Source organism: Anser brachyrhynchus (assembly GCF_964034855.1).
Source record: "Anser brachyrhynchus genome assembly, chromosome: 2".
Taxonomy (NCBI): domain Eukaryota; kingdom Metazoa; phylum Chordata; class Aves; order Anseriformes; family Anatidae; genus Anser; species Anser brachyrhynchus.
In genome coordinates this window covers 101671322-101742512 of record NC_137695.1, presented here as the reverse complement: position 1 = coordinate 101742512, position 71191 = coordinate 101671322, and the positions used below count along the sequence as shown (strand labels likewise).

The 71191-nt window shown below is 37.6% G+C and overlaps 1 long non-coding RNA gene across 1 annotated transcript; it reads left to right on the top strand.

Moving 5' to 3' along the window:
• The first annotated feature begins 47703 nt into the window (after positions 1-47703).
• Positions 47704-63180, top strand: LOC308190324. The gene is made up of 3 exons (XR_013947079.1): positions 47704-49878; positions 56334-56420; positions 61562-63180. It is a non-coding gene; the product is annotated as an uncharacterized lncRNA (long non-coding RNA).
• The last annotated feature ends 8011 nt before the right edge of the window (positions 63181-71191 follow it).

Genomic DNA, 71191 nt, shown 5'->3' with positions numbered 1-71191 from the left:
CTTCAATTTTCTAACATATGGACAAGTTTAAAGGGTATTGTAAAAGATATTTTCAAATATGGATTTAGTGATAAACATGTAATATATTTCCCCAGTTGCATGACATTTCTTCTGGGAAAACTCTAAATATCTCAATATCTCAAAATAAATGGCTACACTGACTTTAAATTTAATAAAGAGAATTATGGAAAACAGTCACAAAAGAAAACCCAAAAGAATATGACAGTTATTTTAAGAGATAGGCACCAAAGCATTTCCATGAAGGGTTGCAAGAAACTTGATTTCGTAAGTGATAGAGTCTATTCTATTAAAACTTTCTACTGATGCTTTCCAGACAGACTGGAGATAACTGGATAAAACTCCTACATATGTATTGAAAACAATCAGATCATGGGTCTATGTGGATGAAGTATATTTTCTGTTTGTGCAGAAAACACAGTTTGTGTGACTGTGAAAAAAATGGTGATTTTGTAGTGCAAGAAGTCATGTATTAAAAAGCAGTAATATGGTACTTGTGGTTCTGCAGTTGGATCCGCATGACTAAATCGTAGACAAGGGAGACAGAAGTGGGAGCACCATGCTTCAGAGGATGAACACAAGCTCTGAGACTGGTGCTGGCACTCCAGGACACTTGGTTGTAGTGCTCATATGTGAGTTGTGGGGTTGAGGAGCCAGGGAGCACCAATGCCAACATTCCCCAAAATGTGTAGGGTGCTATTACTGCTTGTATGGAGGGTAGTGGGAACACTAGGATAGCCTTAGAGATAGTGCCTCAAGTACAGTAACAGCTGTGACAAATGACTGTTCCTTGTGATTCTGTGTTGTGACTGGACACATCAGAAAAAGAAGAAATCTAAGAATCCAGCTAAATCTGAATCCTAGGTCTCACGCTTAGAAAACAATCCCTGTAATATACACCAATCCCAAAGGGCACGTTGGCAGACAAGGAAGGAGAAAAGACTCCAAATGTCAGCCCCTAATGCTCAATTTAGAACCCTTTAAAGAAAGTAGCACGAGTTGCTAACAGATCTCTTAGAGACTTTGATCAAGGTTTTTAAAAACACCTCAATGATTTAAGTGTTTTCCTCAATATGCAATCTCTATAAAGCTCTTATTTTGAACATTCATATTATAGCATTCCTGGAGCCCTAACAGCTGATCCAAAGATGAAAATTCATTAATCTGTAGGTAGTGGTGGCTATCTGTGAGATTCTTCAGTTGATTATTCACATTTTCACAGCACAAAAAAATAATACTTCTATACAAGTACTTTTTACTAGCTGTGTATTGTGTGTTTTATATGGTTGTTATAACTGTGCTCAGGAGTTTTTGAATGTGGTTCTTAAATGTTAAATAGGTTTTCCTTGGCTAACTGAAAGCAACATGTTTTTGTCACATACATAAAATGATTCAAATGCATCCATATTAAATTTTAATCTGTATAATTTCATTATTTAGGTTAATTTGATGTAGAGAGATTTATAAAAAACATCTGATCATGCCAGCAACTCTTTAGTACTAGATATTCTGACAACAGTGATAAAAAAGCTGAAGTAAGAACTGAAAGAAAAGAAGTTGCCTTGTTTGATATGTGTTCAAAATGAAGTTCTGCTCTAATTATTTGATGAATAATGCAATAGATGGTGAGAAATTGGGCTTTTAAGCAATTTGACTATATTTCGGGGGGGGGGAGGGGAAGCATCCTTTCAGTTTATGTGTGAAATATTTTTATAAACCTGCCTGTGTTTATTATTATGGATTTATATTATTTTTTATGATGATGCATAGCTTAATTTTTTTGCCTGGAGAATACATTTGATAAGTCAGTCATCTTAAGCAATTACTATCAAGAACCTCTCTTTATCCTGTTTGCAGGTGAAATCAAGAAGATGATAAACGTTTATGAACTTGCATAGTTCTGACTAAAAAAGCAATTGCTTTTTACAGATTTATTTTTTTCCAGGGGAAAAAAAAAAAAAAAAGTTTCTGAATATTTTTCTGACTTCTGTAGTTTAAAAAAATAAAAATTTTCCATAGTCAGCTTTTCTGATTCAGATAGGTAAGTTAATTATATTTTTAGGATCCTGATTACAGCTGAGTCTACATGAATCTGTAGTCATTACATACACTTTTTTAGTTCAATGGGCTCATTTAAATAACCCTTTTTTAAATAATTGGAAATTTGGCAATTACATTTCAGTATGATTGGGACTGAAAATGAAAACCATTGTGGCCAAGCACTGTACTGCCAGCTTTGTCAAACTGCTAGAGAATTATTTCTAAAATATACCAGGACAAATAATAACATGGAAATTGAGCTGTTCCAATACTATAGATGTTTGTCAAAGTGGAAACACCAAAGATTCAACCGCTTGCATGCAATTTTGGAAGAGTTTATCATGAACCTAGAGAAGCTGTAGTTTATGGTTATGTGGAAGCAAATGAACTGCATAGATGGGACATGAGAAAGAAAAAGTGAGTCCCTGTGTGAAACCTGGGATCTTGGTTGCAGGATCAGGTTACATCTTCCTAAATTTCTATTGTCTCCTAAATGGTGCAGTTACTGGTTATTGCCTCCATAAATATTTAATTATGTATCTGGTGTAAACAGGATTCAGGGAAAAAAAGAGAAAAGAAAAAAAAAAGAAGAGAAAAATCTAACCATTTTTTTTTTCCTCATGAATGCATAAGAAATGATGGCCAATGCATAAGAAATGATGGCCAATTCCCACTGATTTCATTCATAAGTACTTTAGAAGAGGTAATTTACCCAACTTTTTGGAGACAATTTTCTAACAGTGAAAATGCTAAAATTTTAAGCTATAGAAGTTGTTTTTTTTTTTTCTTGTCTTGTGTGTGGATTACTATCTCAGAGGAACATCTCCTGTGTGGGTAGACCATCCACAAACTGGTCTTAAACTGCAGAGAATACCACAAAGTTGCTGAGACCCTGCTTTTTCTGTCTCTGTTTATATTTGTAAATCTTTGTTTTTAAAATCTTTTTTTTTTTTTTAAATAAATCACCAAAGAAACAGTTCAATTCACTATGCATTTTATGTTGTTTTTAATCATCAGTGGAATGATGGATAGTATCTAGAAGGCAATAGAGTCCTTCTCTTGTGACTAGAGAATTTCTTCTCATCATATTATTTTCTTCTATCTTCTCTCTCATAGCAAATAATTTTAATGAAAAGCCTACAGTAGGTTCCTTTTTATCATTATAACCATTTATTGTTAAAATGCATTCTATAATTTTGAGGGAATGAATGAAAAGAGGAACAGCAGCTGTCAATAATCTGCAAGTGTCTGAATAACCTTTAATAATTTGAGAATTATATCTATATGTATATTGTGTAAATACGTGCTTTAGTGCCTATTACATTAAAAAAAAAAAGACTTTGAAGACGTAATTAACTGACAGGCATGAGGCATTTTAGAATACACTTCCAGAATAGCCATGGCACTAATTCTTACTGAAGTAATATTAATATAAATCAGAAATAACTCCTGTAGCATCTGGGAAATTATAGCCCCATGATAGCACCATAATTGAAATCAGAATCTGACAAATTAAGGAAGTGAAGCCATCCCAAAAGTATTTGCAAAAGCTATAGAAGTTAGAATTAAACTCATAAAAAACAAAATAATGCAGGCATGAGTCAAAATTCTATTCTTAAATCATCTCACTGTGCCTTGATATAGCTGTTTGTTTTGTTGTGTAGACTATTGAAAGACTCAGATAACAGAGTGGGAGACATAAATTAAAGAGGAAGCGTGCTGCTCTAGATTACTTTTTTTTTTTTTTAAACATAGAGACATTTAAACTTCTGATTTTGTTACAATTTAGAAAAAGAAAACTCTCTTTAATATACAAGTAATTGAACATTCAATGTATTGATGAAGTCAGGTTCATATGTGTAGGAATGATTTTTACATTTTAAAGCCATTTCTAGTAATTCTGAAGTCTCAGAAGTGCTGTATGATATACATATCATATATGTAGGCCATATTCTGAAGAGAGTAATTGTATAGTCCTATCAGTCTCTCTGTATGTGTCTGGTACCTTGCCTATTGAACCAGGTGGACAAAATATCATTGTAGTCTAGTACACTAGGTTATTTTTGCATACTGTCTCACAGTAGTAATAACACAATTTATAATTTTAGGGTTATCCACTTACTCGTTTCTTGGCTTCATATTTAAGTAGTTCCTCTAATTAAATAAGCATATTATTGCATTCAGAATCAAACTGTTTTCAAATGAGGTTATGCGTATATATAAATGAAATAATTGCTTTTAGAATCAAGCTGTTTGCAATTGCAAGTTACGGCATGTTATCACGTGTCTGAACATCTTAATGGCTCTTACAAATGTATGGAGAAGTTATTTCAGTTTGCAGTTACGTACATTTATTAAGAGAATCATTCAAACGTACTTGAGAAAAACCTTTTTATTTGGAAGAGTTTATCATTGCTGAGGTGATAACTCCTGGGTAGACGTGCTCTGCAGCGGAGCAGGGGATTGCGCCATACAGGGGGTTCCCTACACAAAGGCCCCTCGAGGCATCCAAGCAAGCCACCAGGACCAAGCAGCCCTTGCAAGGGCGACTGACGAGGCTTGGGCAGAGCCAGGAGCGCCCCTCCTCTGTCCTACAAAGGCAGCCCCTGGGGAGCGCAAGCAACCAGGTGCCTGCAAACGGGGCAGGCAATCAGGGTGTGGGGCATCAGTCAGGTCCTGGCGCTGTTGTTTGCATGGCAGTCCGCACAGGGAGGGCAAAGGGTGGGTCATTTTGTATTCTGGGAGCAGCAGAACGGCCTTCCACTGCAACAGAAACAGTGTCCACCCTCCAAGCCTGCTGGTCTGAGACTGAAACCCAGACCGAGGAGCTGCAACCTCCCCGGGCAGATTCCCACTCCCAAACAGACCTCCAGAGGATTGAAAGCACTGCCCAGACCCTAAGTTCCGGGGAACTCCAGTCTCTGGAAGTGCTCCTAGGGCCTGAAGGCAGAGGTGTGTGTCATGGGTGCAAGTGTGCCTAGCTGGATCAACTTTTCAAACTTGTGGATCTGTTGCAAGAGGAGCTCATCAGGCAATGTAGCATCCAGGGATCTGAGCAGAAGATTGACAAACAGCATTATACGCTGACGGTCTGAGCAACAGCCCTGCTTTAAGTTCTGGCAAGGGGAAGGTAAACAAGCTTCCAGCCCTGAACTAACACATTTGAAAGACTCACAGGACAAGGGAGAGTGGACCTTTGTCTCTTCTTGGAGCTGGAGGAGGAGTTTCCCCCCGGCCCTAAAGTGCCCCTGCACAATAGATACAATGTTCTAAGGCAGGAGAGAGGTGACTTAGCATTAGTAAAGACCTCAGAAAAGCCAATCATACAAAACTGTCTCAGTCTTCCACCTGCATCAGAACCAGTGCCACAAAAAAGGCACAAAGGGTGTTAGTCATTGGAGACTCCTCTCAGAGGCACTGAGACGCCCATTTGCCTTCGAGATATCTCTCCAGAGACGTTTGCTGCTTGCCTGGGGCCCACATTTGTCATATTACAAAGAGGCTACCAAGTTTGGTGGGTCCCAAAAACTACCACCCCTTCCTACTTTTTCATGTAGGATCAAATGTCGCTGCAACAAGGAGACTCTGAAATATCAAAAGGGACTTTATTGCCATTGGAAACATGTTGAAGGGATCAGGAGCACAAGTAGTGTTCTCATCTGTCCTCCCAGTTGGTGTCTTGGACCCAAGATGAAGGAGATGAATGGACCGACTGAAAGATTGGCTGTGAGGCTGGTGCCATGCCCAAAGTTTTGTGTTCTAAGATCTTGGATGTACTTTTGAGAAACTGGGCATGCTGACACCAGATGGGGCACACCTGAGCAGGTGGGGCAAGAGCGTTCTGGGCAGTAAGCTGGCTGGGCTTGTCATGAGGGCTTTAAACTAGATGCAGTGGGGGAAAGGGATGTACCTCTGAGTGAAGGAAACAAACTTGAAAACATTGTCACTCAAAGAAACAACAGGGAAATACTTGTGAACTGTCTCAAAGCAATCAGGAAGGGTTCTGAAAATGTGATGTGACCGATAGCCCAGCTGAAGTGCCTCTACACAAACACATGCAACATGGGAAACAAGCAGAAGGAGTTGTAAACCATGGTGCAATTAGACAAAGATGACCTGATTGGTATCACAGAAATGTGGTGGGATGGATCACACAACTGGAACACTGGAAGAGAGGGCTACAAGCTCTCCAGAAGAGGTAGACTGGGGGGGGAGGGAGGGGAGGGGGTGCAGCCATGGGGGAGAGGGTGTTGTTGCCTTCTACATTAGGGAAGGAATTGATTGCAAAGAGCTGCCTCTGAGAAACAGCCACAGACAGGTTGAGAGCTTGTGGGTGAAAGTTAAGGACCATAGCAATAAAGGACACCTTGTAGTCAGGTTCTATTACAGGCCACCTGATCAAGAGGAGCATGTGGATGAGGAATTCTTGCTTCAACCACAATAATCATCATACTTGCATGCTCTTATCCTGATGAGGGACTTCAACCACCCAGATGTCTGCTGGAAAAGCTACACAGCAGGCTGTAAGCAATCCAGGAGATTCCTTGAGTGCATTGAGGATAACTTCCAGGTCCAGGTGTTAGACAAACCAACCAGAGGTGAAGTGTTACTTGACCTGGTGCTCACCAATGCGGATGAACTCATTAAAGAGGTCAAGACTGGAGGCAGTCTGGGCTGCAGCAACCACACCCTGGTTGAGTTTGTGAACTAGAGAAATACGGGTCTGACAAAGAGCAAAGTTAGGACCCCAAACTTCCAAAGAGCGAACTTCAAACTATTTAAAGACCGAGTAGATGAGATCCTATGGAACACTGTCCTCAGGGACAAAGGAGCTGAACAGCACTGACAACTCTTTAAGGATGTTTTCCTTAGAGCACAAGAACTCTCCATCCCCATGTGTAAAAAATCAGGCAGGGAAAACAGTAAACCAGCATGGCTAAGCAAGGACCTGCTAGTCAAACTGAGGTCTAAGGAGGAAATGCACAGGCAGTGGAAGCAGGGGCATGTGGCCTAGAAAGAGTACAGGGATGCTGCCCGGATATGTGAGGATGGGATCAGGAAAACCAAGGCACAAATGGAACTGAGCTTTGCAAGGGATGCAAAGAATAACTGTTGTGGTTTAACCCGGCTGGCAGCTAAACACCACACAGCCGTTCGCTCACCCTCCCCCCTCCCTCTCTGGGATGGGGGAGAGAAACGGGAAAGTGAAGCCGGTGAGTTGAGATAAAGACAGTTTATTAAGACAGGAATATAATAATAACAATAATAATAATAATAGTGATAATGATAATAGTATTAATAATAATAATGTGTAAGAAAACAAGTGATGCACAATGCAATTGCTCACCACCCGCTGACCGATGCCCAGCCTATCCCCGAGCAGCCGGCCCCCCACCCCGGCCAGCCACCCCTATATATTGTTTAGCATGACGTCAGATGGTATGGAATACCCCTTTGGCCAGTTTGGGTCAGCTGTCCTGGGTCTGTCCCCTCCCAGCTCCTGCTGCACCCCCAGCCTGCTCGCTGGCAGGACAGAGCGAGAAGCCGAAAAGTCCTTGGCCTGGTGTAAACACTGCTCTGCAACAATTAAAACATCAGCATGTTATCAGCGCTCTTCTCATCCTAATCCAAAACATAGCACCCTACCAGCTACTATGAGGGAAAATTAACTCTGTCCTAACTGGAACCAGGACAATAACAAGAAGGAATTATATTGGTACATTGCTCAGAAACGAAAGGCCAAGGAGAATGTGGTAATACTCCCCTCTGTTAAACAAGAAGTGAGAACTGGTAACGACAGACATGGAGAAGGCTAAGGTACTCAATATCTTTGCCTCAGTCTTCACTGCCAGTCAGGCTTCCCATATAACTTGTTTCCCTGAACCAGTAGATGAGGGCTGGGAGAGAAAAGTCCCTCCAACTGTAAGCAAAGAGCAGGCTCAAGACCACCTGATGAAACTAAACAGGTACGAGTCTGTGGGGTCTGATGACGTGTGTCCCTGGTGCTGAGAATTCGCTGCTGACATGCATCTCAGGGTGCTGAAAATTGGCTGCTGTAGTTGCCAAGGCTCTCTCCATCACATTTGAAAAGTCATGTCAGTCAGGTGAAGTCCATGGTGACTGGAAAAAAGGAAACATTGATCCCATTTTTAAAAAGGGTAGAAAGGAGGACCTACAGAGTGGTGAACCTCACCTCTGTGCCTGGAAGATCATGGAAAAGATCCTCCTGGAAGCAATGTCAAGGCACATGCAGGACAAATGAGGTGATCCAAAACAGCCAGCATGGCTTCACCAAGGACAAATTGTGCCTGACCCAATCTGGTGGCCTATGATGAAGTGACGGCATCAGTTGACAAGAGAAGACTGACCAATGTCATCCTTGGAATTCTGTAAGGCCTTTGATACGGTCCCACATGATATCCTGATCTCTAAATTGGCGAGGTATGAACTTGATGGGTGGATCATTCAGTGGATAAGGAATTGGCTTGAAGGTTGCACCCAGAGAGTGGTGGTTATTGGCTCTATGCCCAACTGGAGGCCAGTGACGAGTGGTGTCCCTCAGGAGTCTGTACTGGGGCCAGTACTGTGTAACATCTTTATCACTGACATAGAAAACGGGATCGAGTGCATCCTCAGCAAGTTTGCAGATGACACTAAGCTGAGTGGTGCAGTTGATACAACAGAAGGAAGGGATGCCATCCAAAGGGACCTGGACAAGCTTGCAAAGTGGGCCCACAAGAACTTAATGAGGTTCAACAAGTCCAAGTGTGAGGTGCTGCACCTGGGTTGGGGCAGTCTCAGACATGAGTACAGATTGAGAGAAAAACTCATTGAGAGCAGCCCTGCAGAGAAGGACTTGGAAGTTCTAGTGGACAAAAAGCTTGACATGAGCCAGTGGTGTGTGCTTGCAGTCCAGAAAGCCAACTGCATCCTGGGCTGTATCAAAAGAGGAGTGACTAGCAGGTGGAGGGATGTGATTGTCCTCCTTTGCTCTGCCCTTGTGAAGCCCCACTTGGAGTATGGAGTACTGCGTCCAGGTCTGGGGCCCCCAGCACAAGAAGGATGTGGATCTGTTAGAGCAGGTCCAGAGGAGGGACAAAAAGTTGATCAGATGGCTGGAATTCCTCTTCTATGAAGAAAGAGTTAGAGAGCTGGAGATGTTCAGTTTAAAGAAGAGAAGGCTCCAGGGTGACCTCATTGTAGCTTTTCAATACGTAAAGGGGTCTTATAAAATAGATGGAGAGCAACTTTTTGCTCAGTCAGATAATGACAGGACAAGGGGGAATGGTTTTAAACTAAAAGAGATTTAGATTAGATATTAGGAAGAATTTCTTCACTCAGAGGGTAGGGAGGCACTGGAACAGGCTGCCCAAAGGTTGTAGATGCCTGGAGGTGTTCAAGACCAGGCTGGACAAGGCCCTGGGCAACCTGATCTAGTGGCATCCCTGCCTATGGCAGGGGCATTGGAACTAGATGATCTTTAAGGTCCCTTCCAATGCAAGCCATTCTATGATTCTATGGTATGATTCTATTATATCCAAACAAGTATGAGAAAAATATATATATATTTTTAAATATATATGTATATATACCATCAAGTTAAATGACATAGCTCTATTGAAGTAACTGTGTCACTGATTTCATTTTGTTTTGATTTACACCACTTGAAAGTTTGGGGCAAATGCTATGGTTCCCCATTGGTTAAATAAATAATCAAATAAATAAAATAAAAAACATAGGAAGAAATGTTCAACAAAAATCATTTAGAGAATTGACCTGCTTCAGTTTGAGCACTGAACTGTGTGATCTAATCGTGACAATATGTGTCTGCTGTTCTGCTCAGGAAAGATTTATTCTTCCCCTGGGGAGTAAAGATTCTTCGTGCTTCTTCAGTGTTAGGCAGTTCTTACAAAGTTCATAAAACATGCTTTTCAGAGTTTCCTATATAATGCTCCAGTTTTCTTTCCTTTAACTGTGATAGCTAGGTTACCCAATTGTTTCACTTATTTACATGGAAGGAAGCAAGTCACCCAGAAGTCTAGAGTTGCTATCAAACCCAGGGATAAGGTTAGAAAAGCCGAGACTGACCTGGAGTTGAACATGTCAATGGATGTGCAGGGCAACAGCAAAGGCTTCTACAAGTTCATAAAAGGCACAAAGATGACAAAGAGAAACATGGGCCCTCTGCTGAATGGGACAGGGTACCTGTGACAAAAGACATGGATAGTCAGAAGTACTCGGTGCCTTCTTTGACTCAGTCTTTATGAGGAAAACTAACCTTCAGGAATGCCAGGCCCCTATGACCAGACGAAAAGTCTGGAACAAGGAAGACTTACTCTGGTGGAGAATGAACAGTTTAATTAAACAGATTAGATGTACATAAATTGATGGGGCCTGTTGGTTTGTACCATAAGTGCTTAAGGAGCTCTTTGATGTCATTGCAAGTCTATTCCAGATTATTTTTGAAGAGTCATGATGGTTGGGAGGAGTTTGTGGACACTGGAAAGGAGTAAACATCATTCCTATGATATCTTCTTAGATAATTTGATGAAGTATGGGTTAAATAAGTGGGCAATGAGATAGATTAAAATCTGGATGAACAACCAGGTCTAGCAGGTTGTGATCAATGGCACAAGGTCCAGTTAGAAGCCAGTCACTAGTGGTGTACCCCAGGAGTATTAATTAACTATCTTAATTAATTAATACTGTCTTCATTAAAGACGTGGACACTGGGACAGAGTGCATCCTTGGCAGGTTTGCACCTGACGCAAAACTGAGAGAAGTGGCTGATATACCCGATAGTTATGCTGCCACCCAAAGAGAGCTTAACAGGCTGAAGAAATGGACTGAGAGGAACCTGATGCAGTTCAACAAGCAGAAATGCAAAATCCTTCCCCTGGTGAGAAATGTACTAGTATATGTTGGAGGCTGATCCACTGGAAAACAGTTTTGCAGAGAAGGATCTTTGTGGACAGCTAGATGACCGTAACCCAGCAATTCACCCCCAAGGCCCAAAAAGGCCAACAGTATCTTTGGCTGCATTAGGATGAGTGCTGCCAGCAGGTCAAGTGACGTTATCCTTGACAAAATTAAGGTAGACTAGGAATTAGACTTTCTCATAACATTCAAATAAAGGTATACTGCTTCCTTACGTGAACATTTTTCCATGTATTTTTGAATATCATACAAAAAGTGTTTACATTTGGAATATCTACAGAAAACAAGATGGTTGTTTCCTCTTCCCAGGACATTTCTCTCAGCAATTGATGGTTTTGATTTCATTTTATTTTGAAACAGGATCTGAAACTTTACACTAGTAAAGTCTGCACTTGATAACCACACAGCATTGTACAGTGAATCTTCACAACATGTCTAAAGAATATTTAGTCCTACTTTTACTTTTTCTTTTTTTTTTTTTAATTTTATTTTGTCAGACAGTATTAAACAGTGCATTTCCATACAATATCTTATCTTTGCCTCTTGTGGTAATTTTACTTAGAGCTTGTATATGCATAGAAAGGAACTGCTGTAAACCAAGCAGTATAATCATTGCAATGATCAAGCTCAAAGACTGCAAAAGAGAAATAATGCTTTTTTTTTAAATGTGTTTACATAACATTTTTGCATTTGTGCTTATTCTCCTAGTTATTTTGAATGTCAGAATGAATGTTATTTTGAATGTTAAGTTCCTTTAACGTGATGTATACATACTAAGCTTCAATGGCAGATGCACTGGGAGATAATTACATAGCAGTCAAAGATGCAAAGCTGAAATTCACAGATTCACAGATTTCTCTAGGTTGGAAGAGACCTCAAGATCATCGAGTCCAACCTCCGACCTAACACTAAGTACTCCACTAAACCATATCCCTAAGCTCTACATCTAAACGTCTTTTAAAGACCTCCAGGGATGGTGACTCCACCATCTCCCTGGGCAGCCCGTTCCAATGCTTAATAACCCTTTCGGTAAAGAAGTACTTCCTAACATCCAACCTAAAACTCCCCTGTCGCAACTTTAGCCCATTCCCCCTCGTCCTGTCACTAGGCACGTGGGAGAATAGACCAACCCCCACCTCTCTACAGCCTCCTTTCAGGTAACTGTAGAGAGCGATGAGGTCGCCCCTGAGCCTCCTCTTCTCCAGGCTGAACAAGCCCAGCTCCCTCAGCCGCTCCTCGTAAGACTTGTTCTCCAGACCCCTCACAAGCTTGGTCGCCCTTCTCTGGACTCGCTCGAGCACGTCCATGTCCTTCCTGTAGCGAGGGGCCCAAAACTGAACACAGTACTCGAGGTGCGGCCTCACCAGAGCCGAGTACAGGGGCACAATCACTTCCCTCGACCTTGCAGCCTGGGTCTCCACTTTTCATGGCATCTGTTATCATACCAAACCTGTCTTTTTCTAGGTTATATCAGTGTGTTAAACTAGTTAAACTATGGTGGTACTAAAGAAAGATGAACATCAGTTTGGAAGGGACTTCTTGAGATTTAGTCCGACCTCCCTCCTCAAGAAGTGTCACCTAGAGCAAGTTGTCCAGGACCATGTCCAGCCAGGTTTTTAATAGCTCCTAGTGTCAAGTGTTCACAGCCTCTTAGGGCAACCTGTTCCGGTGTTTGACCACTCTCACAGTCAAATACTGTTTTCTTGTGTTCAGGTGGAATTTCCTGTGTTTGAGGTTGTGCCCATTGCTTCTTGTCCTACCACTGAGCAGTGCTATAATGTCTATTAAAAGACTGTCAAATAGTTAGAAAATGATGTTTTATTTGAATCCCTTGTGACTTCTTGTACATACATAGACTTGTCGACATGATCAGTAGATTGTCACTCTGTGAGACAATAGAAGGACCTGCCAGTTAGGCACACTGATTAAAGTAGATATACAAATTTGTTAAAAAAGTTAAATATAAATATTTGGTTTAAAACATTTATACTTATTTTTTTCCTCAAGTGGTTCCTTTTTTTTTTTTTTTTAATGAAAGCTCTTTCTCTTAGTAATTTTACTCTTACCAAGTCTATTTCTGCAGAAGTCTCTTGTCTGCTAGGCCTAAGTACTTCCACTGATATGAGCTTGACTTATTCACAAACTCATGATTTAGGTACCTTGCTAGTAGACTAAGGTTAAGGTATTAAGGAATTAAGAAATATGACAAAATTGCAAGAGTCTACAATATTTCATTTCATTTATTTTCATTATTCTGTAGTTTGTAGCTAAAAGCAAATAGATCATGACAGAGATGTACAGTTAGAATGGTTTTACTGTTACTAGTAGTACAGCTGATAAATATTTTTTTCTTTCTTTTTCTTTACTTTCTTTCTTCCTTTTATTTTTTAAAGAATATAGTGCCCATAAAATTTTTTTATTGACAGCCCTGAAGGTTGAAATTTTCAATTTATCCACAGATGAACTACCATGCAGCTGAGGCAAAAATCTTTCCATACACCTCAGCCCTGACCAGGAGTGATCAGACAGAGGTTGGGGCTTCATTTCCATTCAGTCCTTGGCCTCTGTACTGACTTTGCCAATGAGGAGAGTGATTAGTTCCAGATAAGGGGTGGCTTTTGTGAAAGAAATGCCTGCCTGCTAAGATCAGTATTGACACCAGATAGAAAATAAATCACATTTCCAGACCTCCAAAGAGATAGAGCAATAGTAAGAACTACAGTCAGCATAAACATAACAATAAATTTATTTTTGCACCTACTACCTGAAAGCTTACAAGCTTGCTGTCTGTGTAAAGACAACAAAGTGACCTAAATGCACATCACAGTAAATTGATGCTAGACTTTACCTGTGCCCTTTCTCTGTGCTTAATCCAAAGTCCTCTGAGAAATTTAATCTGTTCTAATTGATGTTCAAGAATCACTTCTATAGCACAGAAATAAGGGAAAGCAAAAAGAAGCTCGTTACGTTGGTGTCTTCTTTAAAACAAAGAAAAAAAAACACTAATTGAAATTCTTGTATTCAGCTTATGTGAAATGATTAGCTTTTTTAATCATCCAAGGAGTTTGAAATGACATGGGTACCAGGACATGAATTAATCTCTTTTTAGAAAGAGGACTAAATATAGGTAACTCATGGGCTGCTCTTCACAAGCACTTAGCTGTGCATGCCTGGTATATTTAGCCACCAATGGACCACTTCCCTCTCAGTTGCCTCAGTAGTGGTATGTTAACAGGATCAATCCAGCAAATTTAAAGAGTGAGTTTTCTGTATAGTTTCTGAAGTAATATGCCAATTATGTGAAGAGGAGTATGTACGAAGCATCCTGTGAGGGGTTGTGAGGATAAGGTGGAGATTGCACAAAATTCCTTGTGGCAACAGACAGCTTTAAACTGCAATAGCTCTAGGTGGGAATGCTCTTGTGTATGGGGTGATCTTTCATATGAGAGAGTACACTGAAGGAACAGGAGTCACCAACATTTCTCCACTAGAATCATGACTAGAGCATTGCTGTAACAGTACATCCCATCCCTCACTGTGGCTGAAGAGCTGAGCAATGCAAGGTGAGGGCTGCTGGAGAACTTTCTTTTGTGAGTTCATCCAGGAGAACTAGATTGGATAGATGGAATGCAGCCTCTTTATATTTACAAGAAAGCTGTGGTTACCTTCAGCTTTATTTGAGGAGTAGTTATAGACGTATTGTATGTTATCCATAATATTAATTGAGATTCATTCAGCAAGATCTACTTTAACAGTAAAAGAAAGAGGAGAAAAAAAAAAAAAAAGTAGATCCCTTTCATTTTAATTGCAGTCATAGTTTAGGTCAGACCAAATGTACATGTAACCCAGTAATCTGTTTCTGACAGTGGACAGGAATACCTGCCCAGAGAAGCACTTACAGCAAATAAACAGCTCCAGGACTTCCAGAGCTAGATACAGTGCTTTTGTACTTTTTTATGCTTGTATGTTTGTTTTTTTTTTTTCCGTATATGTCTTCTTGCTTTTTGAACCTAAGTAAACTATGAAGCCTACTTGTTTAAAAAGAAGCCTCTAAATAATGTTATAGGAGAGACAGTGAACAGTCATTACTTATTTACCTTCTGTATGCCTACAATTTTAAAGACCTCTACCATATCCCTCTCAGCATTTTTTTTTTCCTTTAAAAAAGAGTCCTCACTTCATTTTTTTTTTCTTCTGTGGACGCTCTTCATGTTGTTTGTTTCTGTACTTTTCAAAGTTGCTCTATATCCTTTTTGAGGGAGACACAACAAGTCTGTATAGTCACTCCTGTTGCAACCCGTGCTGCACACAGAGTTGAAGGACTGTCTGCGCTGTCAATTTATACAGAGAAGTTGTTTTCAGATTTGTTCTCCCTTCCTGAAAATTCCTACCACCACATGCTTCTTGCAATACTACACAGCACCAAGCTGACATTTTCACACAACTATCAGTTATTACCTCATCACTGAGTAGGAAAGACAGCTTATAGTCATTCATGTTTTACGTAAAATTAGGATTTTTTTTTCCTGAGTAAATCATTCTATATTTATGTACATTGAAATGCAATTGCCATTTTACCACTCAATCAATCAGTCACATTACATTAGTTGGCTGGCAAAATGATTTGTTGTTGTTGTTGTTGTTGTTTCTCTTGTTGTTGTTGATGGAAAAATTGTAGCTCATCTTTTGCAGTTTACATCAGAGGTAAAAACAAACAAATAACAACAACCAACAACAAAAAAATAACACTGCTATGGAAAAGCACGATATTATCTAACCAAAGAAGGGAGAAGATGGTGGGGGTGACTGTTCATTCTGTGGGGGAGCTGTGAATACTGTGTGCAGTTTTAGTCTGGCTGTGTTCATACAATACCAAAGAATGAGTGAAGTCTGCTGTCATGAGAGAGCCGTAGAGCTTAATTAAAATAACTTACAGTTTAATTAAAATAGCCATATACCACTGTGACTACCTTCATGAGGGAATCTGTCCTTTTTGCTTACTCAGATGGGAGCAAAGCTAGCATATCATGTTGCAAAAACAACCCAGATACTACCAGGATAGATATATGCTTGCTGACAAGTCAGTACACACATGCACCCTCCCTCTGTACTCAAACACAAAAATAAAGCCTTGTGATGTTATTCTAGGGAGCAAGTGGGTAGATATCTCATGAGGCTACACAGCCAGAGCTAGAACTGAAATAAGAGCTGACCCAAACAGAGAAGAATGGAGACAGTATGTAAGAAGAGGAAAACCTGTTCCTAACACAACACCCCAAAATACAAAAATTCTTCCAACTTCCTTCTGTTCAGCTTCATGACTTCAGCAGATTCTAAAGAAATAAATGATGTGTGAAAGAAATCAGACCGCTTGCTCTCACTTAGCAGCAAGCAGTTATGGATATAAGTAACCAATCAGTGGAGAATTCTGTCTCTCACAGAAGCTTGAACCCCGCAGCAAAATTAGAGCTCCTTTAAATGTGGTTATTAATAGCAACACTAACTGAAGTCACTTACTGCTGAGGCACACTAGCTGAACAAGTTCACAGCTCAGAAAATGACAGCCACTCAGTGCCTACAATTGCCTTAGGAAGCTCACTGACAGAGTCCAAGGAAATGTTCATTAACTCAGACATATGTTCATTAGGTCAGTTCAGTCTCACCAGACAATCTTGATTACTGTTTTCCCCATAGCAGACTTACAGAACTAGGGAGAGAAAGGGATATACCAGATGTAGGGCAAAATTCTCTGGCCTGTTAAATCTGTGGTAAAATATGTCAAAACAGGTGCTTCGGTTGCCAGGGGAGCTGTTTTATGTTGAGAAATGTTTCACTTTCAAAAACTAGTGTCAGGTTTTCCAAGGAGTTTATCCTGTATGCTATGTTGCTCACCCTGAGGAAGTGGAAGGGCTTTGGACCTTTACCTAGCCCACATACCCTCAATTTTCCCTATTTATTTCAGTGATCTGCAATTGCAGTTGAACTACGAAATAGCAAAATTTGCCAAAGCATGCAAAATTATTTAGAGGAGTTTCAGATGACGTTGAGAAACTTTAAAGGACCTAGAAAAGTGACAAAATGTTGGAAAGATATATTGTTTTAATTTAAAAACTGCCATGATCTTCATAAACTAGAGACATATTTTTACAAGCCATCAAGTCCCTTTGACTCAGTCTGTTTAGATTATTTTCTGAATGCTTTTGATAGGCTTTGTTATCATACAGAGAGCCTTTTTTTTATATTATTATTTCACTTTTTAATTTTTTATTTAGGAGAAGTCAAAGGAAATATATGGGTTTAGGAAATAACATTAGGCCAAGATTTCTTCACTGAAATATAAAAACACTTTCCTGAAGTGCTGAAACATATCTATCATCATGAAGTTAAAACTCATTTTCCTTTCCACTTAATTTTTAATTAAGTTCTCAACATATATCTAGGTGAAATGTCATATTGACAATAAAATAAATTACAAAATTAATATAATGTTGTATAAGCTCAGTGTTTGGGAGTTCATAATTTTGATAAACAAAATTTCATTTTTCACCTTCTAAATGTATATACTGAAAACTTAGGGACCCAAATTTCTACGAAAGATGATAGGCTCCATCAAGTACCTTTGTTTGAATGAATTAGGGTTTTCTTCCAGGATTTAAAATTTAATGAGAAATTTTCCAGTTATTAAATTTTTTTTTTTGTTTTTCTTATTTAATAATGTCAGTCATTTTTTTGAACTATATGTTCTAATCAGTCAAAAATGCTAACACCAGCTCTATTATTTACTTTCTTTCCTCCCCTAAAAATGATTTAATCATCCTCCATTGGTCTATGTAGTACTACTAATATTAGTTTGTCTTCAGTGCTTACTTTATCTCTAGACTTTTCTTTGAGTAAGGGGAAGAGTATGTTATAAAACTACATTGTACTGTGAAGATTTTTTTATCTAGATGTATTTCAGTGTTTAGGATTTACTAGAACTGTGTGCATTTATTTATTTATTTATTTATTACAACAGGAAACAAGAAAAAAATCTCCAGGAAATACCCAGAAAGACTATATAATAGCTATTATAAATTTTCTGAAAAAAAAAAAAAGGAAACAAATAAAAAAAATCAAAACTGCATAGTTATCAGATTATTTGAAGGACTGTATAACTACCCAGATTTTTACCTCATTAAGGATCATGTTTTAGCTGTCACAGTAGCTGTAACAAGAACCCTGACACATGACATAAAGTAAGATACTCTGACAACTTTGTTCAAAAAATGGCTTCCTCCAGCAACAAGACAGTTATTGCTTCATTATTTGATATTCAAATTAATGTTTTGCCAGGCCTAGTTATCCTTATATTATTAAACATACTGCTCGTTAATTCATGAAAAATACTCTACATTCTAATATATGGAACTGAACATTTTATCAGCTATGCAAAATGTAATTTCCAATGCTAAAAACACAGCTTCCATAGCATTCTACTCATATTTGATCCTGAAATCTCAGAAAAAGAAATCTGTCACAGGTCATATAAAAACATTGAACAGTCCAGTACTTGTCAGAATAAGGCTAGAAATAATCTCTATAGATCAGCTCCATTACAAAGTGAAGACTGCTGAATCTCCAAGGCCAGGTTGGATCGGGCTTTGAGCAACCTGGTCTAGTGGAAGGTGTCCCTGCCCATGGCAGGGGGGTTGGAACTAGATGATTTTTAAGGTCCCTTCTAACCCAAACCATTCTGTGATTTTATAATTTTAGCGGAAATTTCCGGCAGAAGCTGTCAATATATTAATCTTGGTTTGATCTTGATTTGACCATTGTCCTAAAAATTGCAAAAGGGAAATGGACAAGAACAAATGTATACATTTTTTTATGCATGTATTTGTAAGCTTCAATCTCTGTGTGGGCTCACAATGACTATTATCATAAAATGAATGTTTACAGAATCAGAGTAATTTCAGTTTGGAAAAGGCTTCAGAAAGTCATCTGGAAGTCCCTATTCAAAGCAGGACTAACTCTGAGCTTAGAGTAGGTTGTTCAGGGCCCCTTCTGATGGCTTTTTGACTGTATCCAAGGTCAGAGAATGCATAGTTGATGGTCTGGAGAGTTTTGCTGTGAATAATGTTTTTCCTGCATCTATTTTGAATTTTCCTAGCTGCAAGTTGTACCCATTGCCTCTCATCCTTTCAGCCCTTCTGAGACAAGTCTGGATCACCCTTCTTTATAAAAACCCACAGTGGAAGACAGCCATCAGACCCCTCATAGGTATTCCCAACCTGAACTGTCCCTGTTCCTGCAGCCATTTCTCATACCTTGTGTGCTCCCTCCCACCACAGTCGTCTTTGTGGCCTTCACTGGACTCTCCCCAGTATGACCTTGTCTCTCTTGTGCTGGGGAGCCTAGCACTGGATGTGGCACTCCAGATGTGGCCTCACCAGTGCTGAGCAGAAAGGAACGATGACCTCCCTCCACCGCCTGGCAGTGCTGTTCCTAATGCAGCCCAGGAGGCTGTTGGCTGCTTTTGCTGCAAAGGAGAATTTCTGGGTCATGTTCAGTTCCACAAAGACCATGAGGTCCTTTTGTACAATGCTGCCTTCTAGAAATCATTGGCAATCCATATGAAAACAAATTCATAAATAAAAGATTGTTAGGAATATCTTAGAATTGACCAAATCTAGTGGAAAGATATATATAACTCAAACAATTATTTCTGATTAATTTTATCATTTAACCTCTCACAAGTGAAAAGGTTAGCTAACAGAAAAGGAACATGCAATAGAATATTATGCTATTCCTATACTTATTGTTTTCCGAATAGCGTATTATTCCATTTATCTTTCCAACATGAAGCAAAATAAAGTGAATTCTCTGTGTTCTATAAATCTTTCATTTACTTCAGAAATATAGCTTCTAGTGTCATTGCCTTTCACTGGGAGTTTGTGCAAATGTGTGGGCCTTGAATTGTGCAGATTTACATGACTGTAGTTTTCATAGCTGTCACATTGAATTTGCTTTTTGAAAATCTACTCAAGAATTGGTTGGTGGCGAACTATTTTATTTAGTTGTTCAGAGGTCTAGATGTTTTTACCAAATGGTTTTGTAAATAATTGTATTAAACATCCCAAGTGTAAACAAAGCAAAACCCAGAATTTACTAGCAATTGTAGCTGATTACAAATGTTAGGTTCCTTGAAAAAAAAAAAAAAAAAAAAAAAGAGGGAAAAAAAAGAAAAAAGGGGTATATTAAAAGTGGAATTTACTTTTTTTTTTTAATTTATTTTTTTAACTACCATTAAAAAACAATAACTAATACTTATTAAGCTAACAATCAATTATTAACAACTGTTAATATCAATTTGAGAAATTTTATATGTATTTTTATTGTCTTCCTCTGCAGTCACTATACTGGACTACTTGGGAAGCTATGTTAGCAGTACCAATGCAACACTGGCCAAGCAGAGTACACACAAGTAGCAGATTGCAGCAGGAGGAGGCAAGGTTCCTTGGGTTCAGTTTAGACACACTTGCTCAGTGAATATCCCTGAGTGATGTTACTGTCCTCTGTGCCTCCAGCCACTTGTTCTCCTCCCCCGGAGGGGACTGATTTTCTGCCAACATCCTCAACATCCTCACTCCCTGACCTCATTCTATCAAAAGAATTGGATAAAAGTAATGTTACAAAGGTATTAAAAAGCGGTCAGGCTAACCAGGATCATTTTGCCAGAAGCGTCCAGGAAGCAGGAATTGCAAACAGGGGGACTGATCTGTGGTGGCGGTGGTGTGGGTTGCTGAATCACCAGGGGTAGGCAGCACTGTGACACTGCTGTCCTTGACTGGCTTTTGTAAAATGTTATTTAACCTATCAGTGCCCTGAGCTCTCCGTCAAGACATTAAGAACAGTAATACTTCGTGGGTATAATTTGAGGCTTAATTAAGAGCTGTAAAATATTTTTGTGGCTCCTCAGAGAAGAGCTGTAATGGTGCAAAACAACATCAGGTGCTGAAATAGTAAATCCTTTAACGACAGGGCCTCGGACTCCGGACTCCGGAGATCTTCCACAAGGTGATTAAAGGAAGTGCCATGAGTAAGTGTAATGAGAATACTAGTGACAGCAAAAATAATGTCAATGTATCAGTCATGCCAGTTTGGGCTAAATAATCTTGCAGATGACTATTAATGACTATTTCAGAATGTTGATATTGTTGAAAAAAAGAAGTTTAAATTCTGAATCCTAAACAGTATATTCTTAGTCTATCCTTAACTCAGGATACAAAAGTAACTATACACATGGCTCAGCCATTCTTATGGGTAAAAAAAATTAAAAAAATCTAAATAAATCTGAACTGTATTTCTGTATTTTACCTCCATCACTGACTTTAGGGACTACACTGTGACACTCTTATCAGTCAACTTTAGAAAAGCTGAAGTTGACTTCATCATTTCTTGCATACAAAATGCAAGATAACTCCTGACATGTATGGGGCACATATATGTGTGTTTCAAAAGTTATCTAAAAACACCGGTTAGGTCAGAGTTCCGCTGAAGTCAATGAACATGATGCTCCTCCTACGTGGACTTGTATTGATAAGGAGTGTCACCACTGAAGTTAACGCTTTCAAATATTGTATCTAGAATTGCCTTTCTAATTTGGAATCCTTTGCTAGATTGCTGGTATTCCATGACTAGACTTTTGACTGCTTCAAAACCAAAGCACCATCTTTTCTTGGTCTATCAACTCTGTATTTTCTGCAAATGAATATAGTACATATGTGTGTTTCTAACTTACAGTAAAAATTGTCTATAATGACTTGGGTTAAAATATCCTAAAATTTCAGTATAACTTTGTTAAGAATGTGAAATCTCTGTATTAAGTAGGCCAATTCTAAATTACTTAGTAAAACTGGTTCTAAGGCAGGAGAATAAAACAAGATGCATTTCATGTATATCTAACAAGGAAATATTATGGACACAAAGAAAACCTTATCTGTAAGATGTATGAAGTATTTTGTCTTAATTTTCAGTGTGGTACAGGAAAAAGTAAAAAAGAAAGGTTAAAACAACACAAACCAAAACAATCACACATTAAAATTTACATAATCTATATTTCATTTTACTAAAGTTCAACAGTTATTTCATTGTTACTAGCTAACAACCAGAAAACCTGGTGAGGGAGAAAAGTTAGTACAAATTTCAAAGAAAATCAGACAAGTTTAAAGAGATATTCTTGTTCCTTGTCTGTCTTAAAAATAGCAGTCATGACTTACATTACAACTGTGTTTGAGCTGTATTTAGTGCATTTAGAAAACATATTAATAAAACATGTGCAACTAATAGGCTGATTAAAAGGAGAATCAGATACATTACAAGCCAACCATTCCTTAATAACTAATAAATTTTTAATTACATCTTTCTGAAATGTAAGAACTTCCTCAATCTACAAACACACTTTTTATCTGGAAATACATAAATTAATAAAACTTAAAAAAAAAAAAAGACATAGATCCATAGTAACATAGTTTATTTTCCTCAGTTTAAAAATACCATGTTATGAACATGCCTTCATTTACTGCTTTTGACTGTACATGTCTTTACAGCTAAGTAAAAGTAGCAGTTTTCCAAAACAAAATTTAGGGTTTTACCACTACATTATAGAGGCATGTGATATGGAACTTCTTTGGCTAATATCTGAAATGTCATTAACTGAGATAAACAATCCTTATTTTAAGAATTGTAGTTGCTGTTTAAGTACTTCATTAAAAAAATAAATAAATACCTACTTTAAACACACTCATGGATGTTTCTCTGTTGCAAAGACAGAATCATATATTGTCTCCTATTATCCAGAGAGAGTTGGTTGGAATTCCCTCTACTCTTAGACAAAATGAAAAGAGTCTCATATTTTTATATGAACAAGATTTTGGGAAAAGCCAGACATTATACAGACATTAGGGCCATCTGTCATTGAAAATTGTTTAGTTGCTACATAGTTACACTGGATTGTTCATCAGAGATTTGCACTGGCAGATGGCAAATCTTATAAAAATTAGATGTATGTCGTTTACTTTTAGTTTCCTTTTAAATTGTCTTTATTCCCTATGGAGAGTACAGATAGGGTTGCCTTGCAGATTTCTTCTCATTACAAATTTGGGACAAATTTACTCAGAGGCACCCTTTTGGCCAGACTCATGAGCAATGGAAAACCAAGTGTCTTAGTAGCAGCAGCAGCTGGACAGGAACTACTGGGAAAATCTTCCTGTGCCAAAGGGCTCTATGCAATGCCTCTTCTAAAGAAGCAACATCAAAACTACATGGAAGTAGAACTCTGGACCTTCATGAGGAAAATCTAGTTAGACACCCAGCCCAGGCAAACAAGCAAAGCTTTTCAAGCTAATTTTGTCCAACCATCATAATTCCTTGCCTGGGAAATCGATTGCTTGAAATAGAGAGCTTTACTTGCACTCACAATCATGGCATTTCTTTCCAATCTACAAGGAAAGATTTAGCTAGATGTTCTGATATTTAGATGTTCCGATGGCACAGTGATATTTACTTTCACAGAATACTGTAAGAAAGTATGATTAGAGCTGCTAATGCAGTGCATAAGATAAAGCATGTTTTTTGCAAAAATCTTCTGTCTTTACTATAATTATGATTTGGTCACCAATCTAAAATTAAAGTCGAACAACACATGATCTGCTACATCAAATATATATATATTACATATGTATATATTTATGTATTGAAGATTTAAAAATTAATGCTAGGGACTTTTTTGTAAATGTGGATATGTAGACAAAAAGATGAAGAAAGTTAGAGTAACATGGAACTAAAATACAGCTTTATTACAGGACATGCCCCAGGAGATGTCATATTGCAGGACATGAGTTTACAAGAATATATTTCAGATTCATGTTTGGAAAGTTACTTTCCTGAGAGGCAAAAGAAAATATATATGCTTCAATGCTTCTATGGATTTTTTTTTTTTTTTTTTTTTCGGTCTTTTCTAAAATGAAAAAGTAAACAAGAAACAAGGTATCACATAAGAATAAAGAGTTTATTCCACACTAGAAACCAAGGAAATGGAAAGCAGAGACTACAGTTTCTAAATAAATTTTAACGTAAGATTTCCATTTATACTAATAAGAATAAAAGAGTTAAGTTCTTAAAATCACATTTAAAACATGGGCTAAGTGGGCTAATTTGAAGAACTCCAAGAAAATTAAGCAACAGAACATCTAGACAAAGTTAAAGGTGTAGTTACCCTGAAATATACAATCTCTTAATTGCAAAATGCTGCATTTAGTAGTATCTATTTGACATAAACACCTGTAGTCTGAAGCTTACAGACTGTTTAATTGTTTTCTTGAATGCTTTTCCTTTATTATCTGTTATTTGATCTCATGCTCTTCCTTTTTCCTTTTGGCAGGGGTTGGGGACTAAAGGTGTGGGAGTGGGGCAGAGTGCTGTACCTATGTGCTACCATAACAACTGCTTCCAGTTACCAGACCAAAAATCAGTGATGAAGTCTAAACTTGACTTTTCAGCTCTGTTAAGTGAGGGTGGTTGCTTTTAAGGTTTTCTCAGGTTGTTCTCAAGATTTTCTAGCTGCTTTTGTCACTGTAATTCCCCAGAGACACTACAAATGACTTAAAAGGAGGCCACCTGCCACAGTGCCAGCATTCTTCCCTTCACTGACCAGTTTTGTTCATCTGTCAAAAAAATGTTTTTTGTTTGATTGTTTGTTTGTTTTTTGAAACACTGTTTTGGAGAAACAGGAAAAAGTGCTTTGCTAATCATTTTGCAGCAGTTATATATGATATTATAAATAAAAAAAAATTGTACCTCTGAGAAGTGACTATTTACATTTTTTTCTTTGCGGTTTTCTGCACTTCGTGATCAAATTCTGTATTATGAAATTTCTTTATACTTACAATTTTCTTAGATAAAGAACATAAGCACTTTGTAAGGTTTCAGTTCAGCAGATAATATCTCAAACACTAGTAAAATACTGATTAGGAGCTAAGCATAAAGAATTTAATTGAATTTTAATAGATAAGTAGGAAATAATCACATCTTTCTACGTAGAATCATAGAATGTCTTGGGATGGAAGAGACCTTAAAGATCGTCTAGTTCCAATCCCCCTGCCATGGACAGGGACACCTTCCACTAGACCAGGCCACTCAAAGCCCCGTGCATCATCCCTTGAACACTTCCAGGGATGGTCCATCCACAGCTTCTCTGGGCAACTTGTTCCAGTGCCTCAGCATTTCTTCCTAATATCTAATTTAAATGTCCCCTCTACTAATTGAAAACCATTCCCCCTTGTCCTATCACTATTTGCCCAAGCAAAAAGTCACTCTCCATCCTTTTTATAAGCCCCCTTTATGTACTGGAAGGCTGCTGTAAGGTCTCAGTGGAACCTTCTCTTCTTCAGGCTGAACAACCCTGACTCCTTCAACCTGTCTTCCCAGGAGACGTGCTCCAGTAGTCTGATCAACTTAGTGGCCCTCTTCTGGACCTTCTCCAATGGATCTTTCTTGTGCTGGGGGCCTCAGACCTGGATGCAGTGCTCCAAGTGGGGCCTCACAACGGCAGAGTAGAGGGCAACAGTCACCTCCCTCGACCTTTGCATTTCCTTCTTAGACCTCAGTTTGACCAGCAGATCCTTGCTTAGCTATGCTGTTTTCCTGTTTTCTCTTCCTGATTTCTTACACATGGGTATGGAGAGCTCTTGTTCTCTAAGGAAAACATCCTTAAAGAGTTGTCAGCTCTGTTCAGTTCCTCTGTCCCTAAGGACAGTGTCTCAGGGGATCTCACCCACTAGGTCTTTAGACAGCTGGAAATTCTCTCTTCAGGGTTCTGACTTTGCTCTTACTATTATGTTCCTTAAGAAAAACATCGTGGATAAGATACATGGTTGCCTGCTTTTTTACATGGGAATGTATATTAGAACACAAACTGCAGAATAGTGAGGAGTCAGTCCAACCTTCTTTCCATGAGAAATATCTTCATTGTAGATATCTGTCTTCTTAACAAGTCTGTGGCTATGAGGTCAAATATCTTCTTCAGACATACTGTCTTCAGGTAACAGCTGAAACACCAAAAGCTGTAGCATTCATGTGTATATGTTTTACAGACATAAGTATTGGTTGATTTCAATGGGACATACTTATTGTCAGTGAATGTTCAGACTCCACAGAGATAAAGTTTATGGACACTTCTGCCTGGTATGTGAACTCAGTGGAAATGGACTTCTGTGATGGTTTCTCACAGAGAGCCTTCCTGTTGTATGAGTTTTCCTGGTCCATCGCTATAGTTCAAAAGGTCTACTGAATTTTCAGAGAACATATTCAGGTTATTTAATCTTAGAATATTAATTCTCCGATTCCTAACTTTACATGGAGTCCCCTAACTTTGCTGGGAAGGGTACAAAGCTTAGTACATTTTGTTGAGGATCCATGAGACCTTAATGCACACAAAATTTTAATTATTTTTTAATGACAAGGTATTTTGAAATGAATGAAACTGAAGTGATAGAACAGAATGAAGGTTTAATTTTCATAGCAACTCATTCTGGTTGATGTATTCATTCTGAAACAGTTACTTAACTGAAAAGTGCACAAGGAACTGTTCTAATGTGAGATTTCTCTTTTACAGTTCTTTACATACCATAGCCAGCTCTACATAGATTTCCTTGCCAGAGTGGGCATCGCTGGAGCATGCAGCATGCCAGCATTTGACACAGCTAATAAGAAATGGTTCAACCTGGAAAAAGTTAGATTTTAAACTGCAATGAGAGCTAACACTGCCTCAGTATCTGCCCTGATTTTGGGAACAGGACAGAAGTTCTCTATGCTCACTTGAAAGCTGCCACTTCTTTGAGCATTCATAAAGTGTGCACAATTGCTTTATTTATTTATTTATTTATTTCATCAGCTCTAACAGTGCTCAGATTAACAAAACATTACAGAGAGAGAAGTTACTTGATCCTGTAGAGATTGGTAGAAAATGCTGTCTACTGTTCAAAAATCAGAGGGTTTAAGCAGCTAAATCACATATAAATCCCAAATAAGCAGGGACCTGAACTGAGGATGAAGGTTAAAATTAGGAACTGGAGACACGTTTGGGAAGCTGGATGCCTGAATTTCAGACTGAATAATTTTTTCATTTCATGGGTACTTTAAGAGATGCACTTGGTTTACTAGAGAACAATCCTCAGGATATCGACATTAAAATAAAATATTCCATTATGGTCAGTATATCTATAATGAATACATTAATTATTAATGCCAGTATTTCTTCTATAGTACCCTACAGTGATGGTTGGGTATTTTCAAGCTAATGCAATCCTAGGACATCTCAAATGAGGTTTTTCCAACAGAAGTAGGGATGTATTTAAGGGTATTGTACTAAATACCAGTGTGCAGTGTACATCTGGTATTCCAGAAAGATAAATTCATACAGGAACAGATGCAGGAAAAGGCTCCTAGGATGACTCTGATGATGAAGAACTAATCTCATTGGCAGAGAATAAAAGTATTTGGTTGAACTCACCCAACCAAAAGCTCTCTATAAATACCTCAGTATAGCAAACATCAGAGAAAAAGTTATATAAATTAAAAGACTATGGTGGAACAAGAATAAATTACCCTAAACTGGTCATGAATATATTTGTAGAATGGTTTCTAAATATCCAGTCAATGAAATTCTTTAATTATTTTCTAAACAGCATAGTGAGGACAAGAAAATATATTACATTGAGATTGTTTTGGATGACCTCCTATTAAAGGTATTGTATGAAATGATAACTTGCAATAGCTGAGAATAGTACTCCCTGCTTCAAGCCTTTCCTTCACAAGTAATTCTTATGAAGAGATTTTAGGCAGCGAAAGCAGTGTCCCCCATCCTCCCCCTACCCCCTCGCTTTTTTTCTGTCTTCCTGTGCCTTTTGCAGTTGTGCATCTCACCATCATGAGTGCTGCCTTGCAGAGGAAGCCTGGACAAACATTTCTGGAAGGGCTGAAGTAGCTCATGTTTCCATATATTTGAGCTTCTTCATTAAGTCTTTGTATTTTCTTTGCTAATATATTTAATTGCTGTGGATGTATCAATAATATTTTACAGGTGTTTAGTCACTGTAACTGATTTAATTGGTTCATTCAGGGGCTGCCAGGGCAACATCACATGAATGGTGGTCAGCAATAAAATTATACATAAACATAAAACATAAAATTATTGAAAAATTGGAATGATTGCTGGCTGTTCTTATTGAAATTAGTCCAAGATGTGAACTTAGGTGTTGCCTGGAACCAAAAATAGCAACAGACATTACTGAGGCCTGTTGCATGCAGGGGAGGGTGTCCAACACTTCACACGCAACATGGATTGCCTGTGGTTGAAACTGATAAACATATAGGGAAACAGGTTGCACTTTGAGTATCTTTCAATTTAGATAGTTCTAGAAAGAATAGAAACAACACATCCCTATGCTTTCATATCAAGCATGGTATACAAGAGCATGGTAGTGCCCTTGTATTGAATTATACAAGAGAATATGATTTACACACTCTCTACTGGGCAAAAATCTACATGGGGAGGGACAGAGTCTTCTAAAAGGGGACAGTCATAAGTGCTACATTGGGACTACAGCGGATGGAAAAAAGAAGGTGGTATACAGCAGATAAAAATAAACAAAAGAAGGTAAGACAAAGAAATTAAACACTGTAAAAATTAAGTGAACACCTGCCTTCCAGGTTCTGGAAAGGAACTCTTTCTATTTGTAAATGACAATTGATTATTAAAGGTGGCATATTTTTCATTTATATTTCAGTTTAACTGCACTGCAGGCAATTCTCATGTGGAGATATAATATCTTCTCAAAGCCCAAGAGATTACAAATAATTACTTTAATTGTATTTGAATTATGCTTTATTATCGGTATCATATATGAATTATTTTTGAAAATGCACTAGTACTGATATGTAATATTCTAATTCTACTTAATTCTACTTTCAATTATCTGTCACCTGAAATCAGTGCTAAACCTAATGAAAACTATACATGCTTCTGTGTACGCTCGCTCTAAAGCCACTCAGAATCTTCCGATCTACTGATTATAGCATTAGCATCTGTATTACAAATTAACATTGCTGTTGTAAACAAACATTTCATTTAGGCTATACAACAGTAGATTTTCATATTCGTGGCACAGCTCTGGAATTCTGAACTTGTGTGTATAGTATCATTATAGAAATATCATAAAATTTTGATATTAAATATCTCAACCCAAACAATTACTTCATTCCATTTCTAGATATACTACTGATATGAAAAGGTGGTTTTCCAAAACTGCAGTGCACAAAATAGGTCAAAAAAAAAAAAAAAAGATCTTGGCATATTCGCAATCCGGATCTCTCATAATAATTCATACTCTAATATGTAGAACAAAAATAATTGGTGATAAGGAATGTCTTTCATGAAATGCATTAAAGACAATGGAGTTAGGTGTTCTGAGGTATAATTCTACTGAATTCAGATGAATTTTATGGCTGAAGAAATAAGGATGATATGCAAAAAGAAAGTTTCCAATCTTACCATTATTACTAAAATTAAGATGTTGGAAAATAGAAGGAAAAAATGTCATGAAGCTATCTTGCATAACATCCAAATCACATCATGACTAGTTTGAAATGCGTTAGTCATACATCAATGCATTAAAGGTTCAGAAATGACAAGAAATTTTACATAACTGGCTCAGCTTTTGTACAGATTTTGGGTATCATTTTTTCCTTTATTTCAGACACACTAAGAATCACATGTACTATTAAATACTGACTGTTTTCTTGACTTAGTCTGGATCTGCTGCTCATATTTACTATACAATTAATATGGGCTAAATCACCAAATGTGTTCTGTATCCAGACTTGATTATGATGCCAGAAATGCATTTGTGTGTAATAGCAGGGTTTCAAAATACAGTCTGTTTATAGATGATTATGCAATATTTTCATGTTAACAGTGGTGTTTTTGTATTTATGTTTATATATTTATTTATTTATTATTTTGGTTTTATTTTCTAGGTGTATGTATCACTAAGTGATCATGCCTTAATAAATGTGTTGGTTTGAAATAAAAAGTAATTTTGCAGACAAAATTTGATTTTAATGAATCTGTTGCTGCTCCCACTGAAGTCAATGGGACTTACAATATTAACTGTGATAAGAACAATGATGTGCCTGCTGTGTTTTGTCCAGTTTTTCTTGATATTTCATACATAAATTTCATATGGAAATGGAGGGAAGGAAGGAGGGGGGGAGACAGAACACCCTTTGTTTGGAAATTTCAGTGCTGTATGTAGGCTATTCTTTTCTTATGGAAAACAAAAAAAAAGTAAAGATTTTCTGCCTCCTCTTTACAGACTCTTTGCTTTAAGACAGTAAATATGATCTTATTATACGCTTCACATAATTATCAAAAATACTGATAGCTTTCTTATTCTCATCTTGATTTTATTTTCTTTTTCTTATTGTAATTTAAAAAGATAAGCTATTACAAAGTTACATATGTCAAGAGAATTACAAACTAATCTCTAAGGTAACAATAATGCAGCTGTAGTAGATATACAAAGAGCCAGAAGGGTGAAACAATAACAGAGACAAATTTAAAAGGTACTGGTCTAAAAACCCACATTTATTAGAACTGATAGAGAGTGTACCTAAGTGTCAGCCTTGGCTTGATAAAAGGAGTAGTCTAATAATTATATATTCACATTCAACATTCACACTCCTGCTAAAATAATTTATTTTGAGACCAATGCCAGAGCAGGCTATAATATGATCTAGGATTGTTCTTGGGAGTTGTTTGCATCTCCCTTCTTAGCACTGAAATATTCTGGTAATTGTGAGGTCAGCATTTCAAATGTATATGAAATATTTGTTCATTCCTAATTCATTCCTAAGACTTACAGTGTATGCACAATATGAAAAACCTTTTCATCAGGATTCACGTCACCAGCTCCAGTTTGTTGAAATGTACTTTGCTCCGCTATTTCTAGGTTTTAATCTATGCTTGCCCCCTTTTTATGCCCAAACGTTCTGAAGAAAATCAAGGTGTGGCTAAAATAGATGCTCTAAATGTGTTAACTCTTACAAATCAAGATTAGAGAGTAATAGATATTTTGATTCACTTGCCAAAGTGAAATATTGAGGAGTAATTAGTTTCACTGAAAACCTGCTTACAGTTCACAGAATCACAGAATCATCACAGAATCGTCTAGGCTGGAAGAGACCTCCAAGATCATCTAGTCCAACCTCTGTCCTAACACTAACAAGACCTCCACTAAACCATATCACTAAGGGCTACATCTAAACGTCTTTTAAAGACCTCCAGGGATGGCGACTCAACCACCTCCCTGGGCAGCCCATTCCAGTGCCTAACAACCCTTTCAGTAAAGAAGTTCTTCCTAACATCCAACTTAAACCTCCCCTGGCACAACTTTAGCCCATTCCCCCTCGTCCTGTCACCAGGAACGTGGGAGAATAGACCAACCCCTACCTCGCTACAGCCTCCTTTAAGATACCTGTAGAGAGCGATGAGGTCGCCCCTGAGCCTCCTCTTCTCCAGGCTAAACAACCCCAGCTCCCTCAGCTGCTCCTCATAAGACTTGTTCTCCAGACCCCTCACCAGCTTCGTTGCCCCTCTCTGGACTCTCTCGAGCACCTCCATGTCCTTCTTGTAGCGAGGGGCCCAAAACTGAACACAGTACTCGAGATGCGGCCCCACCAGAGCTGAGTACAGGGGGACAATCACCTCCCTAGACCTGCTGGCCACACTGCTTCTTATACAAGCCAGGATGCTGTTGGCCTTCTTGGCCACCTGAGCACACTGCTGGCTCATATTCAGCCGACTATCAACCAATACTCCCAGGTCCTTCTCTGCCAGGCAGCTTTCCAACCACTCATCTCCCAGCCTGTAGTGCTGCTTGGGGTTGTTACGCCCCAGATGCAGGACCCGGCACTTGGCCTTGTTGAACTTCATACAGTTGACCTCATCCCATCGGTCCAGCCTATCCAGATCCTCCTGCAGAGCCTTCCTACCCTCGAGCAGATCGACACATGCACCTAACTTGGTGTCATCTGCAAACTTACTGAGGGTGCACTCGATCCCCTCATCCAGGTTATCAATAAAGATATTAAAGAGGACCGGCCCCAGCACTGAGCCCTGGTGGACTCCACTAGTAACCGGCCTCCAACTGGATTTGGCTCCATTCACCACAACTCTTTGGGCCCGGCCATCCAGCCAGTTTTTAACCCAACAAAGCATATGCCAGTCCAAGCCACAAGCAGCCAGTTTCTTGAGGAGAATGTTGTGGAAAACGGTGTCAAAAGCCTTACTGAAGTCAAGGTAGATCACATCCACAGCCTTCCCCTCATCCACCAAGCGCGTCACTTGGTCATAGAAGGAGATCAGGTTCGTCAAGCAGGACCTACCTTTCATAAACCCATGCTGACTGGGCCTGATCGCCTGGTTGCCCTGCAAGTGCCACGTGATGACACTCAAGATAATCTGCTCCATGAGCTTCCCTGGCACTGACGTCAAACTAACAGGCCTATAGTTCCCCGGGTCTACCCTCTGGCCCTTCTTGTAGACGGGCGTCACATTTGCTAGCCGCCATTCGACTGGGACCTCCGCTTATAGCCAGGACTGCCGATAAATGATGGAAAGTGGCTTGGCCAGCTCCTCCGCCAGTTCTCTCAGTACCCTTGGGTGGATCCCACCCGGCCCAAAAACAGCATCCAAGTGCTGTAGCAGGTCGCCAACCATTTCCTCATGGATAGTGAGGGCCACATCCTGCTCCCCATCCCCTTCCACCAGCTCAGGGTACCAGGTATCCAGAGAACAACTGGTTTTGCCGCTAAAGACTGAGGCAAAGAAGGCATTGAGCACCTCAGCCTTTTCCTCATCTTTTGTAACTAAGTTTCCCCCCGCATCCAGTAAAGGATGGAGATTCTCCTTAGTCCTCCTTTTTGTGTTGATGTATTTGTAAAAACGTTTTTTGTTATCTTTAACGGCAGCAGCCAGATTGAGCTCCAGATGAGCTTTGGCCTTTCTAATTTTGTCCCTGCACAGCCTCGCAGCATCCTTATAGTCCTCCTGAGTAGCCCGCGCTCTTTTCCAAAGATTATAAACCCTCCTTTTTCTCCTAAGCTCGAGCCACAACTCTCTGCTCAGCCAGGCCAGTCTAGTTCCGCGTCGGCTCGTCTTTGGGCACGTGGGGACAGACCGCTCCTGAGCCATTAAGATTTCCTTCTTGAAGAGTGCCCAGCCTTCCTGGACTCCTCTGCCCTTCAGAACCTCCTCCCAAGGGACTCTGCCAACCAATGTCCTGAACAGCTCAAAGTCAGCCCTCCGGAAGTCCAAGACGGCGGTTTTACTGGTCCCCTTCCTGACTTCGCCAAGAATAGAGAACTGAACCATTTCGTGGTCACTCTGCCCAAGACGGCTCCCGCCTACCACATCTCCCACAAGTCCTTCTCTGTTTGTGAACAGAAGGTCTAGCGAGGCACCTCCCCTGGTAGGCTCTCTAACCAGCTGCATCAGGAAGCTATCTTCCACGCTCTCCAGAAACCTCCTAGACTGCTTTCTCTGGGCTGTGTTGTGCTTCCAGGGTATGTCTGGGAAGTTGAAGTCCCCCATGAGAACAAGCGCTGATGATTTCGTGGCTTCTGCCAGCTGCCTGTAGAACTCCTCATCAGTCTCCTCATCCTGGTTCGGCGATCTATAACAGACCCCCACCAGGATGCTTGCCTTGTTGGCCTTCCCTCTGATCCTAACCCATAGGGACTCAACCTTATCATTCCCAGCCTCAAGTTCCTCAACATCAAAACACTGTCTAATATAGAGAGCCACACCACCAACCCTTCTGTGCTGCCTGTCCCTTCTGAAGAGCCTATAGCCAGACATTGCAGCACTCCAGTCATGAGAGTGGTCCCACCAAGTTTCCGTGATGGCAACCAAGTCATAGCCTTCCTGCTGCACGATGGCTTCCAGCTCCTATTGTTTGTTACCCAAACAAACTTGTTTTGGGGGTTTCTTCCACTTGAAAACTTCTTTCTAATCTTAAGGCAGCATTTTGCTGAACATCAAATTATATTTTACACATTAGCAGAAAAATGAAAGAAAAATTATTGGTGAAGACTTAGGTATTTTGCCACAGGTTCTCAGTCTGAGATCCAGATTCAATTCCGTCCTCTGCCTGAAGTAATTTACACTCATGTTCCTCACTTCCCAGAAAAGTGCCCTCACTGTCAGGATATTCAGTCTTTTTGGGTGGGATCTGTCAAACTCTCTTGTCAAACCTAACACAACTTTCATATCAGAATCCTCCTCTCTGATTAATACACAGAGGCTTTACCACCTGCATTAAGCAATTTAAGACAGTGGTACAGTGAAAGACAGGCTCTCATTTCCTCCTTCTCTCTCTCATTGCACACTCCCATCAACCTAATGCATGGGAGTTAAGACTATCTGGCATGTGGGAAGGGGACATTCAATCATCTTCCCAAAAAAAAATCCTTGTTGTATTGCACAGCAAAAAGTTATCACTGCAACAGAGGGGATTACTTCTCAATGGTGTTTACCTCTGTGGCGTTAATAGCTATTCCAATGTCAAGAATTATTTAAGTATAATGCACTTGGAGAATAAGATTGTGAGAGGTTTCTTGGGCTGCTAATTTAGGACACTCATTTTGGAGCTGGAATACAAATGAGTACCTATGTATTCTGTACAAGTTTATAAAAACCAGTAACATTTAAATCTATTGGATAGTTACACAGATACTTATAGGAGACATATAGGACTATATAGGACATGTCATGTTCCCTTGCCTTATCCAAAACTAGTTAGTGGAATTTACAATTTTACAAAGAAGTTCTTTTTTTTTTTTTTTTTTTTTTCTTTTCTTTTAAGAACAGATATGAAAATATTTTGGTTTATCCTAGAGACTGATCTATTTGTCAGTCAGCTCCAGGTTGTCTGAGTCATGGCAAAGACCAGAGTTCACTCAAAGTTGATATTTTGTAAAATTTGTGATATGTGCTTTCTATCTCTTTTATCTTTGGATATGGAAGTTTTCTTCTAAGGATTGTGTGTTTATTTAAATACAAACATGAACATGAGTAACATTCTCAGACCATAAAATCTAAGAAAATTTGGGGGGCTTGCAAGGCCCACTCACTATTAATTGTCAATATATATATATTTAGGGGTCTTTCCATAAGTATAAATAGCTTTAACTCTTTCTGTCAGAAGGAAGGAGTATAAGTAAGTCATTAATACTTGAGAAATATTTCATGTTGAAACCAAACTCGAACCATTGGAAGCTAGCTATAGAAACTATTAAAATAAACATTACCAATATGCCTTTGTAAAAACATTTAAAAGCCTCTATTCTAGTTAATATATTAATAGTTATGATTAACGATCTTGTTGTATTGACAGACTAAGCAGGCTTTGCATATTTTCTGAGATGCAGTTTGTATTCAGGGTTCACATTTCTTTGCTGTTGTTTTTTAAAGAGTGTTATTTGATCTACTTTACTAGAAATAGTTTAATAGTTTCCTAATAAGCTAGAAAAGGACAAATTATACCAAGCATAACACAATGATTCACATTATTTTAGAAATCTGCAGGATTTGTTTTCTTATAATATCTTTTTAACATGCAGTATTATTTTATTTAAAATAATCAAGTGAAAAATGTTAAAAAAATTTTTTTGGACTCATAAAATTAAGAATTATATTGTTTTCATAATTTCTTGAGTAGCATGGGAATGCTTTTCAAGCTGAACTTTCATTTGCTTAGGTTTGTCAAGCAGATGTGGGATTAATTATATATTTAAGTGCTGTGTTGAACAGGGGTCCATATCTTCTTAAATTGATATGCCTAAGTGGATGGCCATATATATGAGTAAGCAGCTTGATAATGTGTTAAGTAGGTTTGTAAATAAAATATTTTCCTTTAAATTTTCAGTTCTAGTGAATCATAAAATGAGTAGTTGCCTAGTTAGTTCTGTAATTTCCAGATTCACACATGGAATAGAATAAGGAATAATAGAATAAGGAAGAAGTACTTCTCTGGCTATTGCATAGAAATAATATGAACAAATGAGACAATGGATATGTTCTCAGAAAAAAAAAATAAAAAGGAAATGATATTGAGATATAGTAGCAAATGCAACAGGATGAAATTGTACTTCAGTTCATGTAATCAAAGTTAAGTTTATGATACTCAAGAGGAAATCAACAATAAAACCCATTTCAAATAAAATAAAAGAAGAGACTTTCACTTTTGTGCTGCCTGTTTCTTCAGGAAAGTGCCAGTAGGTGTTCTTTCCAGCTTGCCTGCAAGGCAGATGAAAGGCTCCTCAGATTAATTACTCTTCAGTAGTGACAGGCTTGGGAGATGGTTTCAATTCCAGAGCTTACTTTCTTTATTTTTTTTTTTTTCTTCCTAATGGTTAGTTTTCCTTCATTTCTTACTGATCTCTGACTCACCACTGTGGAATGAAAAGAAAAGCTTTCTGTGCACTGCCCAGGCTGCCACAAATGTTATCTTGATGGTAGCATGGGATTAAATATAGATTTTTTTTTTCTCAAGTATTGGTATCACTGTTTACAGCAGACCCTCTACTCTATAGAGAAAGCCTGAGATCTTTCCCAAAGCACCTTGACGTGCAGTGAAATATTGGTATTTGAATTAGAGCCTAATCAGGAGCAGCAGAGAAAGCAATGTGTTTCAGCTCTGTCTTTTTTGTAGCCAATTACTCCAGGCTCCTGGTGTTCATGTCTTCCATGTACTTACTTTAATTAGCACTTTATTAGTTTGGCTTCAGAGAGCTAGTTCTGGATAAAACTTTCCTGAAGCTGCCAAATGGTCACAAGCAGGAGGTGATTAAATTTAGTCTTAAGCAATAGGCATCTGCATGCATTCTTTGAATCTCAGTGTGCTTTAAAAGATGTATTCCCAATAATTTATGCCCAGAGGGATGTTATGCTGTCAGTAAATGCATCTGAAAAATTGTCTCACATTATTACTACTGTCTCTATGCTATTCATTTAGATCTATTTAAATAATAAAATTCTTGACTCCTCCCCATTAAGCTCAAGATGATTTATGTTAATGGCAAAAGAAATAAGAAATGTAGGGTTCTACTATTTGGAAGATTGGGCAGGGAAAAAAAACACTATAATATCTGTTCAGTACAATCCATTTTTATTGTTTCTATTATGGGCAGGTCTGTTGTCTTTGTTTTGTAACTATTAACCCCTGAGACTGTCTTCAATGATGATTATTAAGGAGGAGTGCTAGTCAGAACAGTAGAATTATTGAATAAACATAGCTGATTTATTAAAACAACGTTTTTTTCTCTGTTTATAGAGATATAGTAAATTCAGCAGAAGATATAGTTGTAAATTACGTGTTTATTATTATTTATTTTAGCTCAAATAGTGGTAATAGCCGTGATTTTTTGTACGTTTGTTTGTTTATTTAGTTAAACATTAATCTGGCTCCTAGGTCCTGCACATACCTGCTGTGTGGTGTGCCTCAGAGAGCAGATAATGCAGTGTATTTAAGGGCAAATGGAGGTAGAACATTAGCAGGGAGGCTTCTAATTTAAATAGCAGAGGTTTTATTTACTTCTTAGTGACTGATATGGAGCAGGTTCATTTTATTACCTTTTTATTTTTTTTCAACCTCTAAGCCCCCTCAGCAGTCCTGTGCACAAACAAGACAGGCCTTCTCATGTGAGCAAGAGTCTATATTTAAGGGTTTCTGGGTAGCACCAGCTGTCCCTCATGGCAATACTGCTCCGCACTTTCCCCTGCTGGAGTTCCAGTCTAAAGGATGCACAACTGAACCATGGCATTCCTGCTGCTGGAACATCCTTTTGGTAATTTAATGTAATTTCTGAATGCTACTACAGAAGTTATTGAGCATACACTTTTCCATTTAATAGAAGCACCGTTAGTGAACAAGTGACTCATGGCTTGGTTAGTCAATGAGAATGAGTTCCAGTAGAAGAAGCTGTCAAAAAGGTGATTATTTACTCACAGTTTACAAGGTCTGTCTATTAGTTCCTAATTATACTATGCCTCAACTGATTTAAACAAATGAAGACATTAAAAGAATGCAAACAAAGGCATTTATGTTTGAATCATTTTATTTTTTCTTATGCTATAAGCTAAAAGAAATAATTCTTTGTAGCTAATAAAATCCATAGGCAAATTAAGAACTTGATTCAGTGCCCTGTTTATAAATAATATCCATGAATTCAGCAGACTCGTTTGTATTTTTAAATGGCTATGTTTAATGCAGAGGTTGGCAACCTGTTCTGACATATATTTTAAACAGTCATTTATGTCTGTGCAGAGGGAGTACAAAGTGCTATGGGAGGCTAAAGTAAGGGCACAATCGTTTTTTTTTTTTTTTACACACATATAAAAAACAAAGGAAACAATTAATAAAGACCCATATCTTAACAAGAGTTTGTAGCATTTTGTTCTTTATAGATAATACCTTAAAAGAACATGAAAGCAAAACTTGATGATAAATACATCTAGAAGACATTGCTCAATCAGCTGCTCTCACACCTATTAAAAATAAATCTTTTTATTTTCCCCCAAAGTGTATTTTTATGATACTTTATAAAGCACAGGAAAAATGCCAAACAAACAAACAAACAAACAAAACAATTTTAATATCAATTAAAATTAATTTGAAAACAATGCTACAACTAAGTATCTGCTTTTACTGCTGTAAGTCTCATATTTTGAATGAAATCAGTGACTTGTGGTTGCACAGTCCTCTATTTTCAGCTGGCAAGTGGCAGAACTTCCTTGGAAATAAACAAGAATTAGCTTCATTCATCAACAGTGCTGACAGCACCTAGACTAGCTGAGGTTTGATGAGATTACTAGAGAACATATCTAACTAATGCTAGAACTCTTCCTGGTGCTGTCAAGTCTTATAACCAAAGGTGTTGTACTGTACATGGCTGGATTTACAAACAAATTTGTGAAAAACAAAATATTAGTTTCTGCAACCACTACAGTGCTCCTAAATCTATACAATATTAATTCTCTTTTAAATTTCAACTTATTGGTGTAAAATTAACACTACTTGTAATGTGAGGGTTTTTCACAACTCCAGATGTTGTCACAAAGGAAAGAAAAAAAAAAAAAAACCAAAAAAACCAGCATGAAACTACATCCAAAGGCTTCTCAGGGAAAAAAAAAGATAAGGTAGTTAGGGAAGCACAAAACTCCATATAGTAATCAATGAGTAGAAATGGGTGTGCATAAAGTAAATTGTAAAAATCATAAACTAAGTAAATTGTAAAAATCATAATAAATCATAAAATCCATAAACCTACATTTTCTTGTGTAGACCTAGATGAGTCCTGGGGGAAACTTGTGCTATGAAAAAGTGGAATTCTCTTCTCATGCTGTATGAACACATTTCTACTGCCAACCAATCTGTTACATAAAAAAAAAAAAAAAAAAGCTGAAAATGTACATATTTAAAATGTATGAAAGTGCAGAATTCTTACCATTAAACAAATGTATCTCCTCTGTTCAGTAGCAACTATATCATATACTTTATGTAGCTCAATGTATTGACAGTTAGTCTCTACACTTTATATTCATCATGAAACATTTCTCTTTCTATCTAATCATCTGTCTATCTATCTTCTGTGTAGCTGTCATTTTCATTTCAAAATCCTTTCCCCAAAGCAGCTTGTGTCACTTCTGTAACATAAACAGAAAATATTTAATTGATTTGTGAAATACATCTACTTCTAGGGGTAAATAGACAGGAACAGTACAGAGGAACACATAAGAGAAGAACTTTTTCAGTTCAAAATGACCAGGTAATATTTATTTTTCAAATTACTATTAAACATGTGGAGATTTTGCCAAGACACAAGCTACTTGGCATAAAAGACAACAGATAGACAACACATGCATGGATCAAGAGTACAATACATAATTGAATAGTAAAGAATATGAGATTTTTTATGTAATGGTGTGAATCACAAAATATTTTATAACACTTATCCTTTTAAACTTACATTTATGTGTTACTGTCTGTGAGTAGAAAGTAATTTTCATAGCTACAAATAGCAGTGGGTCAAAATAGACCTTTAAAAGTGATATCTTTCTGATATGGGTGATTCTGAATTTTATCCTATTTTGAGTTCACTTTGTCAGAATTTTACTGAGAAGAATACTTAAAAATAAGGCACTACTCTTTCATTAATTAGTCAGAAACCTGTATTAATAATACATATCATATATATGAGACACATTAAAGTTAGTTGCTTCTGAGAATTTAATGTAATTTGGTTAAATTCAGGGGAAAAACAGATAAATGAGATTCAGCAATAGTTTATAGTCTTTATTCTTACCACCAAAAGCCTCTCAGCATTTTTTAGAGTATTTTCTTTCTGAAAATCAAAATAAACAAACAAAAAAAAAGAAAGAAAGAAATGTTGTTGCTCATATTTGCATTAACATTTTAATATATTTTTGGGCTATTCAATTTTGTTAAATTTAAACATTTTAGTGACCTTTTACTTTTATTTAATATAATTAAAATTAAAAAAAAATAATTGGCCTGTTTTATCATTTACGAACTAAGAAAATTCTTAATGAAATTTCTTATCAAATTTCTAGTTTAGTGTATTTTCTTTTCTTTCTCATAAAACCAATCTTAAAACAGAATAATAATTTATTTCAGCTTATTCGTAGCTGGAGCAGTGTTAGATTAAAAGTCAGTCAAGATCCTTGGGATTTCAGCAATATAAATAAACGTCTGCCAGAAAGTATGAACAATGACATTTAATTTTATGAATATTTTCTCATAAAACAGTTTCTGATATATAGTAATAAAATATACATAGATGTGAAAGGACCCAAAGAAATGGGCATGAAGCTGCAACAGGGGAGGTTCAGGTTGGATTTTAAAACAAGGTTCTTCACCTTGATCAAGCACTGTTATCAGGCTGCCTACGGAAGTTGTCAGGGCTCTGAGCCTGCCAGAGTTCAAGAAACATTTGGACAACACTCTCAGACATATTGGTTGGACTTATTGATTATTGGGTGGACCTGTGTGGAGGCAAGAGTTGGTCCCTTCCAACTCAGGATATTCTAAGATTCTACGATTTTATGAAAAGGATATTTGAAAATAATAAATATATGAAGAAAAATAAGTCTTAGTAATCATTTCTAAAATCTAGAATGTTATTAAATGGTCTACTTTAGTGTGAAAATACAAAGTTTTGTAAGTTCATGTATAGGCTTATCAATAAGAAAGGAAATCCAGAGTCATCATATGCGGTTTATTTAAATGAATACCTAATATTCAACCTTATTTAAATGCTTAATGTTTAAGACCTTCCTCTTTCATTCTCTTTCTAACAACATTCTAATTTTTAGTTTTTATCTTTTATTTAATTAGCTTCCAATTCTGACATTAGATCTTGAGTTTGTCTCCAGCATTTCTTTGGGGATCTGTCCTGCTGTGCTTCATTTAGTGGTTATCTCTAAGTTCCTCGTTGTTATTCACTAGGAAACAAGAAACAGAAAATAAAAGTAGCTAAGTGCAGTCAGCAGGTACAGAAGGCAAAGCATCAACATCATCTGAAAGTGAGGAACCTCAGGGCAGCCCAAAAGACTCCACATCTTCACTTCCAAGTAACACCATTATATACATGAAAATTAAAAGAAAGAAAATACCTGAGGCTGAAAATGGCAGAGAAAAGGTACAGAGTAGAGTGAGAAGCAAGTGGTGATGCCCATAGATTTCAGGTGACATAGTCTGAGTAGCAAGCTAAAATTAAAGGCTCATCAAAAGAATGCAGTGCAAGCAAGAGCATCATGTTGTAGGAGAAAGAGAAGTGTTATATACACAAATTAAAAAATACAACTGACAAAAGAACAGTAAAGAAACTCCATCTTATTTGCATGCTATTGTCCTTGAATTTAATAGATAACAGTGCTATCTGTATAATATGAAGTTAGAGACATTCTTTTTACTGGAATTTTCTTCAAAAAGCAGTGATGCAGAAGCAGAATATCTGTGTCAGGTTCTGGAAGGTCAAAGAAAAAAAATGAAAAGGAGGAAACAGGTAACTACAGGCCTGTCAGACTGACGTCAGTTCTGGGAAAGGTGATGGAACAGGTCATCTTAAATGCCATCACGCAGCATATGCAGGACAATCAAGGGATCAAGGCCAGTCAGCATGGGTTCATGGAAGACAAGTCCTGCCTGACCAACCTCATCTCCTTCTATGACTGGGTGACCTGCGTGGTGGATGAGGGAACGCCTGCTGATGTAGTCTACCTAGACTTCAACAAAGCCTTTGACATAGTCTCCCACGGTATTCTCCTGGAGAAGTTGGCAGCCCATGGCTTGGACAGGTACTCTCTTTGCTGGGTTAAAAACCAGCTGGATGGCCAGGCCCAGAGAGTAGTGGTTAACAGAGTCAAATCCAGCTGGCGACTGATCACCAGTGGTTTTCCCCAGGGGCTGGTATTGGGGCCCATCATCTTTAATATCTTTATTGATGACTTCCATGAGGGAATTGAGTACACCCTCAGTAGGTTTGCAGATGACACCATGCTGGGGGGAAGTGTTGATCTGACAGAGGGTAGGAAAACCCTGCAGGGGGACCTGGACAGGACGGGTCGATGGGCAGAGGCCAATGGGATGAAGTTCAACATGGCTAAGTGCCAGGTCCTGCACTTTGGCCACAACAACCCCATGCACACTACAGCCTTGGGGCAGAGTGGCTGAAAAGGTGTGCAGAGGAAAAGGATATAGGGGTGCTGGTTAATGCTCACCTGAACATGAGGCAGCAGTGTGCTTAGGTGGCCAAGAAGGCCAATGGCATCCTGGCTTGTATCAGGAATATTGTAGCTAGCAGGACCAGGCAGGTGATCATTCCCCTTTACTCTGTTCCGGTGAGGCCGCACCTTGAGTACTGTGTTCAGTTTTCGGCCCCTTAGCACAAGAAGGACATGGAGGCCTTGGAGTGTGTCCAGAGAAGGGCTACAAAGCTGGTGAAGGGCCTGGAACACAAGTCCTATGAGGAGTGGCTGAGGGAAGTGGGGTTGCTTAGTCTGGAGAAGAGGAAGCTCAGGGGAGACCTTATTGCTCTCTACAACTGCCTGAAAGGAAGGTGTGGGGAGCTGGGGGTCAGCTTCTTCTCACATATAACTAGTTATAGAACTAGAGGGAATGGCCTCTAGTCGCACCAGGGGAAGTTCAGTTTGGAATTTAGGAGAAAATTTTCTCAGAAAGAGTAGTCAGGCATTGGAACAGGTTGCCCGGGGAAGTGGTGGAGTCACCGTCCCTGGGGGTGTTTAAGGAAAGGTTGGGCCTGGTGCTTAGGGTAATGGTTTAGTGGGTGACATTGGTAGTAGGGTGATGGTTGGACCAGATGATCTTGAAGGTCTCTTCCACGCTTAATGATTCTATAATTCTATGATTCTAATTAAGATGAAGTTGCTGAGGAGCATAAAGCATGTAGTAAAATTCCATGCTATTAGCAGTTTAATACCAAGATGTTGTAGCTAGATTTGCCCACTGATGTTTCAAGGAGTACCCTTTTTTACATATAACATTAAGAACCTTGCCTGACTACTCTGTGGTCTATCTAGTATGACAGGATTGTATGTCTAGGGATTATACAATAGTTTCAGAATTTCTGTCCTGTAATAATACATAAAAAAATAAAATAAATAAATAAAAGTCTCAAAATGTTCTATTTCCTCTATTCCTTCCCTTCCCTTCCCTTCCCTTCCCTTCCCTTCCCTTCCCTTCCCTTCCCTTCCCTTCCCTTCCCTTCCCTTCCCTTCCCTTCCCTTCCCTTCCCTTCCCTTCCCTTCCCTTCCCTTCCCTTCCCTTCCCTTCCCTTCCCTTCCCTTCCCTTCCCTTCCCTTCCCTTCCCTTCCCTGCCCTGCCCTGCCCTGCCCTGCCCTGCCCTGCCCTGCCCTGCCCTGCCCTGCCCTGCCCTGCCCTGCCCTGCCCTGCCCTGCCCTGCCCTGCCCCTCCCCCTCCCCCCTCCCCCTCCCCCTCCCCCTTCCTTTTCCTTTTCCTTCTTTTCTTCTCTTTTATTATCTTTTCTTTTTCTTTTTCTCTTATTATTAAGTTGGCATGAGAACCAAAATTAATTTTGTTTCTCATGGACAGTTTTTAGACAAATCATCAGAAACAGAACAACCCAAAGTGAATATGCAGAAAGTAAACTTTTCCCATGGGCACGTCTACACCTCACAGTGTAGGCAGTTCAGTCAAGACACCATCACTATTTTCACCATCACAGCTTGGCTGTGTTAGATAAGGTCACATATATGAAAGAGCATTGAAAGGATAGAAGGGGAAGAATGGAATAATGGAGAATGTTTTAATGCCTCAGTCTTGTAACATGAGGAACCATCCCACAAAACACTTCCCGCAGTCCTATAGCCTGCCTTACTCAAGCAACTCTACAATCTTTTTCCTACCCATGGTGAGGCTGCTGTTGTAGTGCCATTAGACTCCTATCCCAAATGCTCATCTCACAGTAATCTTCCACTTGCAGGGTTTGAACCACATATATGTTGGAATTTCTGGGGAAAGAGACTGCCTTCGATGTTTGCATCATTCTCTTCTTTCTCTGGATCTTTATCATTTGCCTTAGGGCTTTCAGTCTGTAACTACATAGTAAGACACCTTCACCCTTCCCATCACAGTTTCTAGTTTACTACTGTAGAGCCTAGTATTATATATGTCATCTATGTATCTTATATATTTAATAAATATTAGCTGATAACAGACATGCTTAAATCTTAGCAATCAATTGGTGTGTAACACCTATATGTGGTCAAGTGCGCTCCAATAACAGTACTGTAAAAAGGAAGAGCCAGTGGGGAATTTACATGAGATCTGATGAAAACTGTAAAGTTACTAAACAAAAAGTGTAAGGGAGAAATTGTCTGATGGACTGGGAAGGATGCCTGATGGATGATATTCACCTGGAAGCTGCTGTTACTTGTCTTCCTAACTAGGCTCTTAGAAGAGGTTTTGACTTTTCTCTCTTTTGCTTTATCTCTTGCTCTCTTCTTTTTTAGCCCCTGTAAGGTAGCTTTGAAGGGGATGTATGCCAACAGCTTATCACTTTGATTTGCAATACAAGGCATAATGAAAGATATACTAACAATTTGCATACATGACATCATTGTGGATGGCTGGCATGCAGGGATGTTGAAAGTTAGAGAAGATTATGGTACCATTTGAAGATGAGGAGTTCACAAAGACCCCTCTAGGTTCAAAACTCTAATGTTAACTTTATTGATGCATCTGCAGAGATGCACACATGCTCTGATATGACATTAAATTCTACCAACCCCAACACAAAATAGTTTTCCACTAAAAGGCACATAAAATATTTAAATGATAATGCCCTTATATTTTACCATAAAAGGATGACAACGATTTAGTTTTAGAATCGCTCTTATCTGTTCACAAGAGAAATCTGATAGAAATTTAGCTCTTGAGTCACAGAATCACAAAAATACCAAATGGTTGAGGTGGTAAAGGACCTCCGGAGGTCCTCTAGTCCAACCCTCCTACTCAAGCAGCATCCCTTGGAGCACATTACACAGGATAGTTTTCAGACACCTTTTGAATATCTCCAGGGAAGGAGACCACAATCTCTCTGGGCAACTTGTTCCTGTATTCAGTCACACTCACTGTAAATAAGTTTTTCCTCATGTTCAAAGAGAACTTCCAGTGCTTTGGTTTGTTGCCTCTCATTTGTTGCCTATTGCCTCTCATCCTATCGCTGGGCACCTCTGAGTTCCTCAGAGTTAGTCTGTCCTTTGTTAGTCTGTCCTTTAATCCTTACCTTTAAACTCTCAACCGCACTCATCATCTACCCTGAGGAAAAGCTCTGTACATGCCAGGTATTCTCTGACATAAAAAGCAACTCCACTACCCCGCTTACCTGACCTGTCTTTCCTAAAAAGCATGTACCCATCCACAACAACATTCCAGTCATGTGAACTATCCAAATATGTGTCTGTAATTGCAAGGAGATCAAAGATCTGTGACTGTACACAGACCTCTAATTCTTCCTATTTATTCCCCATGCTACATGCTTTAGAGTACAAGAACTTCAAAGAAGTATTCAAGCATGTCAGTTCCCCAGGAGGGGTGCAAGAGGATACTCCATAATCATGTCTTGTATGCATTTCCTTGATAAGTAGTTTATTCAAGATTTTCTAGAATGTTTAGGTTTTCTAGAGTAGGATATGATAAACAATATCATACTTTAAGTTAGTTACTTAAGACCTATAACACTTTACAAATTGTGACAGAAATGTCTATAAATGATTGAAATAAAAATATATTAGTAATAAAAGAATAAATAAAAGAAAAGAAACTTTACATGAAATGTCTGTTTCTTTCTTTCCTTCCTTTTTTTATTTGTTTGTTTGGTTTTGGCTGAAAAAATGACAATGGCAAACTCAGTAAACTGATTTTCTTCAGCCCTGGAGAAAACATTTAGATTTTTCTTAAACGTTTCTTGTTACACACCTGAAATGCTTTGCTCTTTACTCTTTAGTTGTCAGAAGTTGACATAGTTGACATACTTTTTTTTTTCTTTTTGCATGTGACAGAAGAATATATCCTAAACAGTGCTAGCATCAATATGTGTCTATCAGTCTTGTGGAAGCAATATTGCTAATTGTAAAATGTCTTAAAATCTAACTCTGGTACAGATTTCTGATACATTTGTAGGTGCAATTAATATATTGATACAGCATTTTGTGACTTAATTGATTGTTTTTTAAATTTGTGATGTATAGAAAACATAGCAGACTTCTATTCCCTGATGACCTATTGAGTACATGAAAAATTGAGAATCCTCAGCTTGAATTTTAATAGCATTCATCTAACTTAACATTTGTCAGGCATTTGGTTGTGTTCAGATCGAATAGTGCTGATTTTAATTGTGACTTAACCAGAGAAGAAAAAATATTGAGCAGCTCAGTGTCCATTTTGTATGCAGCTAAATGCTTTGTGGATAAAAATGTGTCTGTAAAACTTGACTTCTTGATTTCTAAGTCTCATAATCACTAACAAATATATTGTAAAACTTGAAAACTGCACTGACAATAGAATCTGGAAAAAAAGTGTGAAATATATGAAATTTTCTGATTTTTCACATTTCTGGGTTTGGATGAGAAAAAGTCCAGACATTGTGGGTTCAGCTGGTTTGAGATGAATGTTGAGATGATTCATCTGGCTGAGTAGCAAAACTGGCATTCTGTCCTCACCATATCATCAGTTCTTTTTTTCTGAGGCAAAACTTATTTCCCCGTTTGATATTATCATAATAAATATTTGGAAAAGCTACTTTCTTAGTTCTTAACATTAACATCATTAACATTAAGAATTCTTAAGTTTTTTAAAAATCTTTTAAAATATAAATAGCCAAGAGGTGGCAGTAGTCGATCCTGTATTTACTCTGTGCTTTATTGTTCAAGGTATATTCTTTCCTTTCTTTGATAGACAAAATTATTTCAAATCAGACATATGATTTTTTTTTTTTTTTTTTTTAAGTTCTCAATTGGCTAGCATTCTGAGTACAGCTCCCATTCCATCAAAGTCTCAAAAGTCTTTGTCAGAGCTAGAGAAAAGTAAGTACTTCCTTTAAAGTCTCCTTCCTCTGAAGACAGTGAGACAGATGCTTAGCAGATATTTAACTGGGCAGGTATGAGTGAGACTAAGATAAGCCTTTGATTCTCATGCAGAGTGGGAGGACAGGATGTACCTATCCTTAAGCACCCCCTAAAGGATTGCAGAGCCCTATAGTGTGGTTAGATTCAGCTTTGTGGCTTTGTGAGGTCCATGTCTCTAAAAGCCTATATAAATATCAGTGTTACAAAGAATTACTGCTGAAATTACCCCATAAATACAGGGGAAGGTATGGAAGAGAAGTGAGGATGGTCAGCTAGCAATAGGGCCAAGGTCAGACATCAAGGGTAAGCTTTTTTCCCCCAACATCCTTTTTTTTTTTTCCTGTAGATGTGAGAAGGGAAACATGCCACTGGAGAAGCTTAAGATGATTTTCACCTTGACTGGGGAACTGGGAAATGCCTCCAACCTTTCTGCCTCACGGCAAGCACACAAGTGTGAAGAAGGGCTTTACACAGGGAGCCACCTGGCACAGAGAGTGTGGAGAGAGGCCTGAAGTTGGCTGTGGCATATGGAGACAGGCAGAGAATTTTCTTACCTCAGGAGTAAATTCACACTTTGACAGGGAAATAAGGTGGCAGACTGGACTTCCTAAAACAAATGTTTCCTTCCATATTTATAAACTGAGGGATAGATGCGTGGGCATTGAGGACAAGCAGGCAGCTGAACTGCAAATAACTGCTTACACTCCCACAGTGGGATGGGGGAGAAAACTGGGACGGTAAAAGTGCAGGAACTCATGGATTGAAATACAGACTGTTTACTAGGTAAAGCACAAGCTGTGCATGCTTTATCAGTCAGGCAGATGTTCAGCCACTTCCAGGAAAGCAGGGACCATCACATGTAACAGTTTCTTGAGATGACAAACACCCTCCCACTCTCCCTTCCTTTTCCCCAGATTTTATTGCTGACCACAACCTCATATGGTGTGGAATATCCCTCTGGCCAGCCTGGGCCCCCTGTCCTGCCTGTGTCCCCTTCCAGCTTCTAGTGCAACCCCTGCCTCCTCACTGGCAGGGCATGAGAAGCAGGAAGGCCCTTGAGTTTGTGTAAGCACTTCCCTGCCACAACTAAAATATCAGGGTATCATCAACAGTATTTTCATCAAAAATCCAAAATACAGCTTCACCTTATCCCAGCCAATTAACCTTATCCCAGCCAAAACCATGACAACCTCCTGTGTGGAGTAAATCCATACAACATAGAACTAAAAAAGAAAATGCTGTAGCAGCAAGGACTCTATAAAAGTACAATCCCTTAAGAATATTTTCTTACTTACGGGAAAGGTCCAAAATAGTCAGAGACCGGTCATAAGGTCTGTTTAAAAACTGATCAGACATTGAGGAAAAACTCAATCAATGGACCCAGATTCTCAGTCAAATATCATGAAGAGAGAGGCTGAGAGAGGAATTGAAGGAAATGAAAAATTTGGAGAGCTTGTGCTGGAAGTCATTAAACAATTTTTTATTTTTATTTTGGCACACTAGGACTCTTGCAAGCTGATTTTTTTTTTCTGATTAGTCCCACTACAAACCACTCAGTTCATGAACATTTAGGTGAATATCTGAGTGAATATATTTATATGAATATCATATTTTAGGGCCACAGTGAGACCTTGCATCATGCAATCATACAATCTGTGATACCACAGCTCCTGGAGCAGATGTTTCTACATAGGGTTATTATAGGGTAAGAAAAGGATAGGAAGTGTAAAAAACTGCAGCAGGAAGAGGAGAGGTGAACATCTGTACTCTCATCCTCTCAATACATAAAGTAAGAGAACTGCAAGAGTATGGACAAGTTAAGTTGTGCAAAATTAATGCATTACAGGGTTGCTTCTAACAGCATATGCAAGTGCCAAGGTCTGCTTTTTAGAAGGAGTTACTACAGAAAAGCGGTGTCAGTTCATGATAGTGCTATTTACCGACATGTATTGTTAAGAATCTTCTGGTAAATTAGGGTTTAATTAATTCAGGATTGGTTTGGTTGTGTCACATGGAAATGGGAGCCCATAAAGTTAGGCTTATCAAAAGGCAACTTCTGAAAACATACAGCAATATACAAGTTCCATCTGCAGAAGGTAAATCACTGGTTTATGTGTGCTAAATTGTTTCTTTTTTTTTTTTTTTTTTTTTAATGGCGGTTGGAGACCATTTGTATGAGAAAAATATTGTAGCCTTGGCTTGCAGCAGGTTTTCTCTTCTGTTCTGAGTTTACGTGGGTGTATATTTATTAAGATGGAACCTGTCCACAAGATAGGAACAACTAAAGTAAGAATCATGACTTGTACTGTGTACATTACTGAAAATAGTTCCCAGGGGAGTTAATAAAATTGTGGCCTAAATAAAGCATAAAGCTTTTAGGTACATTTTGCTCTTCTTTTTGAGGGTAAATGAGATTTGGATCCAAACAGAGACAGAGGCAGATTATTATTATTATTATTATTATTTTTAATTTATATTTTACCTTGTGTTCTTAAATTAACATGATGTAAATTCTGTACATAAATATATAATGAATTCAGATTTGGAGTTTTCCAGGTGGGGACTGTCTCTGACTGTGTTTTTAATGTTCCCTGCACAATGTGACTATCTTCACTCTTAATATCAGCAGTAAATAAGATAGTTTTAAGATCACTGAAAACTTTGCAATTGCAATCTTTTTTTTTTTTTAACTAAGTTTAAAAAAATCTAAACTATATAAAAAAATAAAAGCAACATTTTTCTTTTTATTTTCATTTTTTTAAAAATTCTTATTTGAAAATCAGTGGTATTAAAATAGAGATATAATTCATATTATCACAAGTATGTAACCATCAAATCCTATTCCACAGAGAGCATGTGATGAAACACTATTCATCTGATACCTAATGATAATCCCATACAAATATCCTGGTGTGTTCTCTGTAGCATATTTATGATCTTGTTGTGTCTGGTCCAAGTTTCTTGACATTCTGAGTACCCCTTTGGGGAAATATGACATCTTGCAGTAATGTACGCTGTGCATGTCAAAAAACAACACCAATCTGCTTCTGCTACTCTGAGTTTTAAAAGTGGAAAGAGCAGGCTGCTCATTTTTTAACATATGCAGGATGGTGATGTTTACAATACCAGCTGGAAAAGCAAGTGCTTGTACAGAACAGTGTGTGGAGAAAATGGAACAGGAGGAAGAAAAAATCGTAATAATAATAAAAAAACCCACTCAGTTTTCTACGCTAAATGAACACTGAAAAAAAAAAAAAAAAAAGAACAAGGAGATCTTAGATTCTGGTCATAGCTCCTAACTTTACAGGACAAAATAAAATGGATCTGAAATATTTGGGGTTGTGGAACATATAAGGAGATCTGTATTGTTAGTTCCAGAATTTTCCATTTACTGAAGGCAAATAAACAAACAAATAAACAATAAGAAATCAGTAGTAACAAATAAAATATTTACTGGGAAATATAGAGAATAAAATGTGTCCTGATTAGCTTCATGGAGTCTCTTTAACTTTTATTAAGAAATGAATTGTGAATTAAAAAAAAAAAAAAAGTAAATAAAACCTTGCAAATCTTTGAAAACTTAGCTCTAGAAGGTTTGATAATTTCAGCACTGGACATCTTTGTGGGTATCAGACTTATGGTAATGAAATCTGAGTAAAATCATTTGTTTTAAATAGTAGCTTCTCAGCTTTCTGTTTACAAATGGACTTAAGTTAGCTCCTCTGAGTGATACTTATGTTCTTTTTGTAAATCTATTTTTTTGCTGTCGCTTTCATTATTTTTGGTTTGCTTTCACTTAGAGTCAAGAAAATCTGAGCAAATGCATTAAATTTATAATGCTAACCATTTAAGTTGCATGAAAACCTTGAGAAGAATGATAGATTTATTTTGTATAGACCAATCTGCTCTGTGTTTTATTCATTCATCCCAGCTTCTGTCTTTGTAGTTTGACAACAAACTCCTTTTCATGATATAGAATAGCTAAGGCAAACTGTCTAAGGAAAAAATAAAAACAAAAGAATGGAGTAAGATAATGCTTCCCTAAAAATAAGCTAGATATTTTCTGCAGTAGTCAATAGCAGAGTTTTTTTTTTTTTTTTTTGTAGAGATCTTTCAGGAATAAATAAATAAATAAATAAAAAATGGTAGTTGCTTAGCACATCTTGAAAACTCAAGAATTTTATTAAAGCACCTGAACAAAGATTTAGGAATACAATAATAATGATATTAATAATAATATTAATGATAATAACAGTGACAACAATAAATACCAATAACCTGTATATACCTTGTATAATGTCTTGCAAATTGCAGAAATCACATTCCTGACTTATAAAAGTCAAAACATATATTTCAGCAGAGCAAAGTGAAGCTCCTCTTATTCAGAGGCAGACAATCTATGTGTCATTCAGTATGTGATAAAATAAACCCCTGGGTAATCTGCACTTTTAGACTCACAGTTTAAAAAATGTCATACAGATCTTCATATGAGTTTTTCTCCATTACATTAAGAAAACAAGATTATAAAATAAAAAATGTTACATCATTCATTTTTCACTTGTATGACTACATAAGTATAAAAAAAATGGAAATATTATAAAGAAGTGGTCAGTACAATATAATACTTTAGAAATCAAGTTGTCTTTTTAAAGGAGGAATAGGATGGGTAGTTCAGATGAGAAATATTCGAAGCTATCTTTTACTTTTTTATTTATTTTTTTTTTAAGTGAGTTATTAAATCAAACACCAGTGAGTTTCAATGCAGTAATATGTAGTATTTAGACAAATATTGAATGCAATCCGAGTTCGTATTACATATTTCTTGTTCTGCAAACAGAAAAATTAGACAATTATCATTTGATCAAAATATTAACATTGGTGATGACATTGCATCAAATATTATCCCTGAAAATGAAGGATGTTATATAATAGCTAATAAAGCCTTTTTTTTTTTCTTTTATTCCTTCTTCTTCAGTTGGATAACATAGGAAATAAGAACAGTAGATCAAGAAGTAAAGGCAAAGGAAAAATATTCAAAATCTTCAGCAGTAAAGAAAATGGGGGGCTGATGAAAAATAAGGATGAGTGATTGATTCTACAATTACAAGGATATCACTGAATGAAAAAATCAGAATTCTACAAAATAAAATAATAATTAGAATGTAAGACAAAGGAAAATATTTATGGTGAAACAAAGTGAGATATTGGGAAGAGGGAAAAAGTTTTGTATTCAAAAAACATATTTGCAAAGAACATTAAAACTTCATTTGCACTGGTTCTGTCTGAAAGCAGAAAAAAATATATTAGTTATTTTCTGATCACAGGCATCTTTTTGAGAGGCATATGGAATGAAATTCACAGCATACTATTCAAAAAGCAGTGGCTGCACTGGGAAGGTTTATGGATGAGACCTTAGATCTTCCAAAGATGGGATATTGTAGTACAATTATCTTCTGCAGGTTTAATATTTCTAAGCAAGAGCAATAAATGTACCTCATGTAGGGGTAAATTTTGAAGTTTATCCAACACCTACCAACGCAATGGTTCCCCATGGAATATTACATTTTTTCACCTGTCTTATGCAAATACGACATTAGCACAATTGCACAGTCACTGAGGTAAAACAGTATTGATTGAGCACCATACTCCCCAGAGGGTCTTTTTTTTTTTTTTTTTTTAATCTGGGGTAAAGAAATGAGGCGTCATAATTTAAAGTCTATGACTTCTATTTTCACTAGAACATTCTGCATACATTTATTGAAGTCTTTGATTTCTTCCTGTGATTAATGTCAGGATTTTTACATAAATCTTCGAAGGATAAAATAGCAAAGCTGTATTTTTCCTAGTGGTATGAGAAACAATAAAAAGATCTTGTTTAGATAGGATATTTCACTGATGAGAAGTAACTGTCTGAGGGAAATATGAGGTTCTGTTTAATGACAATATAGACTTTTGTGTTGGAAAACAATAAGAGTTTAGTAATTGACTGATAGTTTTATAGATAGTTTGTAAAATATGAAATAAGATTTATTCCTTTTCATTTATAACTGTAAAGTTTTATAAAACCAAGAACAAACATGAATCAAAATTTTATCTTTGCTTAAAATATTGTCAGAAATAAGTTATAAGCTATATAATGAAAATCATGACACAGAAGACATCTCAATATTAATTTAAGGCTTCTGGGAAATTAACATAATTAAAGAAGAAAGTATTAGTTTTTTTTTGTTTGTTTGTTTGCTTTGTTTTGTTTTAAGAACTATGCAAAGGATACCTTTTTGCTCTTGTTTTGTACTTCCACACTTAATGGTAACTCAGTGAAATTCCGTGGATGCAGCCTGCTGTGGAACAAGCTGAATACTGCAAAAATTGCGGGTATATATGGTCTGACTTAGTAACTTACTGTCTGGAACTTTGAATGGAATGTAAATCACACTAAGAATGTAAAACACTTAAACAAGGGACAAAATTTCTAAAGTTCAGTCATCACATAGGATACAGATTTTCATAGAGTCCTCTCACCTACAAAAAGGGAGACAAAAATACTAAGAGGCTGGCCTGTAAGTGACATATTTTAACTTTGTATATAGCTCTCTCTCTATCTCTCTCTTTATATCTCAATGTATCTATCTCTCTCTCTCTATATAGATACATATTTACTGTATACAGGTACATTTTGCAAATGCATTACAATATTTGTATATCTGATCCTAAATTGCTTTCTTATACGAAAGTTTGCAAGTCATTATGGCTGTAGTTGAAAAAGCCAAGGGAGGAACAATTATTTGAATAGGCAAAAGGGAAAGTATTGAGGGAAAAGAGAGTAAAAAGACAAAAGGAGATCAAAATCCATAATGTTAAGAATTAAATGGTCTAAAAAAAAAAAAAAAGGCAGATAAAGAGCTAAGGAGACCATTTTATTCTAACAGAAGTAAAGATATAATTAAAATTTAAGAGGGAAGGCTATGGCCTTTGATTCGTTCAACTATTACAGTATCAGTGATCTCCATATCAAGATATTGTCATAGTCCTTCATTAAGAAAAGATTAATGATTAAAAATCCACTGTTATAACTTTTTTTTTCTTTCTCATAAAACACCTTGCATTGTGAAATGTATTTTATTATATAATGCGTACAGTAAAGCATTGAATCTGTAAGGGTTTTCAGAGTAACCAAAGAAGACTAGTTCAATCAAGTTAAGATGAGATGATTTTTTTTATTTTTTTACAAAAAAAAATTCCAAGATGTTTTTAGCTTTCATAGAGAATTAAAAAATAAAAATAATGTTTTAAAAGTTATTTTTTAAAAGAGGGAAATTCTTGCTTTTGGCCACTTGCAAAGTCTATACTTATCCCATCACTAATAACTTATTTTGGAGGACATGACAGATATACAAGAATAGTTGTCAGTACAAAAATAGTAATTTCTCTTGACTGAATAGTCCAACGTTTTCTAAAGATTGAGAAATAATATTTTACTAGCTAATTTTAATATGTCAGTTTAAATAAGGAAGTATCTGTAATTCAGTTGAAGGAAATATGCCAAAATGATCAGGAAGAAAGAGTGATTTATGTGGTATAGCTGTCAGCCCTTGAGTACTGATGTAAACATTCAATAGTTCCTACATTATAGTCATCTACTCATAGAGTTTTTAATCAAAGGAGCTGAGCCTCTTGTGGCTGGATCCTGGGAAGCAATTTTGACTGCTCAAGTTTTACATGCTATTGATGATATCTTAATAAAAACCTAACAGCCCATGAGACGAGACTTTTTATTTTTTTTTTAATGTAAGAGGAAAGTAAAGCAAAACATATGACTCATACGAGGTATCAGTGTGTCTATCTTTAGTTTTCCTACCTTATGTATAATTAGCACTTTAAATAATAATGATATAGCTCTTATTCCATGGTTAGTGAGCAGTGTCTCCAAAGACTGACAGGAGGACTTCTGAATGGTCTTCCACCAAGCAACAGTTCTTCACGACTAGTAATTTTGTGTGAACATTGGCAGGTAATGGAAGCTTGGAAACACCCTTCTAGAGGCGATGGATTAACAGTGCAAGTGAGCTGAACCCCAAGATATGCAAAAGGCATAAAAGCAGTGATATTTCTCTGTGTTGCATGCAGTTAGGTTTTATTTTCAAATTCATGAAGAAATGATTTTGATTCGCTAGACTATTGTAGCTCTCTTCATTACCATTGCATTTCACCTCTGCAGCTACTTTAGATTTGTTTATTTGTGGGCACCTAAAACCTTTATGTGCTGATTTCTGCCTATATGGCAATTCTAGTTAAAGAAGATTGCTTAGATTGGTTTGTTTCTTCATTTGTGCATTTTCATTTCTAGTAAAAATATTCGTCTATTTAGTAGTCTGTGAGAGGTCTTTCACTTAATTTTTAAATGTTTCTTCACTTATTTACATAGTCTATACATTTTTATCATATTTTGATTGAAGCCCACCACGTTATTTTTGCATTGCATTATTTTTGTTTCTTTTAAATTCAAGACTACATATTTCTGAAGTTTGTCATTGTTGTTGTTTTTCTTCAGTGTTGGATCTGTCTTCCACAAACAATCTACTCCTGTATTAGGATACAAGCTCTGTCAAGTTGTACATTTGAATCCACAAGTTAAAAGGTGATGTAAATGGGTTGTGCTTCTGTTTAATTTCATATATGAAACTCATACTTTCATAAAAAAAAAATAGTTCCATTTAGGAATCTCAGTAAAATAATATGAGAACAGATCTGTTTTTCCTCACTTAATCATAGTACATTGAAATCTAATGATTTACACAAATTAGTATTAAAAGTCTGTTTCACAGAATTACATAACTGTTGAACTGTTGAGGAAGTGTCCTCTACGGGTCATCTTGTCCAAAACCCTTCTCAAACAGGGCCACTGAGAGCCAGTTCCCCAGGACCATGACCAGGTGTGTTTTGAATATCTCCAAGGAAGGAGATTCCACAACCAGTCTGGGCAACCCGTGCCAGTCTTCTGTCAACTTCACAGTAAATCCTTTCCTCCAAACCCTGACTTATTTGCATAGCACTATGTTTATGACTGTTCCTGTCTAGAGGCGCCATGGATGAGAACATTATTTGAAGATGGATTTCCATCACTATCAGCATATTATATAAAGAATATATTTTTAAGTGTCTTCCCAGACTAAACATTTGTGATCTTTTCCCCTTATTCCTTTCCTTTGTTATTTAATGATTTAAATGCAATTGTTCATCTGAATTTGACACAAATACTTCTTCCATTGATATCAGTGTTTTTCTGCCACAGCATTTACTAGGAACAGATTTTTATTTTTATTTTTTTCTTATTCTCTTACTTGATTTTTCAAAGATATCAGAAATAAGCAGGAATCAGTAAAGATTTTTAAATAATAATCTATAGAGTACTGGGGATGTAAATGTCAGAGTAACAAACAACCTGAAAACTACAATATTGCTTTCTACATGTCTATTATTTTTAGGATTTAAGTAGGGTTCAATTGATATATAAGACTTGTACTAACCATTAGCAATATGCCCATGGTAATAATTTTCACTGTTAAAGCCTTAAGATGTTTAAGGCTAGTTTAATCTTTAAAAATGTCAATCACACAGGCAGTGTATGAATATGATTAGGCATATACACCTTTAAGTGTGAATTTATCAAAAAGTTGCCCAAAGTAGTACATAATAAATCCAGATAAGTGGTGCATTGCAGTATCCTTCCAAGCTAACTGATTTCCATCCTATCCATCCCATGATTTGGATGGATGCCAAATATCCAGCTTGGTTTAACTTTTGTTGTTTCTGTGATTGTTTTTAGTGATAGAGGCCTCTCTCCTCTTCTTCTCTCTCTCTCCCCTTTTTTTTTTTTTCTTTTTTTTTTTTTTTTTAGTATATAATTAATGTGCAGGATTTTCAGGAGAGATGTTACAGGAGGGATGTATGCTTCAGGAGAGGATGTATGCTTTGGTTCATGTCCACTGTTTCTGTCACCTCAAGAAAATAAGCTATTTCCTTTCTACTTTCCTTTCTACTACACTACCCTATATTCTCAAGCCCTTGATCTCTGGTTCCCAAATCCACTCTGTCAAAGCTTTACTTTCTGTTTTCAGATTGGTAGTGAAGGTCTCATCTCTTCTCTGAATTCCTGTAATGGAGCACCACCTTTTGAGCAAGTTACTTCTGAATCAATTGGAAGAGTCCTGTCATTTCTAAGGCAGCCAGATGCTGTGAAAGCTCAGTGGGGAGCAAGGAAACACTGTCCTGTGGAGATCAAATGCAGATGACCAAAGATCACTGAGTAGACAGATTTTGCCTCAGTGTCAGGCAGAAGTTCCCAGGCCCTCAGAAATATATAAAAGTACGTACAAGCAGGGATATATATACATCCTTAGTATATGAAAAAACATATTTCTCCTTTGTATGTGGAAAAAAACACACCACAACAACCAGCAAAGGAAAACTCAGAAGTATATAGTTAGGTATAGTAGTAACTTACTGTCTGTTTGAAGAATGCAAAACACAAGATGTTTTCTTTTTTGTACAATACAATTGATGGTACAGTTGTAGCATAATTTATTGTCTAACAACATCTAACAATCTTTCTTCTAGCACACAGAACTAAAATCTTAATGATATCTTTGATTTTACCACCCTCTTCTGTAGGACTACAGACAACTTATTATGTTATATAATAATCAGTAATCCATATAAATGTTATAATTATTCATTTTATTATTGACTGTCTAAGCAAAGGTCTAGATTCATTTTCTTCATCCTAAAATGCATTCTTTTAAAGCTTCTTCACAAAATGTGGTTCTTTTAGCTTAATATAAATCTCAAGCTCACTAAATAAGGAGGAAGATAGTTCCAACAAATGTAAAAGTGGTTTACATCTTCTCTTTTCCTTAAAAATGTTATGCCAGATGTTTCATCCACTAATAAGACAATTAAAGTATTATTTTATGCTCTGAATGCCCAGAGCTTAGTGCCATATCAGTCATACAAGCCTCCATCTTGAACAGCTAAACACAATTGTGTTGAACTGCAAAAGAACTGTGTAAAATTATCAGATACAAACTAATTAGTCTAAATCATGATAAAAATGAAAGTCATTTCTAGTCAACTCTGCAGCCATCTTGTAGACAGGGATATGAGTTCTTTGTCAGACTCGCTTTTTAAAATTAAACTCACAAAATGATTTCTGTTTTTGTTTATTTGGATCTTTGCTTATATTTTACCTTCTTTCCTCTCCTCATTATTCTGAATATCTAAGATCTTATCCTTCTTTTTTCTGCTTTGCAGTTTCCATCTACATACTTTATCTCATATCCCACTAGTATTACACACCACTCCAACAATAATACCAACAGCTGCAACACTTTTCAGTGCTATTCTATTTGTTCTGCCTGGTTTTTATTCTGTTTCTCCTACACAGCATGGAAGAGGATCAAGAAAGTGACAGGTCAGGAAGAAGTTACTTAGAGTAAATAAAAGAGCAGCAATAAAAGCATTCCTTGATGGACTGAGACCAGTAAAGCTAGGCTTTAGTCAATTACGTCTTTTTTTGTTGATAACCCTGTGAAAAGTGTACACACACACACACACACACACACAGAAAAGCACTACCTTTGTCGGCGTGGAATTTTAATGTATGGCTGTAGTGAGCAAGTATTATTAGATAGTTTTTAGATGGTATGCTATTTTTTTTTTTTATTTACTTTTTTTTAAGAAAGGCCGAATGTTTATCAGGATTAGTATAGATCAAAAGAGCTTTTTACCTTTACACTTTTCTCATAATCTAGTAGCAATAAAGACAGGACATAGAGATAATGTAAATTCTAACTATTCTTAATGTTAACTTTAGAAATTCAAAACATTTGTATCTGCTCTACACTTTGGAATGGAGGAAAGAACTCTTGTTTTTGCAAAATTTCTTTTAATATTAGAGAATGTAACCCTTCTTACATTTCATTAAATTTTGAAAAAATAGCAATGAGGTATGTCTAAAAAATATTGCTCTCACTTTTAAATACATTTTAGAATAAAATATATAGTATAGACATCATAATTTAAATACTCTTTTGCTTCACAGAAAGACCATGAAAGATTGAAAATAACGTCTATTGTATTGCCAGTTATGTTGCAACTACTGAGGATCTATAATAGAACCAATAATAATAATAAGAAGAATACCATGGGAAAACATGTATTATAACAATAGAAATGCTGTGCTTGATATTTTGGTATTTAATCATGAAAACTAAAAGGCATGGTACACTTTTCTTTCTAGATATTTCCCTGATTACCTGCTATTGTTTGGATGCTAGCTAAGTGAGTGCTTTGCTTTTGAAAAATATTGATTTTCTTCATAAAGGATAGGTATATTGCCACTTGTATTCCAGGAACACCTGTCTTTTAAACAAAAGGTCTTCACCCTGAAACTGGGCTGCTGGACTTATAGAGATAGATTGCCTACTGTTGATATGCTGCGTGAGTTCCTTACTCTCTGTGCATCACATGGTTATTTTACAGACAAGGATATTTCATTTTCTACAGAATATTTTACATATTGAAAGCAATGAACAGTAAGAATTGAAGCAAATTTCTGTTAGATAAAATGGAAAACAAAAACATAAAAAATATAGTTCATATCCAACTAAACTTTCAAAAGCAAACAAAAGTTATTTAATTATCCAAACTGTGGCAAGGGGGCCTTGTGTGTGCATATTTTCTGTGAGTGTAAATTAAATCAAATAAATTACAAAGAATTTGAATTAGAGATAGTAATACAGAGAAAAAAAAATCCACCTGTTTTAGCAACTTTTAAAATAATGGCAATTAGCAAACAAGTCACTAGCCTTGCCCACTGAATTCATCTTTCCTTGCCCATTTTCCAATAAAGTAGCTTCATCTACATCCATAAGCATTAATATTGGAAGGGATATTAAAAATCACATTTTCAAATGCATAGGAGAGAGGGAGCAAGAAAAAATAAGAACATTAAAAACAAACATTTTAAAAAGTCAGAAATCGAGAACAGTAGATAAAATGTAGAAACACAAGATTAAAAATACAATAAATAATCTAAATATAATTCTGGTTTCTGTCAATGTGATCAGCACATTTATCTGAAAATATCTCCTTTTCTATATTCAAAGTTTAATTAATCTATGATGGCAGAAGCAACCTTGATTTTTTTGTTTTATTTCCACAGATTCTGATATAGGGTATACCCTAATCAGGAGAGCACCTTGATATTTGTTTATTTTGTGAAAGTTTCTTTCTACCCTGCCCTGAATTCTTAAAAAAAAAAAAAAAAAAAAAAAAAAGGAAGGAAGGAAGGAAAGGAAAAAAAAAAAGTAAGATATTTTTAGGCATGCAAACCATCACCAAGTACTTTGAAATTGTCAGTGACTTGAAATGCATCTGAGAGTATCGTCCTGACCAGAACCTAGCAAAACAGAATACACATTAGTTTTCAAAGTCCTAGACACAAATCTGAATAGGTATCTTGAGTGTTAACTTAGAAAATAAAAATAAAAATCCATACAGGTAAGAAAAAAACAGTTGCTTTACTTTTCTCAGACACTTTTGTGCTCTGGACAGCAGCCATTCCAGAGCTACCTTTGGCATGATACCAATTTTGCAACTACTACCAAAGGCTAGTACGCAACTACTACCAAATTTCTTTTCAGGGACATAGGTCTGTAGAAACATTACTTTATGTTTTCTAAACAGCACTAAATTCACTTTATCTTTTTTCCTTTACAGAAAGAAGAGACTGAACAAGTCAGCTAAAATTACAGACTCATCGATCTCAATAAGAATTAAGTTTGAATTCAATTATGAATTTCACCAAGTCTGAAATGGCTATACCTACAGTATCATAAGATCATGGGATAATTCCAGCTGGAAGGGAGTTCAGGAGGTCTCATGTTCATCCTCCTGTTCACAGCATCATCACCTCTGAAGTCTAGCTTGGTTGCTCAGGGCCTTGTCCAGTTAGATTCTGCAAACCTCCAAGGATGAAGACTACACAGTCATTTTGGGTAGCCACCGCAGAGCTATCCTTAGGGAGAAAAAGATTTTCATTATAACTAGTCAGAACCTCTCTTGTTACAGTTCATGGCAGTTATTTCTTGTCCTCTCTCATGCACCAGTGTGCCCAGCTCTATCTCCTCACGAGATTCCCTGTAAGTACTGCTGTAAAGTGATCTTGAAGATATTCCTCTTCCTGACTGAACCAGACCCTACCTCTCATGGCAAGTGCTACAGAACCCCAATAATGTCTTGGTGGCCCTCTCCTGAATATGTTTAAGTTAGATGATGTGTTTCCTACACTGGAACCTTGAATGCCACAGTATTCAGGAACAGCTCTTGATTCCAGATGTGTAGTCATCCTCTGTCCTGTCCCTACTCCAGTGATCGCCCAGGGTAGTACTAGCTGTAATTCTTTACAGCTTGGTAACCAGGAAAGATGCTCTGACCATATGATCTGAATACTGCACTGACTGATGTTTCATAGGATGCTGCAGTTGGCAGATGAAGTTCTGTACAGAGGTAGAGTTAGCCTCTTTGCAACAAAATATTTCTTTAACATTTTTCTTCCCAGATATTGTTGTACAACTGATATAATAGGATAATAAAGTCAATTAAGTTAACTAAACACCTAAAACAAATAGACAGATAATCTGTATTGGGGATTTAGGTATGTTAAAATCAAAACGTTTTTGTGAAGATTAACGGTCTTTGCCTGCCTTGGTCTCCCAACTACCTGTGAGTAGATCTACACTGCAATTCAAAATGTCATTTTCTTACAGATATTTTACCTCAGACTAACATTAATCCACCCAGATCAACTTCTGGTATGGCAAGATGTACTTCAGCTATGCAAAGGACATACCCCTACCATACTAGTCTGAAGTGCACTGATATCCAAAGCAATAAGATAAAAAATATACCTATATGTCTTGTGCCCTGAGGTACAGGACAGGCAGTTTTAAATAACTGCATGACATTGGTGTAAGCATGGCATGTGGTTTCATTAACAGGATTACTCTGTTTACCAGAATCCCCCAAGCACTGTTTGAGCAAAGACAGATCTGCGAGAGACACCCTGCTCTTTACCCTCGTCTACTGCCCTATGGGTAAAAGGACATTTAGACAAAGATTCCCATTCACTACCTGGAGCAATACCACCAGTGGCACAATCCCATTACAGCACCATAGGTTCTTTAGGAGTCCCTGCCTACAAATACTGTTTTAATATTATGTAGAGCATAATACCACAGTACTATATAATACAGCACTACCTTCTTGAATATCTGTGAGCTTGTCTCTGCCGGGTTCTGTTATATGGCAGAGAACTCTCTCTTGCATCAATGGCAAGACTGTATCCTTCCCTTTTCTAGGCTGCATCTGAAAAGAAAGAGGCAAAGAGGAGTAAGAACAGGTGCTCTCCCAGCTGCTACAGGAGTACATAAGAGTACATCCCCAGAGCAGATGCTGTTGTATGTTTGCTCTCCCTCAGAGAATAGGGTTCAGGGGCTGAATACAAGTACTTTCAGAGTTTATAAAAGACCAGAGGTCTTTCTTTGGCCACCTACCATCCTGTTGTCATTGGTGGCCAGAGGCAGGTAATTATGGAAAATTTTAAGAAACGGGGAACCATACAGAGACTTTCCTCTATTACCACTGGACAGCAAACAATACTATAGGATTTTCCTGCAGTGGAAAACGTATCTAGACCATTTTGCTTAATAGTCGCTGATAGACCACTCTTCATTTGTTTAAATGTCCTTTAAAACATATTAATTCTTTTGTTTTCCCCAGCATCCATTGACAATGAGCTCCACAATTTAATTATGTTTGTTTGATTTAGTTGCCTAGCCCCGGGTGTCCTCCTGCTCTACAGTTATTCAGAATTTCCTGCTGACATTAGCTATGCAGCTGATGATAACAGAGGAGTAAAAGGCATTTTTAGTGATAGTTAAAACTGAACATTGGAAGTTATTGCATTTTACCAGTAGGGGGGATGAGGACACAAAACCATGTCTGCCTATTTGAATACTATATTTAAATAATATTTGAATACTGTAGGCACAGAACATTAAAACACAGATTGTGAAAACCATTGCAGATCACATGGATTCTTTTCAATTTACCATGCATTGTTTAACTAATGTTACAACCTGGAAATACATAGCTCAGATAGCTCACTTTATACTAAGCTTGAAATACAGTTTATAGAATCAGAAGTTACATTTCTTATAGTGACAGTTTAACCTAGCGTTTTAACTGAGGCAGAAAAAAGAATAACATCAACAACCAACTGAATAGCAAGCAGCTTACTGTGTTATGGGTCTGTCAGCTACGACCTCTATGGTTTCTTATTTTATGTGGTCATAAAAAAGACCCCACAGCAATTCTTTGTAGCTGACTGAATTTACTCTGCTTTCCTTGGAAAAAAATTATCTCATTTTACCATTATGCAACATATTTCATGCAGCTCAGTTTCTGCTATCTAATTCCAGAAGGAGATGTACTTCTTTGGTGCCATATATTTACAGTTCATAAAAGATTTGCAGACCTTTGTGACAAAAATAAATAAATAAATAAATAAATAAATAAATAAAGGTTAATATTATATTTATAATAGATGTGTGAACTGACATGTTATTTCAAAACACCACCAGTGATATAGTATTGATATAGTATTGAGACATATTGTAGTGTTTTCAAATGCGTAATTATTTCAAAACTACAACCTAAACTGAATAGGATCATAACAGGAAGACTGAATCTATTAAGTTAGGTGAACATAACTACAGCTCCCTGATCTTTGAGGCCATCTCCAGCAAAGATTTAAAGAGACTGAGGTCTATGCTATCCTCTCCAGAGGATGACTTGCAATGGAAATCAACAAGTGTTTCACTGCTGCCTTGTGTAATGATTATGTCATCCTTCACTGTTTCTTGGCCTCCTCTATATACTTTAGAATGTGAAGAACACCTAACCCTAAAGCAGGACACAGAAATGTTGTCAACTCATGTACAGAGTTTTATTCTTATATGAAAGAAAGTTCAAGTCTTATATGAAAGAAATTTCAAGTTTCATTCTTATATGAAAGAAGTTTCAAGTCCCATAGCATCAATTTGCTGAATTTCTTTGGCCATAAAACCAGTCTTTGACCAGAGAAAACTTCTTAAAGAAGATATTAGAGTTTTCATTTCTAATTGTTTTTTGTTTTCTTGTGAAAAGATTTTTAAACAAATATATTTCACCATGATCTGCTAGCAGAAATAATTCATGCTGTTCAAATTGGTAAATTGCTGACAGCACATGTCAGAATATAACTTACAAGAGCTGGAATGGATTCAGACAGAAATACACATTACTAAAAATAATCTTCCAAATTTTCTGTATGTACTGATTTATACAAAGTACTGAAGATATTCTGAGAAAAACATCTTTAGCTGCCCATAATACAAATTTCAGTTGTCTAATGAATATCTCATACCAGTAAAAAAAAAAAAAGGGGGGGGGGGGGAGGGAGGAACAAAATGATTTTTTAGCTAGATGCAGTGATCTTGTGTAAACAGTGAGAGTTTACAAAGAATCCAAATGAAAAATAGCCAGAAATTGACAGCTTGAGCACCACTAAGTATTAACACCCTCCTTGCTAATTGCTGCCATCACAAATTAATGGAAGTCTTTTAAATCTCCTGACAGTGGTTATGTAATGTTCTGTGGTTAAGGGAACTTCAGGCAGTACATAACAGATGCCATCATTAATATGCAACTGCATATGCTTCCAGTGCACAAGTTTTTGTGAGATTTTTTTCCACCCTTATTTTTTTTCTTTGTTATTTGAAAATAATTCTTCAAAATTCCTGGTTTCTGCTTTTCCACACAGGTGTTTTAAACTGAACTGCTTTAGTCCTTTGTCTTTTTCCACCAGAGAACCTGTTTGGACAGTATTCCACAGATATGACAAATGTTTATTCCTAACAGAACCAGAATTAGTTATGATTTAACAGCTGCTATATGGTAAAAAAAAAAAAAAAAGTATTTAACTGGCTCTTTTTTTCTCCTTCCTTTTTCCTAAGAAACTTAGACAAATAACTAAATATTTGTGAAACGAAGTGCTCTGTTATTGCTGCTAAATTTCAACCTCTTACTTTCTTTTGGATTAAAACTAATCTTGAACTCCAAAGTTCTGCTTCTTCAAGGAAATCATTTTTTTTTTCTTTTTGAAAATCTTTATGGGTTTCATTATAAGTAAAAGAAATCAAAAAACTTATTGTGTGAGTCCATTCCATCTACACAAAATGCCACCCAAAACAACGTGTCCTCAGTCTCTTTCTAGTGTCAATAGGCATGGCAATGGAAGAGAGACCATTTAAAAATACATCAATATAATACTGTGTATGAACAAGAGATTATTGATACAAATTTTCTTCATTTTCCAATTCTTTCTTTCTCTATGTACCTTTCACCATATCACTTCTCTTCATCTGTCCACCCATTCTTTCCCTGTGAAAGAGGACATATTCAACATTAGTTTGTGGTGGTCTCCTTTCACTCTTCACACTTAACACTTTTTCTCAGTCTAAAGCAAGACAGAGTCTAAAAGCACCTTCTTGACAGGAATACGCATACCATCTTCTCTCAGATCACAACTTGGTCTCTTCTGAACTCTTGTATCTCTCAACAGTCTCCACCAGGGAATTGATGTCACTTCTCCTGGTGAAAAACAGTTGATGTACATCTGCCTTAGGGACTTGGGGCTTATGCATGAGTCATTGATGGGAATGTGACTGAGCATCAGTGAATTGGAGAGGACATCTCCAGAAAGAGAATTGCACAACAGCACACATAAAAGACAAAGACTGACACATAGTCACAGGTTTGGGGTCTCTCAAGCTGCCAGAGCTGCTCTGGCCTTTTCATCTGCTCTGGGTGGTGTGAAAGAGTCTATCAAAGTTGTGGCTTGGAAATGAGACTAAATGTGTGAGAGTTACATCATATTGCAGGAACTGCTCCTGCTCTCTAAGAGAATCAAATGATTTATCTTAAGTGGTAAAACAAGCTTTCTCTTTATTTTTGTACCCAAAGTGAGAGTTCCAAAGCCAAGTGAAGGAAATGGGATCAATCGTGCTGACTGTAAGAGTTCATTTTGGGTTAAAATCTCTGCACAGAAAGTACTTCATTCTACATAAATCTGTCTTCCTAACACTCCTCATTCAGGTACGAAGTGCTGCTCCAATGATATAAAGCAGAGACACAGAGAGGTTTGTTCATGATCTTCTCAAGGAAAAGAAAATGTTTAACTACTTTGATGGGAAAAAGAGCTGTGAAAACAGATTTTAGCTCTTGACCCCTTGCTGTATACAGCCCAGGATGTTGTCCTCAGTGATGCAGGGGTGCATGCATTGTTGGTCCATTGCTTACTTTGCTGTCCACCGGGATCCTCAGGCTGCCTTCCCAGCAACCCTACATTCCACTGAGCCAGACCGCAGGCTGTGGTGCTGCTTGGGATTATTATGCTCCATGTGTGCAGGGCTTGTGTTTCTCTGTAATACCTCATGCAACACTTGTTGACCAGTCATCCAGTATGTTGTGATCTCTCTGCATTGTGACTCTTCCTTTTAGTTCATATACCTCTTCTGTCATTCCAGTGTCATTCACAAACCTGGTGAGTGTGAATGCAATCCCATCATTGTGATCTTTTAGAGAGACACTCAATAGCATGTGACCCAGAAACAACTTCCAGAAAACTACACGTGTGATCTCTGTCAGTTGGACTTTCAGCCATTCACCACCAACCCTTGTGCATGGTAGTTTGGGATGGTTTCCATCAAACTAGCTCCACTTGTCCATCTGGGAGCTTGCCAGCTTATCTATGGGAATCATGTCCTTGGCAAAATTAAGGCAAATGACATCCATGGCTTTCCCCTTATCGTCTCAGCAAATTGTTTGATATGAGAAAGCAGTTAGGCTGGTCAAGTACTATTTACCATTGGTAAATCCATTTTGTCTCCTTCCAGTCACCTTCTTTTCCTTCATGTTCCTGGAAGGAGGAGCTTCCTTTAAGACCTTTTCTTTAATTTTCCCAGGATCTGAAGTAAGTATGACCGTTGTTTCAATTTTTTTTCATCCATGTTTGTAGTTAGGCAAAATATTTGCCCTTTTCTGCCCTTGGTCCCAGTGGGCTTTCAAAAATTATAGGAATTGTTTAGTCATCATGCCAGCCAATTCCCTCAGAACCCTTGGATGCATCCCATCAGGTCTCAACTTGTCCATGTCTGCTTTGTACACAGGGTCTTTAACTCAACCTTTCTCTGCTACCAGTGGTTTGCCATTTCCCGTGCCATTGCTCCTTGCTGTAACAGACTTGGGAACTGAAGACTAAGGTGAATAAGGCATTGAATACCTGGGTCTCTGTGGTGACATTTGTAATTAGTTTGCACACCCCATTTGACAGTGGACCTACATCTTCCTTGTATATTTGCTTTCTACTAACATACTTACAGATGCCTTTCATGTTATTCTTGATCTCGCTTGCCCATCTGAGCTACAGCAGAACTTCTGCTCTCCTCACTACACTGCTGTACATGCACATGATGTTTCTGTGTTGGCCTTTGGTAGTCTCCCTTTTTCTACCTCTCAGGTGCTTTTTTTTTTTTTTTTTTTTTTCCAGTGTTGGTAGTGCACTCTTTATCTGGGATGTTTTCTGGTTGTACCTTTTTGTGCCTTTTTGCACTGAGGAGGAAGAATTGCCCTTGCCCTTGGAGAAGGCTGTCTCTGACGTGCACTCCCAAGCCCATTTGCCCTCCAAGGGAGACTCCCAGGAGATCCCTCATTATTCCCAGAGCAAACTGAAAACTGTTCCTCTCAAGGTCTTTATCCCTCTCCTTGTCTTCTTCACCCTTAGGATCTTAGTCTTTACAACCTTATGATCACTGCATCATCAAAGCTGCCATTTGTGCTGAAATATCTAAATAAGTCTTCCTTGTTTGTACACAGTTGGTCTGGAAGAACACCACTCCTACCTAATGAGCACACACTGTAGTAGTTTTTGGAAGTTCTCCTCAGTGAACTCCAAAAATCTTCAGTTGACTATGTTGCCTTCCAGCAAATACCTGGGTGGTTGAAAATTCTGTCAGAACCAGAGACAGCTGGCCTGAGGCCTATTTGAAGTCTCTGAAGAAAGCTTCATCCACTTCATCTTCTTGATCCAGTGGTCTGTAGCAGACACCTACCACAAAATCTCAGTTCACAGGCAATTCCTTTAATCTGCACCAAAAGGCACTCTGCGGAGCACAGCTAACCTCCATATACTCAAATTATCTTCTACAGAGACCCTCATGCTCTTTTTCCCTTTCTATCTTTCTGGTGTGGCCTGTACCTGTCCACTGTGGGACTCCCATTATGTGACCTAACCCACTGAATTTCTGTAATTCCAAAAGCCTGGTAACTGTGGGATTGCATGCATAGCTCCATTTTTTCTATTCTGTTCTCCAGAGTGCGAGTATTGCTATACAGATTTCGGATGATGTGTTGTCTGCCCCTGGAGTCTGAGGGGTGCGTAGAATCCTCCCTCGGGGCTCTTCTTTGCATATACTTTCACCATGTACTTTCTGGTCTCCTGGCTTCAGAAAGCACTTCCTGTGAAAGCCAGTTTTAAGCTTAACTTGCAAAGTTAGCCATTCCACTGGAAAAAAATATCCTGGCAGGAATCTCCGAGTTGTCTTCAAAGAGCATCTCATGGTCATGGGGGCTGAAAACCTGGCTGCAATACCAGCCATATAGCTGGGGGCTTATTGTTTGATACACTTGCTTCTGCCTTCATACTTGCCTTGCACTGTAAGGAGAAAAAAATTTGAGTTCCTGTTCCCTTTACTTTAGCCCTTGGATTTCAGTAGTTCTGACTGTTCTTTTTGTAACTCACTCTTTGCAGTATCGTTGTGTCCTGATTTCAGCTAGGATAGAGTTATTTTTCCTCCTAGTATCTGGTAGAGTGCTGTGTTTTAGATTTAGGATGAGAATAATGTTGATAACACACTGATGTTTTAATTGTTGCAGAGCAGTGCTTATACTAAGCCAAGGACTTTTCAGCTTCTCACACCACCCTGCCAGAAAGGAGGATGGGGGTGCAGCAGGAGCTGGGAGGGGACAGACCCAGGACAGCTGACCCAAACTGGCCAAAGGGGTATTGCATCATGCTGAACAATTAATATGGGGTGGCTAGCCAAGGTAGGGGGACTGGCTGCTCGGGAATAGGCTGGTCATTCGTCAGCGGGTGATGAGCAATTACATAGTACATCACTTGTTTTGTACACAATATTAGATAATTACTATTATTATTATTATTATTATTATTATTATTTCTTTTCTGTCCTAAAAAACTGTCTTTATCTCAACCCACCAGCTTTTATTTTTTTTCCGGTTCTCTCCTCCATCCCACTGGGGGAGGGAGAAGAGCGAACAGCTGTGTGGTGCTTAGCTGCCAGCCTTAGCTCCGCAACACATTGGCACTCATGTGGAGGAGAGGAAGGGTAGTGGTCTCTTGGCTTGGGGTGTCTTGGCACTCTCCGTGACATGCTGACTTTGGCTCCAGGAAAGCAGGAAACTTTCCCTGTGTGTCAGGTTGGCAGGTGGGTGTCCCAGTCTCCCACAGAAGGGAGTGTTTTGCTACTGATATACACCACTTCTTCCCTCTGATGGGTGTGACCTGTTGAGCATGAGATTCTTGCCCACTTATCCCTTCCAGGGAAATCTGTCTGTCCTTTCTATTTACTGCCATTTATTTTTAGAGAAGGGGAGAGCGGCTGCCTTGCTGCCATGTGGCATAAGCTTCCAGGGTGCCTTATGCTGCAAGTCACTGTTTTACTCCTTTTTAAGCCATATCTTTGGTCATCCAATTTTGTCAGCATGCCGAGGTCTCAACCCCTGTCCCTGCAGTGTCATTACTTGCATCGTATCGATTCCCTTCTAACCCTCTCTACTACAGCACAACCTGCTGCATTCTTCCTACAACTCCCACACCTGTCCTCTCTATGATCTGTCAGGCCACGCATCCCACAGGAGATGACCTCATCCTGATAAGCCCAGGGAGGAGTACCAGACCCTATCTGCTGTCCTTCACTTCAAGGGCTGCATTCCCCCCGTGGAGCTCTGATGGGGTGTGAGGACAGTCCTATGGACAGTCCTATGGGCTGAAGACATCATCTGTCCTGTCCCCACCATGTGACTACCTGCCTGTATCCTACAAGCACCAGTAGCAGTCAGTGGCCCAAGGAAAGAGAATACTTACTCTCCCACATGAGCTGCCTTGCTGACAGCTGCATCCCTACTGCAGCACCCATTTTGTGACTTTAGCTTTCTGTCTTCACAAGT